Source organism: Phragmites australis, chromosome 4 (assembly GCF_958298935.1).
Source record: "Phragmites australis chromosome 4, lpPhrAust1.1, whole genome shotgun sequence".
In the NCBI taxonomy this organism is placed as follows: Eukaryota; Viridiplantae; Streptophyta; class Magnoliopsida; order Poales; family Poaceae; genus Phragmites; species Phragmites australis.
In genome coordinates this window covers 20353746-20425834 of record NC_084924.1, presented here as the reverse complement: position 1 = coordinate 20425834, position 72089 = coordinate 20353746, and the positions used below count along the sequence as shown (strand labels likewise).

General features: G+C 42.9%; 2 protein-coding genes across 2 annotated transcripts; both read right to left on the bottom strand.

The window, feature by feature from the left end:
- Window positions 1–33512: 33512 nt before the first annotated feature.
- LOC133915891 (secretory carrier-associated membrane protein 4) lies at window positions 33513–37692 on the bottom strand. Its single transcript, XM_062359275.1, has 14 exons — window positions 37590–37692; window positions 37370–37487; window positions 36484–36549; window positions 36281–36391; window positions 36085–36147; window positions 35875–35908; window positions 35657–35779; window positions 35409–35471; window positions 34842–34935; window positions 34664–34709; window positions 34507–34574; window positions 34359–34407; window positions 34116–34181; window positions 33513–34002 (listed from the first exon to the last, which is right to left on the bottom strand). Exons 2-14 carry the CDS (start codon window positions 37436–37438, stop codon window positions 33916–33918), a joined length of 939 nt encoding a protein of 312 aa, XP_062215259.1. The 5' UTR covers window positions 37439–37487; window positions 37590–37692; the 3' UTR covers window positions 33513–33915.
- A 5711-nt stretch (window positions 37693–43403) lies between these two features.
- LOC133914662 (secretory carrier-associated membrane protein 4-like) lies at window positions 43404–70585 on the bottom strand. Its single transcript, XM_062357717.1, has 8 exons — window positions 70458–70585; window positions 69964–70073; window positions 45994–46082; window positions 44172–44234; window positions 44010–44040; window positions 43809–43931; window positions 43641–43703; window positions 43404–43528 (listed from the first exon to the last, which is right to left on the bottom strand). Exons 1-8 carry the CDS (start codon window positions 70583–70585, stop codon window positions 43404–43406), a joined length of 732 nt encoding a protein of 243 aa, XP_062213701.1.
- Between the last annotated feature and the right edge of the window lie 1504 nt (window positions 70586–72089).

Genomic DNA, 72089 nt, shown 5'->3' with positions numbered 1-72089 from the left:
GGATCTTTGATAGCGATCGTCAACCATTATCCTTAGGTTGGTCTATTTTCCTCAATAGTACCCCCTCATTCTCTAGCCTCGATGTTTGGAGGGGTGAGAGGACGTAGAGGAAAACCAACTCTAGCCTAGGTTTGTAACAAGAATGCCCGAAGGCCATTCCTGTCCCTGAGGAGTTTTTTCAGCGGGAACTGCAGGCATTGATGGTGAAGCACAAGGCTGATGGTGCATTGGTAGTGGCGACACGCCCTAGGGTTATGCTGTGCAGCCGATATCGAAGTCGAAGTCGAAGACCGAAAATGTATTAGCAGAGGAGGCACGCTCCGAAGCCTGTTGGAGGTTGTGTGTGCAGTATCGGGACCCGAGGCCGATTTAGATTCTTTGGACTTTTTTGGAGATGGGTCTTCTCGTCATTTGAGTTTGTCAGAGTTGGGGATTACGTGTGGGATCAGGGAATCCCCACGTTCGCCAGTTTGAAGACGGTAGGATGAGATTTGTCACTGGCGCATTCTGACTGGATAATACGTGGGTTTGTTTAGGGTCTTGTACCATGCCCTTGGCATGCGCCGAAAGGAGGCTAGGTCACTAATATGATGGGACGTTCGTGGAAGAAAATGAGGTGTTGCCATCGGATGTCACCATGTGTCGGTGGAACGAGATATGGCCATGAGTCCCCAGAGATTAATGAGGGATGCCATGGAGCGACACTGTGTTGGTTCTGCTTCACCTCCCAGGCGTATGTGGCTGCTTGGCCCAGATATAAACTTGGCGTCACTCGGCTGGATTTACCACCACCCCATGAGCGAGCGCTCAACTTGACTTTGAATATGGCATCGCCTTCCTCCCCATCCTCTTCAGAAATGTCAATGATCTCGAACTTTTCTAGTGGGCTAGGCCGTCTTGGCTATCGGCGGTGGTGCCTGAGGCCGTCCGGCCTTCATCCCTGCGGGGTGGACAGCTACCTATCGTCCCTGCCCAACCCCCTATTCAGGATACCACGCCTATCGAGATCATCGATATTTCTGACGATGATGAGGACATCGACTGGGATCTCCTTTGGAGGAGGAGCAGGCTTCGGCGACGAGGGAAGGGGCCGAGAAGAAGCGGGAGGAGGCCCCAACGATGGCTCCTTTGGTTTCTTCTTCATCTTCCGATAGCTCGGGGGCCGGCTACTGCATCAGCTTATGTGGTGGTAGGTCGTAGATGAAATGCATACGTCGCTCCATGTGCGCCCCCTGCCAGGATCCATAGGAGGTGAAGGTGGCCTTTGGGGTGCTTCGTGGACTATGGCCCTACCGCGGGTCATAGTTGCCTTTTGCCACCTTGTACTCTTTCTCCCTCTGGTTTGCTCTTTCGGAGTCCGTCTCCTCCATAGCGGTCTTTGTACTGTTTGCTTCTTTGTACGCATCCTCCGGATGCATGATTTGTTTAATAATATAATTTAGACCTTTGGAGACAGTTGCATCTATTGGGGCTGAAGTGTAAGGGGATCCTTCGAGCAGGTGATCGCATGTCTGTGTGCCTTCGTGCCTTCGTGTCATGCTTCTTTGTCCCCTTCATAGGCGATGGCTAGTTTTTTGGATGACTGAGGTACCGAGCCTTCGTATAAGATCATAGCTGGTTTTGTTCCTTCTAGGGGAGAGGTGGCCTCGGGAATCTGGTAGTGGTAGACACGTAGGGTAACTAAGGAGGGCTGGGCGAAGCAGTGGTGACCTCAGCGTTCCGGTCGACGCGTACTCCTCAGGTTCGGCATTGGTAGGGCCTTTCTCCAAATTTGTTCCAGATTTCCGACCCAACGAAGTCCATCTGGAACCTTTAGGGACAAGCTTCGGAGGTGGTCCATGACCCTTCGGGTTCTTAGCGGCTACCCAGCTTCAGAGGTGAGCCGTCTAAAGCCTGGCAATAGAATGTCGGAGGCGAAGCCGAAGGCTAGATTGGAGAGGTGGTCCTCATCCCCCTCGATCCTTAGCCGCTACCTGGCTCTGGAGGTATTCCGTCTGGAGCCTGACGATGATGCATCTGAGGTGAAGCTGAAAGGCTATATGGGAGAGGTGATCCTCGATCCCCTCAGCCCTTAACTGTTGCCCAGCTCTGGAGGTAATACGTCCGGAGCCTGGCAACGACGCGCTGGAGACGAAGCTGAAGACTAGATGGGAGAGGTGGTCCTCGACCCCCTCTGCCCTTAGCTGCTGCTCGGCTCTAGAGGTAACCTGCCCAGAGCCTGGCGATGGCGCGTCTAAGGTGAAGCCGAAGGCCAGATAGGAGAGGTGGTCCTCGACCCTCTCAGCCCTAGCCACTGCCCAGCTCCAGAGGTAATTCGTCCGGAGCCTGGCGATGGTGTGTCAGAGGTGAAGCTGATGACTAGACGGGAGAGGTGGACCTCGACCCCTGTGGCCCTTAGCCGCTGCCCGGCTCCAAAGGTAACCCGCCCAGAGCCTAGCGACGGTGCATCGGAGGCAAAGCTAAAGACTAGACAGGAGAGGTGGTCCTCGACCCCCTCAACCTTTAGCCATTGCCCAGCTCCTGCAATGAATAGTTAGGGATTCCATACTATTTCCCGTGCCATGCAGAGTGGGCTTTTACTTAATATTGACATGATCTTCATAAACGACATATGAATCGTGTCTTAGATGAGACTGTAGTGTAATGAGTTTACCTTTTACCATTTGTTTTTGAGTCACGTGGGACATACCTCTTCCTTCGTGGAGGGGATTTGTACCCTTTGATCTGTTAGATGTGCCTCTCAGAGGCTAGTGTGTTTGGCACTTCTCCGGCACGGAGGCGTTTGCCTTCAAGATGCTGGGAGTTTTTGTTCGGTAGGTCTTTTTAGAACCTCTCCCTCTGGCGAAGGTTTTTTGGAAGACAACCCCATTTGCGGGGTTTTTTTAAGACTCTTCATCATGCGGTGGTTTTGTAAGACTCTCCGTCTTGCCGAGGTTTTGGATGTTTTCTCCGTTTTGATGGAGGTTTGGTGAGGTTCTCCGTTTTGGTGGAGGTTTTTGTAAGACGCTCCGTCTCGCCGAGGTTTTCAGGAGTCTCTCCATTTTTGCCAGGGTCTTTGTAAGACTCTCCATTGTCGCCGAAACTTTAGCGTGACTCTCTGTTTTTGCCGGAGGTTTTTGTAAGTTTCTCCATTTTTGCCAGAGGCTTTGTACGACTCTCCGTTTTTGCTGGAGGTTTTTTTTTCCATTTTTGTCGGAGGCTTTGTAAGACTCTCCATTTTCACTGGAGCTTTCGTAGGACTCTCCATTTTTACTGGAGATTTTGTAAGTTTCTCCATTTTTGCCGGAGGTTTTGTAAGTTTCTACGTTTTTGCTGGAGGTTTTGTAAGTTTCTCCGTTTTTGCCTGAGATTTTGTAGGGCTCTCCATTTTTGTCAGAGGTTTTGTAGGACTCTCTATTTTTTCCTGAGGTTTTGTAGGACTCTCCGTTTTTGCCGGAGGTTTGGTAAGATTATCTGTTTTTGTCGGAGGTTTTGTAGAACTCTCCATTTTTTTCAGAGGTTTTATAGGTCTCTCTGTTTTTGTTGGAGGTTTTGTAAGACTCTCCATTTTTGCCGGAGGTTTTGTAGGACTCTCTGTTGTTACTGAAGGTTTGAATAGTCTCTCCGTTTTTGTCAGAGGTTTTGTAGGACTCTCCATTTTTGCCAGAGGTTTTGTAGGTCTCTCCATTTTTGTTGAAGGTTTTGTAGGTCTCTCCGTTTTTTTCGGAGGTTTTGTAAGTCTCTCCGTTTTTGCCGGAGGTTTTGTATCCCCTTTGGCATGTAACAATGTTGAATGCTCTACACACTATCGGAGTTACACAATACCTTCTAAGAAAACTATGTAGTCTTGCCTTCCAGGTGACCTAGGCATGCTACGCCCATAGTGTGTAGGGTTGTCATGCTCCTGAGGAAATGCCCCGGGTGCACTGCAATACTGTCCACCAAGGGTGTGCCCTGGCACGTGGCTTTTATACGACCGAAGCTATGCAATACCTTCTAGGAAACCTAGGCTTGATGCCTTCGTGGTGACCTAGGCATGCTGCGCTCGCGGTATATAAGCATGTCGTGCAATGGGGATTCCTTACGATAGCATTCCTCAAAGCACTACATCCTCACATCAAGGTCATCCTTTGATATGCGGCATCCACACTACTGATGTTATGCAATGCCCTCCAGGACACCCTAGCATAATCTGCCCTCTGGGTGACCTAGGCATGCTGTGACACTGCAGGTGTGTGGGCTCCACTGCCTACCAGGGCAAAGCCTACCCTCCCAAAAACCTTTTCAGGTGACTTTAGATTTAGGCAAGCAATGCTTATAGGTGCGTGGGCGTATCACACCTCCCGAAGAAATCCTTCGGGGGCACCGCAACTACATTACCAAGGAAGTCCCTTGATAACCGGTATCTACACACTATCGAGGCTATGCAACGCCTTCCAGGAAACATAGGCTCGATGCCTTCACAGTGACCTAGGCTTGTTATGCCCATGGTGTATAGGCATGTCGTGCAACGAGAATTCCTTACGATAGCATTCCTCAAAGCACCGCATCTTTGCCTCCGAGGACATCCCCCGAGGCATGGCTTCAATACTACCGAGGCTATGCAATGCCTTCCAGGACACCCTGGTATAATCTGCCCTCTGGGTGACCTAGGCATGTGGCACAACTGTAGGCGTGGGTTTTCCATGGTTGTGTACTAGTTAAGTTTTGCAATCTACTGTTGGGAATAAGCAGCTAATCGCAGTGTAAGACATAGCTAGGTTAGATGACTATTCATAACTCATGTCAAATGAAAATGTGACTTAAGTTCTACTGCTTAGCTAAATAGGGACATAATCTAGATTTACCATTTCTACCTAATGGCTATATATTGTAAAAACTTCTAGCAGTAAGGTTGGAGGCCTCTAACATATTTTGATCGTACTGTACAAAAGATAGACCAGCTAGGTAAACTATCTATAGATAATAGTGGGCATACCTTTGCCATAATAAGGCATCTATGAGGCTTGAAGGCCTCGAAGCCTACGGCTAGGCCAGAAGAAGTGGTCCTCGACCCCCTCGGCCCTTAGCCATTGCCCGGCTCCGGAGGCAACCCGTCCGGAGCTTGGCAACGGCATGTGTCGAAGGTGGAGCCAAAGGCTGGTCGGGAGAGATGGTCCTCGACCCCCTCAGCTCTTAGCTGTTGCCCGGCTCTGGGGGTAACCCATCTAGAGCCTGGCGACGGCATGTGTCAGAGATGGAGCCATAGGCTGGTCGGGAGTAGTGATCCTCGACCCCCTCAACCGTTAGCTGTTGCCCGGGTCCAGTGGTAATCTGCCTAGAGCTTAGCGACGGAGCATGTCGGAGGTGGAGCCGAAGGCTAGTCGGGAGAGGTGGTCCTCGACCCCTTTGGCTTTTAGTCTTGCTTGGCTCTGGAGGTAATCCGTCCGGAGCCCAGCAACGGTGTTCTTCAACTTAGTCCTCGTCACTGGGATATTGCACCGTCGGTAGCGAAGTTGGTGGCGACGGAGTGGGGTCGAAGGGCCAGGGATTTGCCTGGGAATTCGCCCCGGGCTTCTGACTCCTGTTCTATCCTTCACCAGTTCCCTCTGTGGCAAGGTATTCTACTAGTCTTCCGAGATACTCCTTCCGGAAGGTCATGAGGGTTCGGTAGTCGTTTGTGTTGTGGGCATGCCCTGGTCTGTGCAGGATATACCTGTATGCCTCCGGGGGTACTGAAGCTTGTGGTTGATGTTGAGGTTGCTGCCGGGGGCCGCGTCCCATGGAGCCTGTGGTTTCCCCAGGGCCTCCTTTCCTTTGGGGAGACCATTGAGGTCGTCTGGTGAACCAATTTTCAGAGCCGAAGTGGCTCTTACTATGCCTCCCTGGACGAGGTGGACTTGGGTTCCTTGTGTGCGGTTAATGTCATGAGGACTGTGTCGGGGGCGCTGGCAGGGTCTGCGCACTCTGGAGCCTTGTGCCTCCTCGAAACCTTCTTTCGCATGAGGGACCCGAGGAGGACGCTGGGTGGACAGATTCTCCAAAGGTGTTGGCTGGCCGGGGGCATCCCAGGTGCTGTCGAAGGAGATACCTTGGGACCAAGTCTAGACAGGAACATTCAGGGGTTCGACCACCAAAACCACTAGAAAGCGGCCTGCTTGGCTGCAACCTCTTCTGGTGCAGCGAGGTCTTCGCCATGCAGAGGCTGAAATGACTCCGTGCCATCTGGATTCCGTACCGACCTAAGGTTTTGGGTCGGTCAAGGCCGGAGGAACGCCATCCCATACGGCAGCGGGTTTGGAGGGTATACATGGTGTGCATGGCTGAGACAGCCACACATATGGTTTCATGGTTGCAACGGTGGATATGGCGGCTAGCGCATTGGTGGTTTTTTTGGTGGATTCCTACCTCCTTTAGCACTTCTGTGTTTGATCCCCATGGACAGCGCCACTGTTGGAGCAAGAGTTCGTCTTGCCCCAGCAAGTACGACGAGAGTTTCTTCTAAGGAGGAGACTTAAGCTTGGAGATGAAGTTTTTGAGGAAGAAACACCACAAATGTATTGATAGTAGAAAAATAGATCAGTCTGGGGGGGAGTATCACAGTGTGGTTTAGCGCTTGGGCACCTCTGTATCCTGTGTGTTGCCTTGAGCGTTCTCCTTGTGACCTCCTCCTTCCCTAGATGACCATTACCCCCTATTTATAGGGTGATATGTAGCTTAGTGTACAAGTTATCTTGATGTACAAATATCTAGGACCTAGCCAAATTACTGGATCTTATTCTGGATGACTATTTTTTACCTACAAAGAAGATAAATATCTACCATGGTAACTATTGTGGTGCCTGCCCCTACAGGGGTGAGCCGGTTGACAATTACGGCCCGGCGTCACTCTGCCGGGGGTGTCAGGACGACTTTCATCATGCTGGGGTGTCAGGATAAGTACTACTTGCACCGGCATTAATCTCCCATCATGTTGCGTCGGGTCAGCTACAAGGGGGTGTCCTTTCTTCCCTGATATTATCTCCGGAGGCCGGCTGCATCTTTAGGCTTCGGAAGGCCACGTATGTGCCATGGCTCGAAGGGGTTTGTAGCCTCTGAGGGTCAGGCCTGCTGCTGAGAATCTGGAGGCCGAAGGCTCTAGAGGGACTTGCTGTAGCTCTGAGTCTTCGGAAGGCCACGTATTTGCGGAAGAGGTGGCTCAAAGGGGTCCGCAGCCTCCGGGGGTCAGGCCTCCTGCTGAGAGTGCGGATACCGAAGGCTCTGAAGGGATCTTTGATAGCGATCGTCAACCATTATCCTCAGGCTGGTCTATGTTCCCCCAACAGTATCCTATCCATATATGATGTACTCCTTATGCGTATATACCCTATAGTTAGATATTCGATAATAATAAAATTCATATATTTTTAGACCTTTCATTTCAACACCTAAATTTTTATTTATACCTTGGTAACAGTTATCCTATATTGGAGATACTATTAGTTCATACATGAGTTCCAGTGACACTTTCATGTAATCTTGAGGTAGCTTTGGTGTAAATCAAAATTTGGGTGTAGCACACCGCAATATGACCTGAATTCTTTTTTACTACTACCATCACATGCAAATCTTGGCGGCATATCTAAAATTCAATGGTCAAAAACTTAGGTGATATTGTTCTCCAAAACACTCAGGTGAGAGGTAGACATCCCCTATAAGTATATATCGAGGTATTGAAGATGCATCTGGCCTTAAGTGTAGTTTTGGTAATTAATGATAATACCTATGGACTAATAATTGTGTTGAGACTTGTTAATAAGTTGGTCCATAGGTGATGCATGGATGATTGAGCATGGATTCATTGAGGAATGACATGTGATCAAGAGAGATGCATCAAGATGAATGAGCTCTAGATGATGCTCAAGAATGCATCTAAGTCATTGAGCTCTAGGTGATGCTCATGAGATAAAGATGAAGTGTAAGAGAAGAGACCTCAAAGATCGAGGGTAGATTCAAGAAGATTGACAATTGGCATGGAGGTTAAGTCACTTATGGAGATCAAGTGACTAAAGGTATAAAATTATCAATTGAGTTTTTATGGACTAACCCATAAGTTGTGTGCTTTATAGTGAGTAGGGTTAGGTTCCATATGAAGGCAAGTATTGAATCGAGATATTCAATATGCTAAGTTTGAAGAGCAAGATCAAGACAAGCATAGTGGATAACTTGTGTGCTTGATGCTTACGGTTCATGGCTTGGTGGCGAATTGAATGAAGATGATGTGAAAAGAGAAGTCTTCCATGCTTGGTGCATGAGAAGGAATCGAGTAAACTTCATTATTCTTTTGGAAGATCAAGAGAGGTTCAAGATGTGAAGCGATGATGATCATTGTCATCTTAGATCACGTGGAGTTGATGACAAGCCTACAAGAGAAATGAGAAGTATCGGGACTCGGATGATGTGTTCATCAAGTCTGACAAGATGGCTCAAGATAGATGTATAATCAGAATATGTTTTCTAGTTTCTCTAGTCTCAAGGAGGCTGACGGATGCGTAGCTCGATTGCTATAGGCTATCAAGTGCTCATGCCATATGCTTAGTGCGTGGTGGGTTAGTGAGTAGGTCTTGCTCAGTGTGTTGAGGGTATCCAAACGGTGGTTTAGATTTAACCTTTTGTGTGGTTGTCATCTTTGTGGTAGATGTGTGCCTTTGGCCAAGCATGTATGGCGTTTGGTGTACTATGTGATATCTAATTTAATCTTGGGTGATTAAACTTGGTAAAGTGTGTAAAAATATCAAGATCGTGTTTCCTAATGTTTTGGAAGACCATTTTGTTGGTTTAGTATTAGATATCTGATTTGGGTCGGACATACCGATATTTGGGAACTTGGGGTTCTCAGGTTGCTGTGTGAAAAGCATCGGAAGTTCCGATGTAAAGATGGAAAGTTCTGATTGGATTGGAACCTCCGGGAACTGCAAAAGTCTTTCTCTTTGGTCAGGATTAGAAGTTCCGATCTAAGCATCATAAGTTCCGATGTGTTTTCTTCAATAGATCTATGTGGGATGTTGTGTTCAGTGCTGCCGAAAGTTCTAGTCCAAATTCCAATGTGTCAGAAATTCCGATGGGTAGATCAGAAGTTCCAATATATCGAAACCTTTGGTTTTCAGAAACATGGTGTTCTTAGGTTTGAGTTAGTTTTGGATTGGATGTTCCAAACCATACATCAAAAGTTTCGAGGTGTGCTTTTTAGCCGGTCTGGGTGTGCTCTGTGTACCAAATACAATTGTTGGGATTCATAGGATCAGAAGTTTTGATCAGGGGACCAGAAGTTTCGATCAGTGCGGAATCTGTTGAACGGCAAATTTTTAGAGTTGGGGTATTTATACCCCTTTGCCTCCTTGTGTGGGGGCAAGTCTTTGGTAGGGTAGGAGGTTGTTTTGCTGGTTCTTACAAAGGCTTGAGAGGTGTTAGAACTTGGTGTTTCACCTTTGAGTGCTCTCTTTATCTCTCTTTAGGATTGCTTTGTGATGTCCAAGGCCTTTGTGGCTTGATGAGTATGAGAGGTGTGGTGCTTTGGTAGCCCGCACTTGGAGTATTAGTTGCATGTGGTTGAGCATTTGGCATAGTTCGAAGCATGCATCTAGGAGTTTGTTACTCTTGGAGACCATCATTACCTAGACGGCTTGGTGATGGATTACCGATGATCTTCTCAAGTGAAGATTTTGAGGAGGCCCTGAAGTGGTAGCAGAGCTTACTATTTTCATAGTGGAGGAAGAGTTGGCTATAGTGGAGACGAGGAGTGCATTATGACACCTTGTGAGGAAAAGGGTTGAAAGATACGTATCTCAAATGTGAGCGAGCTTCCTCAACAGGGATGTAGGATATCAATAAATATCCGAACTTCGTAATAAACCATTGGTCTCCGTATTTCCTTACTCTTGTGCCCTACATTGATTTAATTATTTGTATGCTTATTTTTATTCACATTGAGTTAATTTTATGATATTTAATCTAGTTATTTTTTATTGGAATATCCAATCAGTAGGATCGGAACATCCGATTGGCTTGAATCAGAACTCCCGATTAGGCTATTCTACATACCTTGCTAGAGTTGAATAATTTTTATCGTCCTAGGATTGTTATCTTTTACATTCGTTGTAGCATGATAGTGCATTAGTTGAGACTAGCATATTTAGTTTTTTTTACTTGTGAAAATAGTTAGTTTATTTCTGTTGCTAGTTTAGAGGTCAACTATTAAAAAGAGACAAAGTTCTCACCTCTATAGATGACATCAAGATCCTTTCAGGTATAGCGGGGATGAGGCAGGCACTCCCCACCCCATGCCTAATACCATGTCGGTATAAGATTTCCCATCTCCGTCCCATGTGAATTCCTCATAGGTTGATGGGTTACTGTCTTCGCAGTCATCCCTAGATACGAGCGTTTTGCCCTATTGTCATGTTTGGTTAAGTTGGGTTAGGCATATGGGGTTAAGTTTGGGGAAATTTTCCTCTTGAATACCATGACTTCATGGTTAGCTCTTGGACAACTTTTTTTTTATGTTTGGGAGAAGACACCATCGAATTGTGGCTATTTACTGGTGGACACCACCCCCACTAAAATAAGCATTTCCAGCGAGAAAGAGACGCGGAAAATCGTCCATTTTTCCCTCGGGTCTACATGTTAGGTCCTTCTTCTGCTTACTACAAGCATTTTGTGATTCTATGACAAAAATATTTGTGTCAAAATTTAAAAATGTCATGTATAGTGGTTTATCAATAACGATTCAAGCGTTTTTGTCATTAAGCTAAGGTAGGGCAGGCAGGGCGGTCAAGACTTTTTCGTCGTAAGAAGTACAACAATTTATAACAATTTTATGTATTCGTCATCAAATATCGAACTATCTGTGACGATCAGAATACTATTCGTCACTGCGGCTAACTCAGAAAATTCTTACGAGCTTTTTCTAAATTTTCACTGTTAAATAAAAAGGAAAGGTATATACTACAATAATGGGAGATCAAATCACGTTGTCAAATACCCTTTACATCCTCCACAAAGCACCGCTCCGAGCATCATTGTCACGATTGCACACCCATCGCCACGCATCCGTTCAAGCTGATGATGCTCCTCCTCCTGCCGTATTGCCGCTTCCCTGTCTATTTTCTTTCCTCTACTTGGCCAAAATCATCGATGGCCTAATGTCAGCGAGGTCTCGTGGAGCAATTATCCTCTCCCCACCCCAACCTTGGTCAGACAATTACCTTAGTCCGCAATGGATGACCCATGCTGGTGAGCTACCACGACTCAAACACAATGTCCTCAACTCCAGTAAGCTGCCACCTAGGGCCGGAATCTTCCTTATCATGTCACCCCTGATGAGACCCTTATCTATTTCTTACATGTCAATTTCTTAAATTCTTATGTTCTTGACACTTAACTAATAACTATGTGTTATTTGTGATATAGATGTTGTGTTCCCTATGTTGAAATTGTTAGCTCACTACTAAAACGAAACTACCACAAAATATATAGTTTCCTTAGTGTGCATCCTAGAACTGCCAAGAAATAATATTTTTGTCCCCAGCAAATGAAAAGCACCAATAAAATGTGTATTTTAGTGGCGGTGTAATGCCCCAAAAATCATATAAATAAGTGTTGATCGAACATTTTAAAGAAGATGCAAAAGGTTAACCTTTTGACCGGTCACTCGGATGGACGATCGGAGACCACGGATGCGTAGGGCTCGTCGAAACGATTCCGTTTGACTACTCACATGTTATCTTCGGACTTCGGAACATGAAGTTGCGAATTGGACGCTTGAGATTTAAAGAGAAAAAAAACAGAGACCATCCTTTTCTTCTTAACCCTAGAGTCCTGCTCTCTCCCACCCCATAGTAGCAGCCACCCTACCGTTTTCTATACTGCACGTAGAAGGAAGAAAGAGAGGGGAAAAGAAGAAAGAAGGGGGAAGGAGATCAGGAGGAGGAAGAAGGGGGCCGGTGCCCCTCTCACCCAGGTAGGAATTCCTCTCCTATTTTCCTTGTGCTGAGCTCCTCCCCATCCCCTCTCATCTGCATCTTGTGGATTGTGGAGCTGCTGGTCTGTGCAGCAGCAAGGGAGGAGGAGAAAGGGAGAAGGGAAGAAGGGAAGGAGAAGGAGGAGAAGAAAGAGGAAAATCCTGAGCTCTTGTCAAGTTGCTCGTGGTTGCCCTAGGTGAGGATTCTCCACCCTAATCCCCTCCTTTTGGGTTGATTTTTGTGGTTTAGATCTCGAGTTTAGAGGGGGCTTAGGTTGAGGTTTGGTCGAAATCTGTTTCCTCCTCGTTCTGAAAATCGTTAGTTTTGTGCAGTCCCTGTTCAACATCGATTTTGGGCATTTTAGCTTCTGAAATAAATTTTCCCACCATGGACAAAGTTGTAGGAGACTTCAATAGCTTTCTTTTGGCACCAAGATTACCCTCATAGCATCTGTAGTTTCAGATATATCATTGTTTCAACTTGACTGATTTTCTCTGTCAAGAATCTGGACAGTAGTAGATCAAACCAGTTTTTTTGCCATCATATTCGAATATTTTTAGGATTTGATCTGAATAAAAGTTGTAGAGTTTTTCATAATATTTCCAACGGCATAGAGAACGTTATCATAGGATGAGTAGAACTCTAGTTATGGCCTCTTAAACGTTGCTGCTGTTGTTTCATCGTCAGAAAGTTCAGTCATGTCCAGAGCGTGTTTTGGCCACCTTAGGTGCTTCAAATACAATAAGCTATAACTAGAAAGTGGTAGACAATGGAGTTTTAAAGCTTCTGTGAAAGTTTTAGAATTTTTGGATGTTTTTATTAATTACGGGAAAAATGTGAAGGTGTCTGTCAGACTTTTCGGAACAGTTTTCAATGTTGTTTTCAACAGCAGATTAGAGGCTCATATTGACCTGATAAAAATATGGTTTCTCCACGAAAGATTTTGCCAGTGTTGTGTAGTTTCCATAAGTATTTTTTTTGCTATGATATCAGTTGCAGAAAAAAAGATATGAAAATGTGAAGCCCTACTGCTTTATTGGTAGAAGGATGTATATGCTGTTTTTGTGGTTCTCTTTTGAGCGACGGCTTGGGGTGTTAGGATCGTGTTTCCTATTGTATGTGCATGCTTGTATGAATTTTTTGCTGATGTGTGGTTCATAATCAGGTGGTGGTGCTCCTGATCGTGTTTGAAGGTTGTCGGTTGTATCGAAAAAAGGCAAGTAAACGTAGAGGTTGCTTTGCTTCTAGCTTTAACTTGCTATTCATTCTACCTCCACCTAAATTATATATTCAGAACCATGATCCATTTAATATGAACTGATTAATTGATGTTTTGATGAGGTGAGGCACAATTACTTGTTTATATATGGTTATGTTGCCTTATGCTCTCATATCCATGAAGATTGTTATTATTGTGGTATATGTGGTTGATGAAGGCTATGAGGTGATGTGGTATTTACAGTTTCATATGCATTTATTTGCATTGCACCTCATATGAAGTAATATGTCGCCATTTGCTGGCCGCAACTTGTACCGGTATGCGCCGTACGTTACCCGAGGAGGGGTACGGTGCAGCTTTACACCTTGTTGGGTGTAAAGGCAGTGGACATGCATTTGCATTTTGCAAAACTTAATTGAATTATTTCCTATTATTGAAGTGGATGTTGAGAAGCGAATGCCTCTCCAGAAGATATAAGGATGTGGTTTAATCTTTTTAGATGAGGTTTATGATAATCTTGGATGTCTAACTTGGTTTATTTTTATGCTATTGTTACTCTCTTTTAAATCGATGTCTAATGAACTTGTAGTTTAAATAGCTTGTTAAAGCAGTTTGCTTGCTGAGATTTTATATCTCACTCCTCTTAATAACCTTACCAGGTGCTTGATGCTTGCTTGCTTGGACGAGATGGGAGTAGCAGCACTTCTACATGTTATAATCACACATATTAATGCAATAGTGGTGTTGTAATAATAATGCAAGTGTTGGAGTTGTTTAGCTCTTAGTGTTGCTTAGCATTGGTAAACTTGTTTTAGTTTACTTTGTTGGAGGTCAAAAATTTAATGCCTTAATGCATTGGTTTTGCTAGGATACTTATGTGTTAGTGTGCGGTTTTATTTATGCACCCTATATCTATGTTGTTGCTTCCGCTTTATCTTGTTTTAGAGGAGGTGCTACCGAAATTTTATAATTTTTAGTATGAACAAGGGTTCCCGATCTTCCGAAAGGTTCTGGTAACTCTCGATTTGGTGGAAACGAGACACAAGTAGATCCGGCTTCCGAACAACATGATCCGAAACCCCGCAATCGCAGCACCACGTCTCCTCTGGTTATCAACCGGCATTGCACGGTTGACCTCGCCAAGAAAGCTAAAGTCCTTGCCTGCGAATCGAAGAACACAAGCAAGAACAAGGAAGAATGCAACCAAATTGCGGATGAATGATTAATCTCACGAGTTGGGGTCTCACAAACCGACGAAACGGTGAAATTATTCTTGACAGAATAATCTAAGCAAAACCCGCCCTAACGAGAGTGGCGGTGGCTGATAATAAGGGTCTAGGGTCGTCACACCCCCTGGTCACGCCCCCCTAATGGGCTCAACGACGATACACGGCCCAACGGACCAAAAACGGTGACGCAGCACCGGGACAGATTCTGGACGCTGACTTGTTTCGACGTTTCCCATCGACTCAGAAGGAATTTGGACCTCAAACCAATGCCATTGGTTTCCTTATAAAATTATCTTTCCAACCATATGTGAATCGTCGAAAACGGAGTCCGGATGCGTCCTGGGTGTCCGTTTTACTGCTCCCTGGTCCTGGAGGTCGAGACTGATTCGAACTCGAGTTGGACTGGACCTCCTGCTGTTGTTGGACGTCCTAGCTGCTCCTCCACGCCTCCAAGCCTTCCTCTATGTGTCTCCTTGTCCTCTCCATGATTCCTAAGCAACACATAATCATTAGGTAGTAATCTATTCTCAAAATTATATAAAGAGTTGCTTAGGAACGAGCTCACCTCTAAATTTAATTGTCGTGCGCGAGCTCTTGTGATTGAACCTTGAAAGTTCAATGGAGGATCATTGTATGTATCCGAGGGAATGATGTCCTCATCATCCTCCCCCTCTTGAATTGGAGTCGTCCTCGACTCAAGCTCATCATCGCCTCCCAAGTAAGGTTTCAAATCTGCAATGTTAAAAGAAGGACTAACCCCGAACTCGGGTGGCAACTCAAGTTTATATGCATTATCATTTATTTTCTCAATTATCTTATAAGGACCAGCAGCTCTTGGCATTAATTTAGACTTACGCAGCTCTGGAAACCTATCTTTTCTTAAATGTAACCACACTAAATCACCCGGTTCAAGTTTGACTTCTTTCCTACCTTCACTACCAGCAATTCTATACTTTTCATTCATCTTTTCGATATTTATTTTAGTTGTTTCATGCAACTTACGAATAAAATCAGCACGTGCACTAGCATCACTATGTGTTCTTTCAGTGGTAGGTAAAGGCAAAAGATCAATAGGAGCGCGAGGGTTAAAACTATACACTACCTGAAAAGGACTTACCTTGGTGGTAGAATGTGTTGCCCGATTATAAGCAAACTCCACGTGGGGCAAACATTCTTCCCACATCTTCAAATTTTTCTTCAAAATAGCTCTCAACATGGTACCCAAAGTGCGGTTCACTACCTCCGTTTGGCCATCAGTTTGTGGGTGGCAAGTAGTAGAAAACAATAGTTTTGTACCCAACTTATTCCATAGAGTGCGCCAAAAGTGACTCAAAAATTTAGCGTCGCGATCTGAAACAATAGTAGAAGGCATACCATGCAAGCGAACAATCTCTTTGAAAAAGAGGTCAGCAATATAAACGGCATCATCACTTTTATGACAAGGTATAAAATGTGCCATCTTAGAAAAATGATCCACAACAACAAAAATGCTATCCCTCCCCCTCTTAGTCCTAGGCAATCCCAAAACAAAGTCCATCGAAATATCTGCCTAAGGAATAGAAGGAACAGGAAGAGGCATATACAAACCATGTGGATTCAAGCGAGACGTAGCCTTTTGACATGTGGTACAGCGTGCCACGAACCGCTCAACATCTCTCCTCATCTTTGGCTAAAAGAAATGTGTGGCCAACATATCCTCCGTCTTCTTAGCACCAAAATGTCCCATCAATCCTCCTCCATGTGCTTCCTGCAACAACAAAAGACGAACGGAACCAACTGGAATGCATAGACGGTTAGCTCTAAACACAAATCCATCATTGATCACAAACTTGTTCCATGTACGTCCCTCTTTACAGTTCAGCAATACATCTTTAAAATCAGGATCAAGCACATATTGTTCTTTTATTGAGTCAAGTCCAAAAATTCTATAATCAAGTTGGGACAACAAAGCATATCGTCTAGACAAAGCATCAGCAATTATATTATCCTTCCCTTTCTTGTGTTTGATAACATAAGGAAAAAGATTCAATAAATTCAACCCACTTAGCATGTCTACGATTCAGATTATTTTGAGAACGAAGATACTTAAGCGATTCATGATCTGAATGTATAACAAATTCTTTAGGCCACAAATAATGACACCACGTCTCTAAAGAACGTACAAGTGCATACAATTCCTTATCATACGTAGAGTAATTAAGAACAGGGCCATGCAATTTTTCGCTAAAGTATGCAACGGGCTTACCTTCTTGCATCAAAACACCTCCAATGCCAACTCCACTAGCATCACATTCTACCTCAAAGGTCTTACCAAAATTTGGAAGTTGCAGCAATGGCGCGTGCGTAAGCTTGTCCTTCAAAGTGTCAAAGGACTCCTCTTGTGCCTTACCCCAATGGAACACCACACCTTTCTTTGTCAACTCGTGTAAGGGGGCAGCAATGGCGCTGAAATCCTTCACGAAACGACGATAAAAAACCTGCAAGTCCAAGAAAACTTCTCACCTGTTTGATGGTTTGGGGCACCGGCCAACTCTTTATGGCTTCAATTTTCATCTCATCCACCTCAATTCCCTGTGGAGTAATAACATAGCCAAGAAAAGAGACTCGATCCGTGCAAAAGATGCACTTCTCAAGGTTACCAAATAAACGTGCATCACGTAAAGCATTAAAAACAGCACGTAAGTGATCCATATGTTCATCCAAAGACTTGTTATAAATCAATATATCATCAAAGTAAACCACCACAAATCGTCCAATAAAAGCTCTTAAAACCTCATTCATCAAACGCATGAAAGTGCTAGGTGCATTAGTTAAACCAAAAGGCATTACTAACCACTCATATAATCCGAATTTAGTTTTGAAAGCTGTTTTCCATTCATCTCCAAGTTTCATTCTAATTTGGTGGTAACCACTACGCAAGTCAATCTTTGTAAAAATTACAGAGCCACACAACTCATCAAGCATATCATCAAGTCTAGGAATAGGATGGCGATATCGAATAGTAATGTTATTGATTGCTCTACAATCAACACACATACGCCAAGTACCATCTTTCTTAGGAACCAAAATCACTGGAACAGCACAAGGACTAAGGCTCTCACGTACATACCCGCGGTCCAAAAGCTCTTGGACTTGCCGCTGAATTTCCTTAGTCTCCTCGGGATTGGTTCGATACGCAGCACGATTTGGCAATGTTGCTCCCGGAATCAAATCGATTTGATGCTCTATCCCTCTCATAGGTGGCAGTCCCGGGGGTATCTCAGCTGGGAAAACATCCTCATACTCCTGCAAAAGGTTAGTGGCAGCAGGAGGTATCGAACTAATAACATCATCAAGCGAATACAAAACTCGTTTGCAAACCAAGGTGTAGCAAATATCATTATTAGAAATTTCAGCAAGGTCACTTTTTAGTGCAAGCATAACACCACCCTTCAATTTTATGCCCTCTACCTTAGAACTAGGTGCAGACTTATCCTTTTTAGGTGGGTAAAGAGAATTAGCAACTTGCTGATTTTCAGATTTAGTATCACGCAAATTAGCAGCTCGTTCTTTATCAGCTTGTACAATTTCAGCAGGGGTCATAGGAACCAAAGTAATTTTCTTTCCTTTATGCATAAAAGTATATGTATTACTTCTACCATGGTGTATAGCTTCATTATCAAATTCCCAAGGTCGACCCAATAAAAGTGAGCAAGCTTCCATAGGTACCACATCACAGTCAACATAATCAGCATAGGAACCAATGGAAAAAGAAACTCTGCAAGTTTGTGTTACCTTAGCTTTTCCAGCATCATTAAACCACTGAAGGTTATATGGATGGGGGTGTTGGCGTGTGGTCAAGCCAAGCTTCTTGACCAAATCTGAACTCACCAAATTATTACAACTACCTCCATCGATGATGACACGTGCTCGCCGATTTTGGATGACGAAGAAAATCTGGAACAAGTTATGGCGTTGCAGCTTCTCTGGTTGTTGTACCTTTGTGCTGAGCGCCCGCTGCACAACGATGCTCCTATAGGTCGCTGTGTCATCACTGCCCAAGATTTCGTTGCTCTCCTCAACAACTGGTTCTTCTTCTTCTTCTTCCTCAATGTCAGAGGCGCTGATGTACCCATCTTCCGTTGCAATGTATGCCCGCTGACTTGGGCAATCCTTCTGCACATGACCGAATCCATGGTAGCGACGGCACTGAATGCCAGAGGTGCGTCCCGTTGATGCAACAGAGGAAGCACTCTTGGAAGGTCCCTGCAAAACAGAATTTTTACCTGAGCCTGAAGGTCGTGTAGTGACCGGATTTGGTGCCGTAGCTGCTTGTTGCTTGCTCGCTGGTGAGGGAGCCCTGTAAGTGGATGGTTTGGACAGCCCCAAGGATGGTCCTGTGCGCGGCGTGTATGTGGTGCTGGCCTTGTACTTGCCCTACTGCTCACGCCCCTGCAACTCCTTCTCTGCAAGCATAGCAAACTGAAACAACTGGTTGACATTGTTAAATTCTTTATAATCAATAATATCCTGGATTTCATGTCTCAAACCCGAATAAATCGACAAATAGAATCTTCGTTTCCCTCTACTATGCCACAACGCATCAAGCCCTTTTGAAGTTCACCATAATAATCCTGCACAGATTTATCTCCCTGTTCTAAGCGCATCAATTTCTTACGCAGGTCTCTATGATAAGATGGGGGAACAAATCTATCACGCATAGCAACCTTAAGCTCTTCCCATGTACGAGGTGTGGCACCATCTGCAGCTAAACCAGTCCACCAAATAATAGCAAAATCTTTAAACTCACTAGTGGCTTGTCTAACTCTATGTTGTTCAGGTACTTGGTGGGCACTAAATTTTTGCTCTACTGTCATCTCCCAATCAAGATATCCCTCAGCATCATAATGTCCCGAAAAAGAAGGTATAGTAAATTTAACCTTAGCATAAGGATCTTCAGGAGCTCGATTATACATACCTCGATGGTGGTGGTGGTGATGTGGAACGCCACCCATACCTGTGGTGTTAGTGCGAAGACGACGCCGTAATCTGTTTTGCAATGTCGCCGCTGGATCAACATTACCATCGTCATCATACAACTCATCACCAGTGTTGCTTCCATTCACATCTTCGTTGTGCACAGGACGGTTTTCCAAAGCATTTACCCTGTCGGTGAGCTCGGATAACCGTTTGTCCAACCGCTCAACCGCGTTTGCGAGTTTCATCTCAATTATCGCTTCAGTGACAGCCTTGATGACTGTCTCCTTCATCTCCTTCTGAGCATTGTCTACAACAGCTTGTAGCTGCTCTTGGCTGACACACTCCTTGAAGTCCTTTGGCGTTTTATCTCCATCAACTGACATTGTGGAAACAAACACAACAACAAACAGTGAAGGTTATCCCTAATAATCGTACTACAAAGGTGGAGTGGTGCCTCTCAATCAAGATCAGCAAAGGTAGACACCTTACCAAGCTCTTACCAGGGTTCTTACCAGCAAAGCAAATGATACCTGGAAGGCGTGCGAGCGATTGCAGGGATGCAAATCAGTGCTGTCCAGAAGAATCTGTGGAGCTTGGAAGGCACACAAAGAGAACAAATATGTATATGTGGAACACAAATCAGAAACAGATAGTAATGCTGAATTATAGTCCCAAGTACTTGTTCTCGTTGCTGGCCTAAAGTGTTGCAAGTACCAAGTATGTGTGATAAACAAGGTGGAGAAACAAGTATGATGGATAGCAAGAGCAACAGAAACAAAGAACTAAACAGCACACACTAACACAGCTCACTTTGCCCTTCTCTATGTGCTCCTCTAGATATTGTTCCTCTTTTGCCCCTCTCTCTTTTCTATTTTTTTGGGCTGTCGTTGTTTTTTGGGAAAATTCGACTTTTTCTTTTTATTTTTTTGATATTTTTTTCACTTAGGAGCACACAAGAGGGAACCACAGAAAATTTGAGCTTAAACAAGTGAAAGACGTGGCCTATAGAATTTTCTGAAGTTCAGCCGGAAAATGAGAAAAATATTTGGAAATTGAAAACTCAAACTTCGGAGGCGAATTTGGGAATTCTGATTTCGCCGAACCCGGCGAAGCGGGGGACGAACGGATCCGAAACACCGTTTCGATGCGAAAAACTCTGTGACTTTTCTGAAAACGGAGTTCGTACGCGAAAGTTATGCCCGATTTGAGAAACGACTCCGAATTAGAGGACAAAACGGGAAGAAAGTGGGGAAAATATGCGACGGAGGCTAGGGTTTGATGGAAACGGTGGGGGAAAACACACGAACTGGACTCTAACACGACCTAACCAGCAACAAGACCTTGACCAGGACACAAACTCAACACGACGGACTCTGAAACTGAAATATGCAAAAGCTAAAGGCGCGGAAGGGTTGTAGGACAGGAAAAAAAAACGATTTGGCAGTGGACTATGGAACGAAGGCGAAAACACTCAAAACTAAGGGTAGATATGAACCTGACGGTATACCTGAAGCTCTGATACCACTTAGTATGAACAAGGGTTCCCGATCTTCTGAAAGGTTCTGGTAACTCTCGATTTGGTGGAAACGAGACACAAGTCGATCTGGCTTCCGAACAACACAATCTGAAACCCCGCAATCGCAGCACCACGTCTCCTCTGGTTATCAACCGGCGTTGCACGGTTGACCTCGCCAAGAAGGCTAAAGTCCTTGCCTGCGAATCGAAGAACACAAGCAAGAACAAGGAAGAATACAACCAAATTGCGGATGAATGATTAATCTCACGAGTTGGGGTCTCACAAACCGACGAAACGGCGAAACTGTTCTTGACAGAATAATCTAAGCAAAATCCGCCCTAACAAGAGCGGCGGCGGCTGATAATAAGGGTATAAGGGTCGTCACACCCCCTGGTCACGCCCCCCTAATGGGCTCAACGCCGATACACGGCCCAACGGACCAAAAACAGTGACGCAGCACCGGGACAGATTCTGGACGCTGAATTGTTTCGACGTTTCCTGTTGACTCAGAAGGAATTTGGACCTCAAACCAACGCTATTGGTTTCCTTATGAAATTATCTTTCCAACCATATGTGAATCGTCGAAAACGGAGTCCGGATGCGTCCTGGGCGTCCGTTTTACTGCTCACTGGTCCTGGAGGTCGAGACTGATTCGGACTCGAGTTGGACTGGACCTCCTGCTGTTGTTGGACGTCCTAGCTGCTCCTCCACGCCTCCAAGACTTCCTCTATGTGTCTCCTTGTCCTCTCCATGATTCCTAAGCAACACATAATCATTAGGTAGTAATCTATTCTCAAAATTATATAAAGAGTTGCTTAGGAACGAGGTCACCTCTAAATTTAATTGTCGTGCGCGAGCTCTTGTGATTGGACCTTGAAAGTTCAATGGAGGATCATTGTATGTATCCGAGGGAATGATGTCCTCATCAATTTTGGCAAGTCAAGTGGAGTAGTTTGTAGTAACATTCCAGGCTTTCGCGGTGTCTGGGGTGTTACAGGCGGTGTCCCTAAACTGCTGAGAAAATGTGATAAATTTCATGCCAAGCAACAAAACCACAAAAAAAAATACTTTTACCACACTTAATGCTATGCTGCATCACCACTGTCGTGCTACGGCCATGCTACTGCGCCACTGGCGCGCTTCGACCACACCACGGGCAGGCTTCAGCCACGCCTCGGTCGCGCCCTAGGAAAATTGCTTATGGTTGCGAGACCAGAAAATGTCCCAAGTCCCGTACGCGACAGCGAAAAAAAGTCCACCCAAAAAGCTGAAACCCTATCTTTCTCTATCACACACTCGCCCGCCTCCACCCTCCACCACGACCTTGCTCTACTGCCATATCCTCTCTGCTACCCGCCTTCAAGCCATCTCCACCGATGTGCGGGTCCTCCAGATCTAACACATCTGGTTCCACTTGACATGTGCAGCCTTAATGCAAGAAATTATGCCCTACCTTCATGATTGATGTGTCTTTGAATATGTGATGACTCTATATTCGCATTCCATCAACCCGAAAAGTTTTTGTGACAAGCGGAATAAGAAAATCATGTGATCACTGGCTTGCTCTCCTCTTTAGATTCCATGGAAGCTAAACTGTGACATGAGCAGAACAATATTCATTTCTATTTTAGTTTCAGTTTGTTGCCCAAACTAGGGCTTGAAATTCCAGTTCCAAACACTACTACAGAACGATACTATACAGGCGGGTGGAAAAGCCTTTTCACAGGCGTTTAGCGCACCCACCTGCGACTGAAGTCCTGTGGAAATCAACAGCGCAAAAGTGACCGCCTGTGGAAATCGATTTCCACAGGCGGTTGGCTTAATAAACCGCCTGTGGAAATAGTTTTCCAGAGGCGATTCTTTATGTCAACCGCCTGTGAAAATCGATTTCCACAGGCGGTCCACATTAGCTGCCACCTTAGATATAAAGATTTCCACAGGCGGTTCCGTAGGAGAACCGCCTGTGGTATGTATTTCTTTCAAAAATAAATAATAAGTGTATTTTATTCCATCCAGATTTCACACAGTTTCAATAACAATATGAATAGCATCATATAGCATCACAGAGTTCAATATTTAACACAAGTACAATAATATTCACAACATCACAAGCCTATATAGCTAAGAGTCACTCTCCCACACACAAAGTCTCGGATGGCTAGCTAATTCGCCTCTGCGATCAATGAATCTGCCGTTCTTGTGGATGACTTCGTGCATAATAAACCGGCACATGTCACGTTGGACGTTTTGGATTTCTTTGTTGGTGAGAGCTTGGTTGGCACATTGGATCATCCTTGCCTGGATTGAAAACACAACTAAAAGAGTTAAAACACTACTGACAACGGAAACATAACCAAATAAGAATGTGCAGGTGCAATGATGACTTACGTCCTTAGGGTTCGTTGTGTACCTCCCGTTTATCCTAAGAAATTGGCAAACATAGTATCCACAAAGAACGTTATTGAAACCTTGCTTGTGGCACTACAAATAAAAACACAACGTATTCGTTAGTTCAATAAAACTCTTCGTCATTAATATTGGGTTACAAGAATTAGAAGTGTGTTATTACCGGAAAGTGTGTACGGACCGTCATCGCATCCGGCTTGTCCGTATCGTGTATCCCATCTTTTGTTACGTACCACTTGTAGGCCCTATTCGAATGCCAACAAGTAATTATCAATTCATAAATAATCTATAAGAATTTTAAGTATGGGGGGTTTCCTTTACCTCTGTATAACGTCAATGAAATCTTGGTAAGATTTTTGTTGGAAATCAGAAGAGTCAAGGACCACGAGTCTGCTCGACTTCGGCATCAGCATTATACAAATATAGTGATCGCTACATGAATACTTATGTTAGATTCTTGATCGATCAACTAAGTTGAACACTTATGTTAGATTCATAACGTATCACACTTACTTAAAGTTGTAGGGAGCGAAGATGCAGTCCTTGTCCTGCATTTCTAGTATAGCCCTTCCTATGTAGCTTGACATTTCGAGCCTTTTTGTTTTGGTTGCTTCTTTTATGACCCGTGCTTTATCCTTTTTACTCTTCCCCTTAATCCTAGGGTCATCAGTCCTTATGTTCACGACCATGTTGGGCTGAGAAATTCGTTGCGGATCAATGAATCCGACAGGCCTCTTCAACTTTTTCGCATTGTTAAATTGCATCCTACAGAACAAGTCAATAGTCATTAGCTTCTATAGCATACATTGGTACATATATGAACGTAGGGGTAGATTGTTGGCACTTACAAGCATCACACGCTTATGAGATTGACGTCAAGTTTTTCGAGGTGGAACAACGCGTGTTTGTCCTTAAAATCCAACATGAGGTAGTTGTCTCCGCTTAGATAAACGATAGCGGGGACAGAAGCAGTGATTATGGAGAGCCCCACGCGACATGCCCTCATGTACAATTCGTGGAATTTCCTCATCTCCCACGGACCTTCTTGGAGTTGAAATGATGGCAGAAATGGCTTGCCATGCTCATATTTCTCAGGAACATCTAGTGTAGGCACGAAATCTATCTATGAGGTACTTAATGCTTTGACGATCTCTTTCGTGAGATCGCTCTTCGCTGGAGATTCCTGAGTGGATGATGCCTTTGGTTTTGATGAGGACAGAAGCCACCTCTTCATCGGATCAGGTAGATCAATCTTCTCATATGGGGTAATCATTTTAGGAACTCTCCGATGCTCAGGTGATAGATGTGCCAGAGGCGGAGATGCCGGAGTCGGAGACACTGGAGGCAGAGATGCCGGAGTTGTAGACGGTGAAGCACAAGGCGAAGTTGCTTGAGGCGGAGATACCGGGCGCGGGGGCGACGGTGCCTGAGGCGGAGAGGGTTGGCGCGGGGGCTGAGGTGCTTGAGGCGGAGTGGGTTGGCTCTGGGGTAGAGGTGCCTGAGGCGGAGTGGGTTGGCTCTGGAGCAGAGGTGCCGGAGTCGGAGTGGGTTGGCTCTGGGGCAGAGGTGCCTGAGGCAGAGATGCTGGGCGCTGGGACAGGCATGACGCTGGCGATTGTGACTTCTGATAGCTGAATATGATATCCCGTCTAGGCCACAGAATGAAGTTGTCAACAGCCTCATCAAGAATCTCAATACCCTCAGGTGTGCTATTTCAAGCTTGTACTTCATGAAAACTGGCTGCACCAAGTCCACTTGTACCTTGGCGTAACTAGCCGGAATATCTTGACTATGAAACACACGGCCTGGAATGGCCTGGCCAGTGGCAGCCTCGACAGTGAAGTCTCCCTTGCCGACCGGAACATGAAGAATGCAAGGCGTAGCCTCTGTGATTTCATCCACAGGATATCTCTGGCTATCGAAATATGTGGACCCGACACTGCTCCGAAAGCCTGGGTTGGTTGGTTGCTCTATCAGCATTAATGCCACCCTTTCCTTCTCCTTTTCATTCTACATCTTCATGAATTCGACCTTAACCTGTTCTTGTATCTGTTCCTCTAGGGTCTTCTTATATCTATTACAGGTGTTGTACTGGCCCACAGTGTCTGGGAACCTATGCTTCCAGCCCACTTTTGATCCGATGCTTCGAGTGCGACCCGAGTGTTCCTTGTTCCCCAGGGCCTTGGTAAGCAGGTCATTCTCCTTGTCGGGCTCTAGAGACCCTTCCTTAGCAAGCCCTTGGATGGTCTGGGTCACCTCCATGGTCTCGGGGCTATTGAAGGCTAAGTCCCCAGACTCGGTTCATTGTGACCAAGCGTAGACCCAGTTCCTGCTTTGCTTGTCACAATTTTCTAAAGGGTTGGGTTTCCCAGCCCGAGCAACCTCTTCTTCCTGCCTCCTCCACTCAAGAATTTTGGGGGCGTACCCAGACGAGCCCAGGTGATGGTGGTGCTTGTTCTTCTTCGCAAGGTGCTTGAACGATTCACCCAGTTTGATGGCATCAGGTGTGGTCTTCTGCCTAACAAACTCTGCCCATTGCTCTGGCGTAATCTTTCCGTATTTATTAAAGGGTACCAGATTCTTCTTCACGAATCCTTATTGAGCTCACTCTTCCAGCTCCGGAAGCTCTTTCCCATAGTTTTCAATGCATTCTGTTTGGCTGCTTCCTCTATTCCCGAGGGGAATCGGATGGTTCTCTGCAATGTTGCCCATAGGAACTCCTTCGTCTCATCCGACACCAACCGCCAATCAGTTACAGTGATTGGGACGTACTCCTTGATAAGGAATCCGCAACTGTTGCGGAATTTGGCGCAGGCCTCACAAGGTGCAACAGGCTCCCCTTCAACACCGACCTGTGTTATTGTATAAATGCCGGACGATAACTTGTTTCTGCTACGCTTGCCCCTTCTTCGTTTCAGCGTCAGCCCAGAGGGACCCGAAGTTTCAGGCACAGATGTAGCGGTGGGTTGTGGCTCAGAATGTTGTGGCACAGATCTTTGCACCCTCACCCTCTAGAGAGAAAAAAAAGGAGACTTGACATGAACAGAAGATATTCCTCCATTTATGAAGTATAAAATGCATTGACTCAACTAAATACCTCTTCGGCGGGATCGTACTCGTTGTTACTTTCCCGATGTCAGATCTCCCGATCGCACAGAACAAGGCTCGGGCTGTGATACGAGCCCGAGCTTTTGCTGCTGTTGGAGGAGGACGGCTGGTGAGGGCTTGGGCCCCTATCCGACCTCCTACTTCCATCCTCTTCTGCAAGCGACCTCTGTGCCGGGGAGGCCTCTATTGTGAGCGTCCTCTGTGCCGGGGAGGCCTCTATTGCAACATCCGACATCCTGCTTGCTTCTGGTTTCTTAGGGGTTACTATCCTCTTCTGCCCCATGGTACTTAATCGACCGCTAGATTATTGTTGCCTAGAAAAAACTAACAAGTATGCAATGGTACATCAATGAAATCGTGGCATCGTACGGGCATTCTGCTAGTATGAAAAAAAACGGGGAATTTAGTAGTAGTGTAAAATGCAAAATAGAGTATCATAGAACACAAGAAAAGCATAGAAAAGGAACATGAGGAGAAACAGAAAGAGAAGACATCAGACAACGAAGAAATTTTGTCAGAACCATTTCTTTCAAATGATGACAGACATCAGACAACGAAGAAAACAAGTCCTCTCCCAAGAAAGCCACAAGCCGTTTGACGTTATCTTGATCGACCGTGGCGTCACAATGGTTGCTAGAATTAGCATGCACTGAAAGGACAAATTAAGCTAGCTCCATGGATTTTTGTAATCACTAGAGTGCTTGTCACATGACAGCAAATGCTTTGGAATTTAGGGCTATGGAATGTTAGGTTTGAATCTTAAGAGCAAAAAGAAATTCAGGCATGACTCGCTGCATGCCCCTTTGATACATGCATGAAGTTGTATATGGTCCCTCATATGGGTACCACATTACTTGAACTATTTGGTAGGGGTAATAGTTTTAGGTATTGGCTGATATGGACATCTAATTTGGAGGACATTGATCATTGGGAGCTACTTAGATGATCGAGTAGAATTTTGTGTTATGTGCCTAAGGAACAAGTAGTATATCCATGCACGTTTGGATTTAGGGATAAGGAGGGGGCTGGATAGGGAAGGTGGACTGATCCTAACCCTCCGTAGTGTTCTATTGAGGGCTAGGATTATCCCACCTTGTATCCCAATCATACCAAAAAAAAAAAAGTTTGTGCTAGCCAGAATTTGGACCACAGATCGACTTCTTGTCTCTCAAATCATACCAAGTTGCATGCTCTAACCAGTCCACCCAGAAGACCAATTAAAAAACTTCAAAGACACTGTGAAGGGTTGGGTATACTTTTTTCCTTTGAAAAAAAGGTGAGATCGATCTAAAGTGACAAAAATGTAGAAGGATAAGCATATCCAGCTAGCTAGCTAGGTAGCAAAAGGAGAGAGGTTTATACTAACAGAGAAGGTGCGGTGCGTGCATGCTCGTGTGCAATGTTTTATTCCTGTGTTTTAGATTCACATAGTTTTTCACTTTTTACTCTATCATATCCCTATGTTTTCACCATTCCTTTATTTTGCATTCCTTCTTTCCAGCCTAAGCATTCCAGCTCCTAGCTCTATTAAGCATCTAGTTTTAGTCTAAGAAAAAACATGATGAGTCAGCCAAACCACCCTCAAGATAGGTCACCCAAACAGTATGATTTCTCAACTAATACTACAACCAAAACCATGTATAGAGGCACAAACTTCTGTTATCAGCAATTATCATGATAACAATCACCAAAGTTATGTATGTCAAGTGCATGTCAATACCAATTTAAGGCCAACATAAATGCAACATATGGGATAATAGTACTCAGAGCAGCTGATCAATTATATCTTAGGAGAAGCACTATTGTTTTGTTTAGCCTAGTTGAACAATGGGGGTACAAGACTGGAAGTAAAAACGCACATCGTTACACATCTACATGTAACTATGTTGTATGATATGCTTGACTTCTATAGATCAGTCATCGGCACCAGTGGGGTAAAAGGACCAATGAATTATAGTGGTTCACAACAAACTAGACTATCATCACATACAACTAAGCATCTGAAAATGGCTCTGATATAATGATAGAAATAACTTCACCACGGCACGATGGCCGGCATCACAAGGAAGAGCGGGGCATCACACGGCCGGCCGGAGAACCGACTACAACGGCTCGGTTGGGAGGGGGATATGGACCTACTCACCGGCGACGGCGGCTCCTCCTCGGTGCGGTCCAACTCGGCGGCGGCGGTCCTCCTCGACACGGTCCAACTCGGCGGCGGTGGCTCCTCCTAGGCGTCGGCACAGTCCTCCTCGTCGGGGGCGGGGTCGTCATGCGGTGGCCCTCCTCGTCGGGGGCGGGAGCGGAAAGGGAGAGCGCGGGCTATGGAAAGGGAGAGCATGGGAGGCGGACGGAGGGACAACCTGATGGCGCGGTTGAAGGTTTGTCAAAGCCCTAGGGTTTTCGGGGCCGCGCGCGGTTATATAAATAGAAACGATTTCTATAGGCGGTTAATGTAAGAAACCGGCTGTGGAAATCATTTCCACAGGCGGTTCCTTAAGCCAACCACCTATGGAAATCCATTTTCACAAGCGGTTCACCTAAGGAACCACCTATGGAAATAATTTCCACAGGCGGTTTCTTACGTTAACTGCCTGTGGAAACCTGTGAAATGATTTTTGCTTGTTTGGAAAATACTATTCTATTACATATTAAAGTATCTTAAATATTCTATTACATATTAAAGCATCTTAAATTAAAGCATATACATGCCCTAAATTAAAGCAAGATCTCTCTTACATCATGCATACAAGTCCTTAATACAAATTAAAGCTTATCCTAATTTTATACAAATTTTAGGGTTCTGTCACATTGGAAAATAATTCGCATAACATGGCACTATTTACCTTGAACTATTTTCCCTACACCATCCAGACGCGTGTACAGCATCACAGATCTATCGAGGATTGCTTCTACAAGTTTGATCTTTTATGGATCTCCAAAAGGCGGCACGTCGTCGAACTAATTGTATTCTTCCTCATCCTCCAGATTCTCGACTCCGATAATTCTTTGTTTTCCAGCAACAACTACATGCTTCTTTTCATTCGTGGGGTCGAACTTGTGCGACGTGGTCAGCGAGTACCCACGGGTCATCTTTGTGGCCTACATTGCTGAGGTCAACAATTGTGAAGCCGTAGTTGTCCACCGTCACGCCATTTGGGTGTTTGACCCATTTGCACCGAAAGACGGGGATCTGCATATTCACTCCATAGTCGAGTTCCCAGATTTCTTCTACGAACCCATAGTAGGTGACCTTTTCCCCTGTTGTGTCATAGGCTTCTGTTCGAACGCCGCTGTTTTGGGTTGTGCTCCTCTTGTCTTTTGCTTTGGTATAAAACGTGTACCCATTAATGTCATACGCTTGCCATGACATAACTAAACTTGATGGGCCACAAGCCAACATTTTCACATTTTTTTTATCTACAGATTCACCATCCGGAAGGTTTTGGTTCTTGAACCATGTGGTAAAGTGACGCTTGTGCTCTTTCAAGATCCAATCATACGAGCGGCCTTGATTTTTTGTGTAGAGCTCATTTAGGTGTTGCTCGACATATGGCGCCACTAACTGGATTTGCTGCAAGATGGTGAAATGTGCTTCTTCCACTGCTTTGTAATCATGATCGATGAATCTTTTCTTTCCTTTGGTCCCTCTCCCAGACAACCTCCCCTCATGTCGAGATACAGGTACATCAATCGGATTAGAATCTTTTATGTAATCGATGCAACACTCAACGACTTCCTCGGTACTATAGCCCTCGATCATGGAACCCTCTGGGTGAGCACGATTCTGTACATAGCCCTTGAGAATGCCTATGTACCGCTCAAACACATACATCTGATGTAAGAATACAGGGCCCAACGCAATTATCTCATTCACGATGTAAACCAAGAGGTGTACCATGATATCGAAAAAGGATGGAGGGAAGCACATCTCAAGTTGGCACAAAGTCTCTACCAAGTAACTATGTAGAGCACCCAGTTTTTCAGCATCAATCACCTTTTGAGCAATTGCATTGAAGAAGTGACACAACCGTGTGATGACCACCTTTATGTATCTTGGCTTGATACCCCTGATTGCAATAGGGAGCATCAGCGTCATCATCACATGACAATCGTGAGACTTCATACCGATTAACTTCAAATCTTTCATCGAGACTAGATTCTTAATGTTGGATGAGTAGCCAGTCGGGACTCTCATCCCACGTAAGCACTTGCACAGTGCCTTTTTCTCCTCAAGTGTTAGAGAGTAGCTAGCTGGCGGAAGACAATGTTTCCCATTTAGTCTGTCTTCATGGTGTAGCTCTGGCATAATTTCAAAATGCATCAAGTCCTTACGTGACTTGATTCCATCATTTGTCTTGCCTGGTATGTCCAGTAAGAGACCAAAGATGCTATCACACATATTCTTCTCAACGTGCATGACATCGATGCTGTGACGGACGTCCAAGTCCTTCCAGTAGGGAAAATACTTAAAGAACATTGGCATCTTCATCTACAGCGTGCTTGTCGGCATCTCACTTTTCTTCCTCTTTTTACCCTTCAGCGGCTTCCCAAAAACAACCTTGATGCTACTGACCATTTGAAACACTTGTGCCCCGCTGCGAGGTTTCGGGCCAGTATCTTCCTCAACCATGTTGTCAAAATGTTTCTTCATATTGCGGTATCTGTGAGTTCTGAGTAAGAACCGTCGATGTCGCGTGTACACTACCTTCTGTGAGTACGGAACGTACACAGACACGGTTTCATCCAAGCACACTGCACATCCTTGCTTCCCTTTAACCTGTCCTGATAGGTTAAAAAGGGTGGGATAACCATTGATGGTAATGAAAATCATTGCTTTCAGCGTGAAGTACTGTCGCCAGAACTCAACGCACACCCGGACCCCCTCGTTCCACAGTTTCTCCATATCTTCCATTAATGGTTCCAGAAACACATCTATATCGTTGCCCGGTTGTTTCGGTCCTTGGATAAGAATGGACAGCATAAGGTACTTCCGCTTCATGCATAGCCATGGAGGAAGGTTGTAGATGGCCAGGACCACTGGCCAAGTGCTATGTGAGGTGCTCATGTCACCGAAAGGATTCATTCCATCGGTACTCAACGTGAACCTTACATTCCTTGGTTCTTCAGTGAACCCTGGATACATAGCATCGAACTTTCTCCATTACCTAGCATCAGTAGGGTGTCGAAGCTTAGTTCCATCCTTCTTGCACTTATCGAAATGCCAACACATCAGTTCAGAGTCCCTAGGGTTCGAGTACAGGCGCTGCAAGCGGGGTATCACTAGTAGGTACCACATCACCATCGCAGGACTTCTTCTCTTCTTCTCCGCGTTGGAAGAAGTGTCTTCTTCGTCACGACCAGCATTACTCTTCTTCTTCTTCGTGTTCGCGGAAGCATCTTCGTCCTCACAATCATCATTCCTCTTGTACTGACTCACATTGCACACTGGACATCTAGCCAAGGCTTCGTACTCTTTACGGTAGAGGATACAGTAGTTCGGACACGCGTGTATTTTTTGCACATCCAATGACAACGGGCAGATAAGCTTCTTCGCTAGATAAGTGGAGGTGGGTAAGGAGTTAGGCTTCGGAATCATGTTTGCCAAGAGACTCAACAGATCCGAGAAACTCTTGTCGGACCATCCATTGCGGGCTTTCAACCTTAGAAGTTCAAGCACCGAATGCAACATCGTAAACTCCTTATCACAGCCCTTCGATTCCTCATACAAAAGTTCCTTCGATGCCTTTTGTAACGCCTCGAAATTATCTAAACCTCTCGTGTCCCTTAAAACATGCGGTTTTGCGTGGTGTAGTATTTCCTCTAGATCAAAGTCAGTATCATCATCCAGATCAAAATCGGCATCATCATCCATCATAACATCAGTGTCGCCTTCGACTGCTCCCTCATCATCACCATCTACTTGATCAGCAGCGATGTCCTGGTTTGGTTTGCGTGTACGTTGTTCACCATGATTGGACCAACATTTGTAATCCTCAACAAAACCTCTCAAGATCAAGTGTGATTTGATTATACTTGATTTGTCCCACATTTCTAGTTCTTGCAGTCAGAACATGGACAGTATATTTCCCTTGTCTTCTTAGTTAAAGCGTCCTTCTCTGCGGCTTCAATAAAAACAGAGAGTCATTTGATGTATATTTCTCCATATCTTGAAGCATCATACATCCATGCTCTGTCCATCTTTAACTTCAACCACAAAATTAGATACATTAATTAATTAATTTGAAAATCAAAATTAAAAAGATTTTTCTAAAAAAGGAAAATATGGGCTTGTTATGATTATAATATGTCTACGCAATTGAATCTACATTAACGTAAATTTATGACTCAAAATTATGTGAATTCACTACTCTCTGTCCCTCTCCCTCTCCCTCTCCCTCTCCCTAGATCTAGATCTAGAGAAAAAAATCCACATTCATGATAAAACCTCTTAAGGCTAAAAGACATCACATTCTAGCTACATTTTTAAAATATAATACTAGAATCATGTGAATCTACACAATTAAATCAATATTGCAACAAATTTGAGCTAATTTGATGATCTAAATGGCAAGAATCATGAGCATCTCTAGATCACATTGAAACTCTAATTTAGCCTTAAATCTAAATCTAAACTTCAAAAAAATGCAAGCTAGGGATGAGATATACATACCTTATTTGGCTCCTCCAGGCGGTTCGTAAGAAGGACCACCTGTAGAAATGAAACCTAGGTATCTCGAAAAATAAGTTTTATAGTAGTGAAATTCTTTATCGAACGTTGTCTGAGAGCTAGGAATTTATCCAATTCTTATTAATTTATATTTTTGTGTCATTTTTATTTGAATTTTTCAGCAAAATGAAACTTCTAGCTGCATATGTCCAGCTGCACACACAGCTGAAAACATAAAAATCGCTAAAATGATATACCCTCGTCACCCAAAGCTAGCGCTCCCAGTCCTCACAAGAGAATGGCTTATGTGGTAGAATTCCATGGCTCCGATCCACACTGTTGCACACTCATTTAGTGCTGTTCTAACTCTAGGTTATAATCCCGTATAGCTCAGAGCAGTGGCCTCTGAATTCTTCAGGTAAACAAGCTGGATCAAGAACATGCTAAGAAATGCTAAGAAAAATAATTGAGAAGACGGGACAGAGCAATCGCACATATGAAACAAACCACCCAGGCTTACACATCATACTCCATATTAATACTGACAGGATGGTTCAATCTTAAGGGCTCAAAACTCAGCTGAAAGTTAGAAAAAATTCTGAAGAACTACAGCACATCAACCCAATTCTACGTATAACGACAATTCTACATGTCTGTTGATTTACAAGCACTTCAATATTTAAGGTGTGCACAGTATATATATACATACATACATACATACATACATACATATATATATATATATACATACATACATACACATATATATATACATACATACATACATACATACATACATACATATATATATATATATATGTGTGTGTGTGTGTGTGTACTCATGCAGTGTGTCAAAATGCTGCTCTTGCTGCGCTGCGTGCCGCCTCCCGCTTCATCTCCGCTTCTTTCCCACTGCCCCGGAAGTACAAGTAAACACGCTGCAGGGAGTGAAACATTCTAAGTTCCCAAACGGCCTGTCCCGAATCCAGGTGAAGGCATGGTATCAAGAGAAGAGTGCAAAAGCAATAGTATTGATATGTAGTGACTTCACCTGAATGACCCACATGCTCAGCAAAGACTCCAGGCAGAACAATGCAAAGCCAATAAAGTAGAAGATCTGCAGGTCAAAATAGTTTACCATGCCATGGAATTATTTGTTATATGTCCCAAAAAAATGTTTGTGAATGTGACTCATGTGAAATATGGATTTATTTTGTATATATCATTTGTCTTGGGAGGAAATAAAGATAATATCCTGTGGAATTCAGATTTCGGCAGAGGTAAACTCACTCACCCCAACAATGACACTGTTGCCTATCAAGCTGATTGCTGGAAAAATCCCTCTGCATGAAGAATAGACATGGTAAAACAAATTATTTTAGAATTCTGATGTACCTGATACCTCGCCGAGGATGTCGCACCACAAATAGTGGAAAACTTACGTTAACGATTTTCCCACAAAGAGAATTGAAGGAGAAATAGCTGCGTACACGCAGAAAGCGATATGGACCTGTTTGGAGTAAGAACAAATTGGTGAGATGTATATGCTTATATATCGGCAACACATTCCATTTTGAAGCAATGTTATAGGAAGCTCACCAAGTAGAACAGGAAAAACCATCCAAATTTCAGAGCACTCTCATTCCTGTAAATATGTATTTAATTGTAGATAGAAACTATCAGGCTATGCGATGCTTAGTAAACTTCAGAGTTCAGACCCATAGCCTGGAACATTATTCAACAAAACAATGTGTGAGACGAGTAACATTTTATTTACCTCATGGCACGGTACAGTGGCCGGTACCAAAGGTAGTAGGCACCTGGGCATCCGAGAATAAAGTATATGATTGCAAGAAACCATATCTTAGGACCTGCATCAAGGAACAAATAGCACACATGCAAAAATTAGAACCATATGAGTTATGAGTTGATGATTGCGTACAACACTTCACATGACACTTATGTCCTTCTCCCAGTACATGGGTGCAAGCTATAAGTGACTAGTAATATAGCTATCCGTCACTTATAAAGAACATAAGTGACGGGTGTAGAAGTTACCCGTTACCTATAAATAATCCATAGGTGACGAGTAACCTAACTACTTGTCACTTATTATATATATAAGATGGTCATAGGTGACGAGTAACAGGTATTACCTGTCACCTTTGTTCATCATTGGTGACGGGTACGGTACCGTCACCAATGACTAGTCATCAGTGACGCGTTCGGAACCTATCACCCATGAATGTTATCACCCATCACCCATATCCCTTTTTCACGTAGTGTGATATCCTCAGTTCAAAAGAGAAATGATGCTTTAGGAATAGCAGTGTTACCAACATACCTTCCCCTTTTATCCAAGCAGCAGTAACACAGATGATGTTCCAAAACAGGCACAGGATCAATCCTGCCACAATGCCAGACATAAAAAAGGAATATAATATAAATTACCATTGTGCATCATAGGTGAATGTTTCCAAGTTATTGTATTGACAACATAATGACACTGCTAGTATGAACCACATCATCCATGGATCATTGGTCATAAATAATAGGAATGTCATTTTTAAGTAATGCTCAAAAAACACATACCTAAGAGTGACGCAAAGGCGACATATTGTGTTCTTTGCAAATGGACAGGTATCTCATTGCCAATATCATGATGAATGATGGGGAAAAACGGAGGCCAGTTTTTCTCTTCCAATACAATGCCAGCTGCAAGAGCAAATGAGCAACAATGCTTAATTGTGGGAAGTCTTCGCGAATGACATCAATAAATAATGTCAGAGGGATGAAAACTGAAACTCGACCTCGTGCTGCAGCCTCTTCTCGTCTTTTGATTTCCTACATGGAGCAGAATAAAGCTTTTACACAAAAATCAGCAGAAACCGGTGGAAACACGAGGCAATTATATATCTATAGGAACTTTGACCAGATTGTTTCAGGAAAAAGATAATTTCCAAAATGCCAAGAACAACATGCAGAAGGAGAAGTTCAGTCTCTGTACTGGATTCAGTTACCTTCTCACGCCTGTTTAACTCGGCCTCCTTGGCCAGAAGCTCCTTCTCCCTTGTCTTCATGTCCTGTGTATAATTAACAATCAAGAAGGCATTACTATGTTACTGGATTCATATCAATAACATCCATCTAGTTACATGAATCAAAGCACATATCGATAACATCCATCTCCTGAGCTCAAGAAGGTAGTGTACCTACCTTGCTTGTGTCCATGGGGATATCCACTGGGGTAGCAAAGTCATTGTAGAAGTCAGCTGGCTCAGGAGGAAGAGGCGAAAGGCGTGTGCTCGGAGGAGCAGCGCGCGATTGCTTCATCAACATAACAGCTTACTCGCATGATCGTCCAGAAAAGGAAGCATTTTAATTTTTTGTTACCGAAATTCCGTGCACTGCGGACTCACCGTTGTGTAGAATGCACCTCCGGAATAGCTGGACTGATCAGCGGACACTCCTCTTTTAGCTTGGTCCTGGAGAAAAGAGTCGGTATGAGTAGAAATGCAGTTCACCTAATTTCTCTTGTCCCTGAAAGCAGACCACTACTGAAAAGATGGACAAATTGCTTTATTTCTGGTCTGAATTCTGATTTAACTAAAATTAACCATATATTAGCATGTATGCTATGCAACCTTTCTTTATTTCCTTTTATATTTTGTTGTCATCCCCACAAGTATTCCTGGAAGTTCGAAAGATATGCAGGGTAAAGCTAAGCAACCAGCCAGCCGCAGCAGGGTTTCGGTAAAACCCTATTAGCAGGGGTACCAGGGATTTCTTAGAATCTTTCGCTCGGAAGTTTCAAGTAAAAAAATGAATTTAGAAAAGGTAACCAACGGAAACTCTGAAAATAGAGGTAACCGGCTGGAATTTCTGCCAAATTTTGTTTAAATAAAAATTTATTGTTTTCTATTTTGCGAATTAAATTTATTGGTTTATTTTGCCCGATATGGATTTTTCCCTTTATGTGTGTACCGCCGGTTACTTACTCAGGTCTCATTTTGTCGACTCGGTAGAAACGCCAACATATTGATTGCAGAATTATAAAGCCTAACAGCTTACAACCTTCTCTCTGTACCCAATTTTTCGCTGTTTCGGTGCAACTAAACTTGGCGTACGTAAAGTATGATCAAAGAAGCTGGGATTCTACGCAGTCCAAGAACTCAGTGGCAACAGTAGCAACTATGAATAAAGCAGCCCAAGAAGAAACAAACAGATAGATTAACAAGCAATCAATCGAGCAGGGGGCTGACGAAACAGGGAAGGAGCTGGAGCTCAACGCCGGCCAGAGCTTACCGCGAAAGGGTTGACCTCGTCGGCGCCGCCCTCCTCGAAGGGGTTGTCGTACCTCGACCTCCCGGCCATGGATCCCTCACCGGTGCTCTCCTCTTCTCCCTTCTCTTGGTTTGTTCCTCTGCTCCGAGGTCAGCAAAGAGGAGGACAAGAAGCAGCAGCCGAATCAGACCTCCGCACCTGCCTCGTGTATGTATTCTACGCGTAGAAAGAGAAAACGGACCAGACGCAGCCGTGCGTATCGTGTATGATCGACCAGGGGCGACGAAAATATTAGCGGAGTCCGCGTGGTTTTGTCCTCTGCCCGGCCGTCAGCTTTTACTTTTTATTTGCCGTCGAACGCATCAGCCGTTGCAAAGAATGGACCTTTGACTGCCGCTCAGCCACGCCAACTTGACAGCGATGACTGCTCACGCGGCTTATTACATATAGGCTGCCAGAGCAGAGACCTTTCGGCTCACACATTTACCATGTTTGCAAAGTCACAAGATTGCAGCATTCTTAATTTTTTTAAGGAAGGAATAATTATTCTAGCTTTTGCATAACAAGATGCATATGACTATCTATTATTAAACTTACTGAAAGAACCCAGACAAGCTAGGTAAAAATATAAAGAACCTCCAAAGCCAATCCAAAAGAGATATTATTCAAACACACATTTATGACTAAACTATCACTATTTTGGTGAAGACTTCTATTAATGTGATCTCGAGCACTCTGTCCACATGTTCTCCAGGTCTGAAGGGATCCAGTGCCCAATAGCGTTCCTTAAGAATTATCGTTCCTCCAACTACTATAGCAAGATTTAGAACCAAGTCCAATATGTCTCCTTGAATTAAACCTGCATAGAAATAGGAACTTTGCTCTGTTCAAAATAATATCATTACGACTAAACTATATAGCTCAACAAAAAACGCTAGCTCCATCCAACATCTGGTACTTAAGTTTTTAGTTAAACCCAAGAAGCCAATTTCCAAATATATTTGAAACACTAGAAGGGATATTAATACCAAAAGAAAGTTGTATCACATACCAGATTAGTTTAGCAACATGGCCATCAAAGAATAAGTGTTGAATTGTTTCATCAAGGTTAAAAAACAACATTTGGTACTTCCTGCCAATGACGCTTGCTAAATTATCTTTGGTTAGAGTAACAAAGTTATGAAGAAACCATAGAAAAACTTTAATTTTTAAAGTTATCTTAAACTTCCAAATGTAATGATTTGGAGGAATGAAAATGTTATTAATCAATGCTTTATACATAGAATGAACAGAAAAACGTCCCTATTGATGTAAAGACCATTTAAACACATCTCGTTGATCACTAGGTTTTACTGTGACTAATTTAGACACAAGTTCTCGCATAGCAGTTAGCTTATTGCCTATTAATGCCCTTCGAAAAGTGAGACTAGGTGAACCGGCATTCATAACCTCCGCTATAGTTGCATTCTTACGATGAACTATATTATAAAGGGAAGGAAATTGATGTCTTAGGGTGCTTTGGTCTAACCAAACATCCTCTCAAAAGGGAATCTGAGAACCATCTTGCAAGTTAAAAGAGCCTAGTCTCAAAAAATCTTGTTTGGCCTTCATAATGCCTAACCAGAAATGAGAGTCTCCAGCTCTATATTCAACTTGTGATATAGATTATTTATCATATACTTATTACGGATGATAGTTTGCCACACCCCATCCGTGTTAATCAACTTGAATGACCATTTACTAAGTAAGCACTTATTCTGTACTAGTATAATACCCCTACATTGTAACGGGAGCCAAAAATTTGCACATGATAATATTATTGACTCCTCTAAAATTTGCCATGCAGCATTCCGGTCGATTTCGGATATGAATATATTTCTTCAGAACTCCAATAAACCTCTCAAAAGGGTACATCTGATGAAGAAACACAAGACCAAGAATCTGTATCTCTTTTACAATTTGAATAATAAGATGCACCATGATATCAAAAAACGATGGAGGGGAACATGCCTCAAAATGTGATAGAGTCTCGACCATATCTTCCTGCAGCTTATATAGTTTTGTTGGATCGATGGCCTTCTGTGATATCGCATTGAAGAATGAATATAGCTTTATGATTGGGTTTCAGATCTTCCACGGCAGAATACCTCTAATTGTAATTGGAAGCATCTGTGTCATCATCACATAACAATCATGAGACTTCACACTAGTTAATTTCAAATCTTTCATGTTTATTAGTCTCTTTATGTTAGCGGAGTAATTGGATGGAACTTTGATTCCATGCAAGCACTTATACATTGCAATTTTCTCTGTCTTGTTCAGACTGTAGCTAGCGGGATCAAGATATTTGGTCATCTTGCATATCTTCAGGATGTTGATGCTGCCTGAGTCTGGTCCTTCCGTGATTGGATTGTATTCCTTTGTTTAGTCAGGTATGTCTAGTAATAACCCTAAATCCCTTTGCCATCTCATATACCTGTCTCCCAGTACGATACTTAGGAGGTGATCGAGTCTCAACTTTCCCATCAAAATCTCTTATGTTGCTACAGAACTGATGATCATTGTGAAGAAATTTACAATGACCTAGGTACAATATTTTTTGATTGTTCTTCAGCAACAAGCTCTCTGTTTCATCCAAGCAAAGCCCGCACGAACAGTAGCCTTTGACAGTTTAGCCTGATAGGTTGCAAGGGCTGACAAAGTTCTTTCTTTTATATGCATCCCATACCTGCACACCATCGTTCTATAATATTATAAGATCTTTCATTAATGGTTTCAAATAGATATTGATATCGTTGCTAGGTTGCCTTGACCCTAGTATCAACATCGACATTATAATGTACTTCCGCTTCATACATAACCAAGGAGGAATGTTGTAGATACATAGAGTCACAAGCCAAGTGTTATGACTACTGCTCATGTTGATGAATGAATTTATCCCATCTGTACTCAACCCAAATCTTATAGTCATCATATCTTTTACAAAGGGCTCCTTGTATTTCCTATCAATGTTTCTCTATTGCATAGAATCAGTGGGGTGTCTTAGCATTCCATCATCCTTATGCTCCTCGATATGCCATCACATCAGTTTGGCATGCCTTTTATTCGCGAATAAATGCTCCAAATGGGAGACTACAAGAAAATACCACATCACCTTGATGGGAGGCCTTTTCTTATTTCCTTCACCATTGATATCATCACCGTCACACTTGTACCATGCTACACCATAGATGAGACACACTTCCAAGTACATATGCTCTCCGCGATACAATATGCAATCGTTTGAACATACATGTATTTATACAATTCCATCCCCAATGGGCACACAACCTGCTTAGTCTAGTACGTGTTTTATGGCAGCACAGTTCACTTTGGAAGTAATTTTTTAAGAATAGTAACAACTCTGTGAAGCTTGTATCATACTACTCGTTGCTTGCTTTTAATTGTAGTAGTAAAAGCATGATACTCAACTTTCTGTGTTCCTTCTCGCAGCCCAAGAACAACGGTATTTTAGAGTCCTCTACCAAAAGCTGAAACTTTTAAAACTCTCTTTTATTGGTGAAGTCCCCCCCCCCCCATCACGCAACATCTGCTCAGATCATTGGCATTGGTGTTGGCAAATATCTCCTCTAGATCATCATCAACTAACGTATCTCTAGTAGGCGGTATATTGGTGTATTCGTCAGTCGACATATCGGTGCATAAGTCTTCGTCTTCTCTGCCAATGTATTGCGCTTCTTATACTATCTCAACTTCACCGTGCTCGGTCCAATGGGTATAGTCAGGCATAAAGCCCCTTGACATCAAGTGAGAATGTAACTGCTGAGTGGTGAAAAACTGCTTCTTGTTATCGCAATCGATGCATAGATAACACATGTATTAAGACTGTGTATTTGACTTATGCACCGTGTCTGCTACTAGGAAATACTCCACGCCGTTCTTGTACTCTGCACTCACACGGGTCGTAGTATACATCCATCTTCTGTCCATCTACAATTATATCATTATTGTAAATCTGAATTCATAACATCTAGAAGATTTTGCAATCACCAATAAATAAATTACCTCGCCAACTCCTACCGACAATTGGCCCGGGTTAGAGGAGCTTCCTTTTGTATACTTTCGCGTCCACTTCAGATAAGTGTTTGTTAGTGCCATCCCTAAATTTTTTTTTTATTATTTAACCCTTACATGTATGACATACATACAGCTATAACTTATCAAAATTAAACAGGACATTCACCCTTGAGATCAACCTCGTGACACTCCGCGATGTCATTCTCTAAATAGTTATAATGTGTATCGAAATGATAATGAATGAAATGTCATAAGATGTGATCCAAATGACATGAAATTTGGTAGAGATGTAGTGCATGAGGTTATGAATGCAGTAGAGGAAGAATCACATGAATTGAAGTTCATTTGCCCACTTAATGAACCAAATTACATGCTTGCTATTTTTAAATCCAAAATTAAATGAGGTAGTTCAAACAAACTGACATGAGGGAAGTACTCAACATGGCAAAGGGTATTTTAACTATGTAAGGTATACATAAAGAAGACCTAAAAAATTAGTTTCACATTTTATGTTTTTTATTAATTTCTATACAAATTAATTAGTTTAAAAGGCTTAATCAAGATTAACAAAGAATTAGTGCTAAACAAGCATTTAATGCTTCAAATATAGTTTTCCTATACAAAGCATGACAAAAAAAAGGTTAATAAAGTTTGATTGACCAATTTAGGATATTTCAAGATTTATGGATTAACAAGTTACAACATATTTAATGAAATAGAGGTATTTTAGTGAACATTTCATGTATGCATGTATTTTTATCATGTAGGTCATGACAAAACAAAAGTAAGATCTTCCCACATAAAATATTAATGGAGAGACAGCAGCATATATATGCAGAAGTAAATGTGAACCTGAAAGCCAACACAAAATTACAGACACATTGTTATTCACTTATTCTACAAAACAACAAGTAGACCAATTCAAAGATCTACAAAGTATTCACAGTTCTTTTTCTTCCAAGTGAAATTGTTCCCATGCTAGGAAAATTAAAAAGTTTTCATTATGTACTTTTGTGATAATACTATTCACTACTAAAAAATTATTTTTCGAGACACCTAGAGTGCATTTTCACAGACGGCTCATTTGAAAAACCATCAGCGCAGTTAGCGGAGGTCCGCTATGGTTATGGACCACATGTGGAAATATATTTTCACAGACGGTTCCTTATATGAATCATCTCTTAAAATATGATAATTATCACATGCGGTTAATATAAGAAACTGCCTGTGTAAAAGATCATTTTCACAGGCGATTTGTGAACCGCCTATGAAAATGGATCATTTCCATATGCAGTTCACGTAAAGAACTGCATATGGAAATCAGTGACTGGTTATCTTAAAAAAATTACAATTTTTGCATATGAATTCGGATGAGGACAAAGTTTATATAAAAATTGTACTACTCGACGAGATCTAGAACTTTGTAGTTGAAAAGTTTTTCATTTGAAGTCATTTTTAGATGCTCAAATAATGGTTTGAAGTTTTGGATAGAAGATATCAAAAGGATTACATATGGTGTTACTATCACTAGTATTTCTCTGGTGGGATGGTAAGGAAGGTTCACGTGAGCTGAGAGGTTCTAGGTTCGAGTGCTAAGAATCGCACACACGCAAAAAATCGCGTGACTTGTGACGTCGTGACCGTGGGGGTGCATGGTCGGTTAAAAATATTTTGCTTTTTTCGAATAAAAATATCGATTCGGGGACTAATTATTATAGGCGGTCCTCTTAAGGAACCGTCTGTAAAAACTGATTTTTATAGGTGGAACGGAACCGCCTGTAGAAACCGATTTTCACAAGCGGTTCCTTAAGCGAACCGTCTCTGGTAATAGATTTTCATAGGTGGCTCTTTAACGCCTGTAAAAATCGTCTATTTTCACAGGCATTTGATCACAGGCGGATATGTTAAACGTCCGTAAAAATGAGTTATCAACTGTCTCTAAAAATAGTTTTTTAAATAGTGATTACTAGTTGTAAAATTAATTTAGAGGATCAGCACGATTATAGTACCTCATAGCACGATAACGAGGTCGGTACCATAAATAGTTGGCACCTGGGCATCCAGTAATGAAGTATATGATGGCCAAAAACCGGATCCTAGGATCTGCATGGAAGAAGCATTTAATCTAACTAAATAACATAAAATAATTTATTAAAATCATATGATTATTAGTAATAAAGCTAATTGCAAATGAATTAAATTTCTCTCAACATACTTGCCCCTGCAATCCAAGCAGCAATTGTACATATGATGTTCCAGAAGAGACATATGACCAACCCTGCATGAGAAATGCGCAAATATTAGTCAAAGGCAATACTTTTGAAAACCGATAGTCCTTATAGAGTGATTCTGTAAGTAATTGGTGCATTTACTGGCTTCGTACCTAGGAATGATGCAAAAGCAACATACTGAATTCTCTGCAAGTGCACAGGTATATCGTTTGAGATGTCAACATGGATGATGGGGAAGAATGGTGGCCAATTTTTTGGCTCTATAAAAACTCCAGCTGTGCATACAAGATGGGTGAGGATAAAAAATTACGAGACATTTCATGGGGTAAATGGTACATGCAGGAGTAGTTTACCTCTTGCAAGAACTTTCCTTCTTTTTATTTCCTAAAGAAAAGAACACAATGTCAACCGCAAATATAGCGAATTGAATAAATAACTTCACAGCTATGTGTAAAATTAATTGCATAGTTAAGAAAAAGAAGGCACATCATAGACTTGATTTAACTTGTATGTACCTGTTCTCTCCTGTTTATCTCGGCCTCTTTAGCCAAAAGTTCTTTCTCCTTTTTCTTTAGGTCCTGGATTTTGTAGACAAGCTCATAAAAGGACTGGATACTCATATTAAAAGAAAGAAAGATAGAGGAGCTGCCATGGTAAAAGGAAGACTCCAATACTAGCCCCTCCCCTATGGCCTGCATTGAAAATTCTTATATAGTAAACTAGCCTTCATCACTACCACAAAAATAGGCTTATATGCCGGTTCATCACTACCGATTTCTTACAAGCCGACAGTGATAGAATATCACTACCGGTTCATATTATGAACTGGTATTAAAAGGCCATTTGAAAAGAATCGGCAGTGAAAATCAACTATCACTGCCAGCTCTAACCACAAGCCGACAGTCACAGTATCACTTCCGATTTATGTTATGAACCGCTAGTAAAACCTTGACTATCACTACCAGTTGGTAGCTAAAGCTGGCAGCAATAGCCAAGGTTTCACTACCGGCTCTAGCCACGAGCCAGTAGTGTTACTAGCCGGCAGTGATAGTATTACTGTCATCCACTATCACTGCCGGCTAGTATTACTATTGATTTGTGTTATGAGCCAGCAGTGAAACCTTAACTATCACTACCGATTGGTGGCTAGAGCTGGCAATGATAGCCAAGGTTTCACTACCGGCTTTAGCCATGAGCCGGCAGTGATACTAGCTGACAATGATAATGGATGACAGCTTACTTTAAAAAAATCATAACTTTTTCATGCGTCGGGATAAATTTTATATCAAAATTGTAGCCCTCGACGAGATCTACAACTTTATATTTGAAATCTTTTTCATTTGATGTCATTTAGATATCCAAATAATCGTTTGAAATTCAGACAAAACATGTCTAAAGGATTGCATATGCTAATGGTATCACTAGTACTTCTGTGGTGGGATGGTAAGGATGTATCGCACGAGTTGAGAGGTTCTGAGTTTGAGTGCGATGAACCGCATGCACGTGTATTTCGTTCGAAAAATCGCGTGACTTGTGACGGTGCTGGCGTGGGGGTTCCTTGGGTGCAAATAATATATATTTTTTTTCAATTTTTTCATCCTAAAAAGATCGATTCGGCATCCAATTCAGCCGGCAGTGACTGTCGGTCCGAATGTCCTCGGACCGGCAGTGTTAATCGGTGACTATCACTGCCTGTTGTCCACTGCCGACTCCAAAACCAGTAGTGAAACCCCTTTTAGGCCGGTACTGAAGATGTTTTTTAGTAGTGCATGTAAATTAACCTATAACCTTGGGCATTCAAAAGACATTAACCACTACAATTTTTTCCCTCACTTTGCTCAAATTTTTTAACATTATGGCTGGTTCATGAAGTTTTGTGATATATAATGTTCTAATCCTAGACCCAGTGCATGAGCCTAAGTTTAACCTTTTATAAACCTTCAAATTCTTTTTTTCATTGATGATACATTCACAATATAAATTATTTAGAATATTAGATTCTTAGTTCACATTTTACAGTTAAATTCCTACATATACTTTGCAGAATTAATTTGGGAACTTATTAATATTTTCTTCCACTACTGCACTTGTACATACTGTGTCAATGATTCTCTAGGACAAGTACAACAAATTAACAATAGATTAGGTGAAAAGAAGGATATCAAACTACTCCTTAGTTACCCTGAAATGGAAATATGGAATTATACGACAGGTGGAACATATAAGGTCGAATTTTTTTGCAGAATGATTGAAAGATAGTAAAAAACCAACAAATACAGCTAAATACAGAAAAATGATTGAAAATTTTAATACAAATAAAGCAAGCAGTCTAACAACCTTTTTTGTATCAAGAAGGATATCTACAGATGCACCAATGTCATTGTAGAAACCAACTGGTTCAGGGGGAATGGAGTTGGGCGTGGATGCTACATGAATACAAAGATATTATCAGATCATTGCACACAAAATAATAGCTAGAGCAAAGACTACGAAATGCACATAAATAATGTCAGTGCACAACAAATTACTTTGAAATGTGGATCTTACAATTATGATTTGTTAATGTTAATTTTGGTGATTTGACAACTATGTGTAAGTTATGAAGTAATCTTTGGCGATCATGATTTGCCACTACTACAAAAATGGCATAAGAGTATCGGTTGAAAAACAGCTTCAGTACCGGTTTTTCAACCGAAACTCTTTACTTGGCACTGGTAGTCACTGACTATCAGTGCCGAGTCTAGAATCAGTACTGAATTTTTTTTTAGTGCCGGTTCATGCCTCCAACCGGCACTGAAAAAGGTTCCAGAGCCAAAAAAAATAAACGAGGCGGCTTGATTTCGAATCGGCTCAGCTGCCAGTACCACCGGCACGCACCGTCGCCACGCCCACTCCTCCGTCAACCTCCTTGAAAGTGCATCTAGGCCACATAAGTGGGTTTTGGTTTATTGATGACAAAACGATTAAGGGACTAATATGTTTATTGAAGCTATGAACAGGTTTTAGTCTTATTTGTGAAGACACACGATGTTGACATCCCTCGAAAAGAAAAGAGAAGCGGTTTGTAGTACTCAATCGGATTTAATTTGTTTTATCTTTAAAATTGAGTCTAGGATAGCCGTACTATGAAGAGGGATACAATTATTAGCTTTTATGGTGTCTCAATGCTCAAAGTAACCTAAGACACTGGGAAAAATAGGCAGAATGTCCTGAGTCCGGAGTCTCTGGTGTTCACCGGATATTCCGGTACTCAGTGTTTTAGGCCGGAGTCTCCGAGAGAGACTCCGCCAGAGAGTCTTGTTTCCGATTTATTTTTAATTGTTCGGAGTCTCTGGTGTTCACCGGATACTCCGGTAGTTAGTGAATTTTGGACCGGAGTCTCCGAGAAAGTCTCCAGCAAAGAGCCTCGGTTAAGCCTTCAATTTTAAAAAAACCGGAGTCTCCGGTGTTCACTGGATACTCCGGGTAGATGAAGTTTTGGCCAGAGTCTTCGAGAGAGACTCCGCCAGAGAATCTCAGTTAGCATTACGGGATACTCCAGTACCTGGAGAGGCCGGAGAGTCTGGTGAGTCTCCGGATTATTTCTTCGTGGTGACTAAGTCCTACGTGGAGACTCCAGTGTTCACCGGATACTCCGGGCAGTCAACAGAACCGTAACGGCTAGTTCTGACACTGTTCTGAGCCCGTTTTGGATTTCAAGCTGGAGACTCTGGTGTTCACCGGATACTCCAGGGTAGGTGAGTTAGAACAGTAACGGCTAGTTTTTGAGAGTTAGCTATATGTACCCCCACACCCCCCTAGCATTTGAAAAAGCTTCCTAAGAGCATTCAAGAGCCCTCCAAATATCTCTAGTGCTTTGTTTTGCACCAAATTTGAGAGATTGTGTTTCGAAGTGAAATTGAGTTGTTGAACATTGAGTTCGTCATCAAGCATACATTCGTGATCTTTTCTCTTGGAGCCTCGTGCTCCTAGACGGCAAGGCGTCACCTGTAGAGCACCCAACTATTGTGGAGTGCCACGGGAAGTTTGTAATCGCCATCGACTTGAGTAAGAAAACCTAGCTTGATCTTTGTGGTCGCTAGGAGAGGATAGGGTTGGAAAAGACCCGGCTCTTTATGAGCTCCTCAATAGAGACGTAGGTACTTTTTTGTGAGGTGGCCGGACTCTGGGATTAATTCGTGTCTCCTCATTTGTGCAGGTTTTACTAATTGTTGTAGTTTTGGGATTTTTCCCAAATTTTAGTACTTGTGAGAATCTTACTGTTTGATATTGTTGTTTAAGCAATTTACTCTTAGTAAAACTAGTGGTATCTCTTACGCTCAAGTAAACTTGCTTAGATTCATTTGTTTTCGAAATCCTGTATAGCCTGGATATTTCAGACTAGACCGGATACTCCGGACAGACCGGAGTATCCGACCTTCACCAGAGTATCCGGCATCTGTTTAATCCGCTGTTAAGTTTTAATTTTCAGAAACGCCTATTCACCCCCCTCTAGGTAACTTTAAGTACATTCAATTGGTATCAGAGCCCAACCTCCTCCAAGGCTTCACCGCTTGGAGGAAATCGATATGTCAACATCCAGAAGCCCGAGGGGTCCAAAAGATGATCCATCGAAAAATGGTGATGGTAATGGTAAGGGAAAGGGAAGTGAAATTCCTTTCAATTATGATCGTTTAAATTCTTCGAGCAATTACATCTCCGTGCCATCCGGGCGTGCACCATTCTTTGATTGTACACATTATACCGCTTCGAGGCACAAAATGAAAATGCATTTAGTATCTCTTCATCCAAGTATTTGGAAGATTGTTTGCACAGGTTTTGACTTGCCGGATAAAGATCAAGAGCTTACCTCAAATGAAGAGCAAAATATGCACCACAATGCTCAAGTTACAAGTATCTTGTTTAGTGCCTTGAGTCTGGAGGAGTTGAACAAAGTAGATGGACTAGAAGAGGCTAAGCAAATTTGGGACACTCTCCAAGTTGCATACGAAGGCACTACAAGCGTGAGAGGGTCCAAGATAGAGCTACTAGAGGGCAAGCTAGGAAGATTTGTCATGGAAGACCATGAAACTCCCCAAGCCATGTATGACCGGATGATGATGCTTGTAAACAAGCTAAGAGGGCTTGGGAGTGAAGACAATGATGATCACAAAGTGGTGAAAAGATTGCTTAGAGCTTTTACTTCTAGAAATCCCACTTTGGTGACACTTCTCCGAGAGAGAGGAGACTACAAAAGGCTCACACCGAGCGATGTGCTCGGGAGGATACTTGCCCATGAGCTCATGGAAGAAGAAGCCAATGAAGTGAAGATTTATGCCAAGAAAACCTCAACCTCCAAGAACAAGGAGGTTGCATTCCAGGCAAGCAAAAGCAAACAAATTCAAGAATCAAGTACAAGTGAGGAAGAAAGCTCTGAAGATGATGAGATGGCCTTCTTTGTGAAAAGATTCAAGAAATTTATGAGGAAGGGTGGCTGCTCCAAATACAAGAGAGACATGCCCAAGAAAAGAACATCTAGGAGGGCATGCTATGAATGTGGAGAAATTGTTGATTTCATAGCCGATTGTCCCAACAAGAAGAAGGGAAAAGACAAGGAAGACAATAAGAGCAAGTCATTCAAGAAGGACAAATACAAGACCCACAAGAAGAAATATTTGGGTCAAGCACACATTGGAGAGGAGTGGGATTCAAATTCTAACTTCGACTCCGATGATGAAGGAGTTGCCACTATTGCCATCTGCGAGTCTACACCAAGAAAATCACTCTTAATGAGTGATGATGATGATGACTCCCCCAAGTGCTTCATGGCTAAAGACCGCAAGGTAAAATATCAATCCAAGCTCCTAGATAGTGATAGTGAGTATGATAGTGATTGTGATAGCTTGTTTAAGGGCTTAAATAAAAATATCATGGCTAAGATAAAAGAACTAATGGATACAATAGATAGTCATGAGGAGACCCTTGAGAGACAAGAGGACTTGCTCATCCTTGAAAAGGAGATAAACCTTGAACTTGAGGAGCTCCTTGGTAAAGAGAAGGAGAAAATTGAAAAATTATCAAATTATTGTGATTTGGCCAATTCCTCAATTGCTAGTCTTAAGAGTAACAATTCTAAGCTTCAAGAGAAATTATCATGTTTGGATAAAGATTATAAAACTCTTGAAATGCAAATTGATACCCTTAAGAGTAGCTCATCCAACTCTAATGAAGCAAACTTGCTATCTAGTGCCTCCAGTAGCAATGTGTGCTCTCGTTGTTTCAATATTGATATAAATGCTTGTACCACTAATGTTGAATCTTTGCAAACATTACAAAAAGAAAATGAGAGGCTAAATACCTTGGTCAAGTATGGGTGCATCAAAACCTATAAATCAAAAGATGCACTCTACAAGACCATTCAAGCCAAGGACAACAAACAAAAGAGTGGGCTTGGATTTAACCAATACACAAGCAAGCCAAATGGTCGTGTGATGATGAATGGAGTGGAATGCCTCAAGTTCATCAAGGGAGGAAAGCAAGATGGTCACACGGCTCAAGCAAAATAACCAAAGGCCTATGCTCCTCAATCCACATTTTATGCCTCTTATATGCTCAAGAGAAACCACTGTGGTAAAGTGGTTTCTCTTTATGTTGCTCCCCGCACAAAAGATAGAGTTGTCAAAAGGAATGTGTGGGTACCAAAGGTTCTTGTGACTAACGCCAAAGGACCCAAACAAATTTGGGTACCTAAAATAAAGGCATAACTTTGTTTTGTAGGCATACTCCTCCGGTGGATCAAGTTGGGTCATTGAGAGTGGATGTACAAATCACATGACCGGAGAAAAGAGTATGTTTTCATATTTTGAACAAGATGGAGGACCTCATGAAAACATCGTCTTTAGCGATGATGGAAAAGGAGAGGTAATAGGCTTAGGTAAAATTGCCATTTCCAATGATCACTCTATTTCAAATATTTTGATAGTCAAGTCTCTTAATTATAATTTGTTATCCGTGTCACAATTATGTGAAATGGGTTATAATTGTCTTTTTACTAATGAGGGTGTGATCATCTCTAGAAGGGAAGATGCCTCAATAGCTTTCACTGGTAAGTTAAAAGGTAAACTTTATCTTGTTGATTTTTCAACGGATGAAGTGAAGCCTAAAACTTGCTTGATTGCTAAGTCTAGCATGGGTTGGCTATGGCATCGCCGACTAGCTCATGTTGGCATGAGGAATTTGTCTAAACTTCAAAAGGGTAAGCACATCCTAGGACTAACAAATTCTTTTGAGAAAAATAGAATTTGTAGTGCTTGTGGGAAAACAAGTCGGAGCACCTCATCCAGCCAAGAATGTGATGACAACTACAAAGCCATTAAAGCTTCTCCACATGGACTTATTTGTGCCGATTGCCTACATAAGTATTGGCGGTAACAAATATGATTTGGTTATTGTTGATGACTATTCTCGTTTCACTTGGGTATTCTTTTTGCATAACAAAAGTGAAACACAAGGCATATTCAAAAAATTTGTAAGAAGAGCCCAAATGAGTTTGAAGTGAAGATCAAAAGGGTGAGAAGCGACAATGGAAGCGAGTTCAAGAACATACAAGTTGAAGAGTTTCTTAATGAAGAAGGGATCAAGTACGAATTCTCGGCAACCTACTCCCCTTAACAAAATGGAGTTGTCTAGAGGAAGAATAGGACTCTAATTGAGTTGGCAAGAACAATGCTTGATGAATACAGAGTATTAGATCAATTTTGGGTGGAAGCAATCAACACCGCATGCCATGCCATCAACCGGTTGTATCTCCACAAGATCTTGAACAAGACCGCATATGAGCTCCTAACTGGTAACAAACCGAACGTTTCTTACTTTAAAGTCTTTGGTAGCAAATGCTTTATTTTGAATAAGAAAGCAAAGAGTTCTAAATTTGCTCCAAAAGTAGATGAAGGCTTTATGCTTGGTTATGGATCAAATGCCTACGCCTATTGTGTTTTCAACAAAATCACCGGTTGTGTTGAAATCGCGAGAGATGTGACATTTGATGAATCTAACGGCTCCCAAGTGGAGCAAGTTAATCCTAATGTGCTAGGTGATGAAGAAATTCCAAGCGAAGCAATCAAGAAGATGACAATTGGTGAAATCAAGCCTCTAGAACCACAAAAGATACAAGTGACTCAAAATAATCAAGATCAACCATCTTCATCAATGCAAGTGAAGCCATCAACATCATTCCAAGATCAAGGTGAAAATCAACCTCAAGACCAAAATCAAGCCTATGATGACTCAAATAAATTCTTAGATTATGAAGTGGAAGACATTCAACATCAATCTCAAGTGCCACACCCACGTGTTCATCAAAGCATCCAAAGAGATCACCCGGTGGACAACATACTTGGTGATATATAAAAAGGGGTAACTACTCGCTCAAGAATTACAAATTTTTATGAATATTACTCTTTCGTTTCCTCTTTGGAGCCTTTGAAGGTAGAAGAAGCTCTTGAAGATCCGGATTGGGTGATGAACATGCAAGAGGAGTTAAACAACTTCAAAATGAATGAAGTCTAGTCCTTAGTGGAAAGACCGAAACATAAAATGTAATTGGCACAAAATGGTCTTCTGCAACAAACAAGACGAGAATGGGATATTAACAAGGAACAAGGTAAGGTTGGTTGCTCAAGGCTTCACACAAATTGAAGGTTTGGATTTTGGTGAGACTTATACTCCCATAGCTAGGCTTGAGTCAATTCGTATATTATTAGCTTATGCTACTCACCATGATTCCAAGCTATACCAAATAGATGTGAAGAGTGCATTTCTTAATGGACCAATTTCTGAATTGGTATATGTGGAGCAACCACCCGGTTTTGAAACTCCATAAGACGCTCTATGGGCTAAAGCAAGCACCAAAAGCATGGTATGAATGCCTTATGGATTTTCTTGTTAAAAAGGGCTTTGAAATAGGCAAAGCCAATTCTACTATTTTTACTAAAAATGTTGATGATGATTTATTTGTTTGCCAAATATATGTCGATGACATTATATTTGGTTCTACTAATCAACAATTTTGTAAAAATTTTAGTAGAATTATGACAAAAAGGTTTGAGATGTCAATGATGGGAGAATTGAAGTTCTTTCTTGGATTTCAAATCAAACAACTCAAGGAAGGAACTTTTATTTGTCAAACAAAATATATCAAAGACATGCTCAAGAAGTTTGACATGGAGAATGCCAAACCCATCAAGACACCCATGCAAGCCAATGGTCATCTCGATCTCAATGAAGACGGCAAAAGCGTGGATCAAAAGGTATATCGCTCCATGATAGATTCTTTACTTTATCTTTGTGCATCTAGGCTCGATATCATGCTTAGTGTGTGCATGTGTGCAAAATTTTAAGCTGCTCCAATAGAGTGTCATTTAGTGGCCGTTAAGAGGATTCTTTGATATTTAGTTCATACACCTTACCTTGGCTTATGGTATCCTAAAGGGTCATCCTTTGACCTTATCGTCTATTTGGATTCCGATTATGCCGGTTGCAAAGTAGATAGAAAGAGTACCTCGGGGACTTGCCAATTCTTGGGTAGGTCCTTGGTGTCTTGGTCTTCAAAGAAACAAAATTCCGTAGCCCTATCCACCGCCGAAGCCGAATATGTTGCTGCGGGAGCTTGTTGTGCTCAACTCCTATGGATGAGGCAAACCTTGAAAGATTATGGCCACAACATGACCAAAATTCTACTTTTGTGTGATACTGAGAGTGCCTTCAAAATAGCCAACAACCTCGTGCAACACTCAAGAACCAAGCACAAAGATATTAGACATCATTTCTTGAGAGACCATGCAACAAAAGGGGATATCGACATTCGCCATGTGAGAACCGAAAGATAACTAGCCGATATCCTCACTAAGCCATTAGACAAGCAAAGGTTTTGCCAGTTGAGAAGTGAATTAAATATCCTAGATTCTCGCAACGTGGCTTGAACTGTTGCATACATTTGATTGTTATAGTGTTATAGCTTTCATAGCTAGGAGTTTGCAAAAATTGCATTTTGTGTTCTATTTTTCAAAATATTTGATTCATTGCTCTTTTGATCATAATTTGCTACTTGTGATCATAGTTATGTAATGATGCTTGTTGGCTGATCACAAGTGCTAAAATAGTCTTATATGTCCAACTATTCATCTCCCAAAAAATTCCTCCTCGAATCTCAGCAAATTCTCAATTCTGTCACAGTTCCAAGTGCCAGAATGTTCGGTCTTCACCGGAGTATCCGGTACCTGATACTGTTCACGTATTCGCTGAATTTTGTCCAAACTCTAGAACTCAGAATGTCCGGTAAAGTGTCAGGTCTGGAGTCTCCGGTCTATACCGGAGTCTCCAAGCTCTCCAGACTTTGTATCCCTATCCTACCCGAAAGTTACTTCTCCCCTCCACATACTTCTCCTTTCAATCTCTCTCCTCTCAAGCAATCCCCTCCGGCGATTTTCATCATCTCTCATTGTTTCTCTCTCAAATCCAAGGTCAGAATCTCCGGACTTCTCTATTCTTCAATTCTTCGGAGTATTTTGCCCTAAAAAGGTACTTTTTTGAAAAATCTCCCGATCTCTCAATGCCTTTCTCTAGAATCAATTTCCTCTAGTAGACTTACTCAATATCCATCTTAGAACTTATTGCTCCAACAGTTTCATCTTTTGTTGGCTGAATCCCGGGTTTTGGGTTTGCTTCCGGCTCTCCGGAGTATCCAGTGTTCACCGGATACTCCGGCCTCTAATAGATTTTCTGGAACATCCCATTCTTCATGCAAATCTTGCCATATCTTAAATCCATCTCTCTCATGTATCTCAGGAATCTCAATATGGCGGGAGATAGATATGTGCAAGGCCACACCTTCGAGAGAAAGAAGAAGCAAAGGAGTGATATTCGTTCACAAGAGCAAAGTGCTTTGGCACAATCAGAGGATAGTGGTAGCGGGCATGCAAGCGGTGAGTGAGTTCGGAAAGTGGTGAAGAAAGTGAAGTCACCTCAAGCCACCGGACGTGGCATTCGTCTTGAAGAAGGAACTATTGATGAAGGATCTCAAAGAACAAGTGTTGGTCTAGGCAAAACAAAGAGTCAAGTTGGCAGAGGTCGAGAAAGTGGAAGAGGAAGGGGATCAGCTCCTGTGACAGCGGGAAGAGGAAGAGGAAGCTTGCCTTCTCGAGAAGAGAGAGGCAAAGGTATTGCCATGGGAAGTAACTCTGGGTCTCCTGATGATTTTGAAGAAGAGCATGAAGAGGAGCAAGAAGAGGATAATGTGATAGGCCCTCTGAAGCTTCACAGACCCATCAAAACAACTTCACCATTTGAAACCCCAAGGAAACAATCAACTACATGAAGCATGCTTCGAAGGTAAATTCTGAGAGGCATGTAAATCCTTTTGAGTATGAGAAGAATGCCATTGATTATTGCTTTTGGACTGACTTCCAATCGGATTTCTACGAGATAGTCATTCTCACCAAGAAGAAGCCCATAACTCACATACAGTGGATAGATTGGGATTATATGGCACAAAAGAATGATTCTATGTTCAATGAGATCATAGCTGCCTGCGAGCACAAAAAGGTGAAGAACATCATGGCATTTAAATATGATTGGTGTGAAGAAGTAATAGCACAATTCTATGCCACAGTCTGGTTGATGGAGCAGAAAACCCTTTCATGCACTGAATGATAGAGGGAGAGCAGTATAAAGTGAGTTTTAGAGCTTCTGCTCACCACTTTCGGTTTGATACTCGTGATACTCACAAAGATCAGATTCATAATGAGCATCAACTCACTTTGGAAGAGTTGGGTTTGATGTATCTCAATCATGGAAGGGTTGAGTTTGGAAAACTTACTGGTATGAGGCCTTTCTATAGATGTTTGAACTCTCTTTTTCGGCTCACTTTGACACCCAAGAGCGGAGATGCAACCATGGTGCAAAGTATTTCGAGAAATCTTCTCGCTGCAATGTCCAATGACCATGCACCATTCAGCATTGCATACTTTCTTTGGGAAGAGATAGTCTTTACTTCCAAATCACCTGTCAAGAGCTGTGGATACGCTCCGTATATCATGTCCATCATTGAGAGAGTATACAACAAGACATTTGTGAAAGAGATCAAACATGAGCCATATCGTATGAGGCCTCCGAACATTAAAGCTCCCTCTCCATCGCCATCTCCACCTCGTGTTCCCCCGAGCACTAGAAAGATTGCTTCAAGATGTGCTCCACCACAAGGATCATCTTTTATCAAGAGTGCTCTTAAGGCCATATTCAATATGTGCACTCACAATGCCACTCAGATTAAAGAGCAGAATGCCAGACTAAGAAAGATGGAGAAGCGCTAAAAGGCCATGTATGCTTCAATGAATCTTCAGCCACCCTGCTCTCCCATTGCTTCAGACGAAGCAGAAAGTGCACCCGTTGAGTTTGAGAATCCTTGGGCTTGGTATGAGGAAGCCCAAGCAGCTGCTGAGAGCTCCCAAGCGTAGCATGATGATGATTCCTCCGATGCTGAAGACGTCCCTGCAGCAAGCTCTTCTCACAATGGTGACAACGATGGAAGCGGTGATGACGACGACGGAGATGATATCTATGAGGACAGCAATGATTAGTCCCTCTCCTCTTTTTGGTGCTTGATGCCAAAGGGGGAGAGATGTCAGTTTCTTTTTTCCAGCTTTGTAATCTTTTCTTTTCATCGTAGTTGGACATTAAGACATATGTATTGTTTGTGATGAACTATGTGGCATGTTTAAAATTTGTAAGAGATTTTATGTTAGTGTGATGCTTGTTTAGTTTGTCGTGTTATGATTCTTAGATTGAGTGATATATATCTTGTCATATGTATCATGAATATCTTTTGTATACTCAATCTTGCATCCCACAGATCCTAAGATATAGGGGGAGCTTGATGAGGACATCACTCTTTCGGATACACACACACCGAGTATTCCGTACTGCGCTAAAATCATCGCCCAAGACACATACGGACTCCATTTTTGACGTTCTACACATGGTTGGAAAGCTAAGGAGATAGGCTTTCCAATGGGACTGGTCCCATATCCAAATTCTTTATGAGTCAACAGGAATTGTCGAAACAAATGGACATCCAGAATCTATCAGGCTGCTGCACCACCATCTTTTGGGCCGTGTAACGTGTTGGAGTCCATTAGGGACGCGCCCAGGGGTCCTTGACCGACCCTAGTCTCTTATATACAGTAGCCGCCACCCCAATTAGGGTTGGGTTTTGCTTAGATATTGATCTACACACAGATTGTGAGATTTTTGCTCTTGTTCCGGACCGACTAGGCCGCCGCAAGTGTTTGTGGAACCCCGACTTCGAGTGCTTGAATTCTATTCGCAATATTTCAGATTGCATCTTCTACGTTCTTGCTTGTGTTCTCGATACGCCTGCAGGGATTGAGCCTTCTTGGCGAGGTCAACCGCGTGACACGGTTGATAACCAACGGAGCTGTGGTGTAGTGATTGCAAGGGAGACGATCTGTTTGAGTCAAAGCCTTTGGATCATCAACGTCGAGTTCTCCACCTACCGACTTATCGCTACTTATCGGAAGATCAAGCCTACAATTCGGTCAACTGGTATCAGATTTTCAGGTTGCCCGTTAGGTAATTTCATTTTCCCCTTTAGATTAGTCTATTTTTCATTACCTAGAGTCCAGAAAAAAGCCAAAAAAATTCCGTCAATTTCCGCTGCCCTAGAACCCTTTGTGCCTTTGCAATTTTTGTTTTCAGTTGCGCGTTGTTGAGTTTGTATCCGTGGTCGAGTCTTGTTGCTGGTTTTAGAGTCATGTTCTTGGTCTTTAGTCAGCGCTCCATGCTATTTTGATCACGCCGCTATCCCATCGTCACCATCCCCACCAACAAGTCGAGCCACCACATTATTCGATTTGCCACCGCGAGCCGCCTTGTGTTACTTTCCGCCCCGCCAACCCTAGATAGGTCGCAAGCCGTCTTGTATCAATTGCCCTGCCACCACTGCTCTCCTTATTCATCTCGCGCTCCTATTGCTTGCCATACCTTAAAGAGGCCAATTTCTGCAAGAGGTGCTTTGAAAAAAAAACCTTAACTCGACAGGGGTTCAGTAAAACGGCCATAACTTTCTCATACGGACTCGGAATCAGGCAAAAAAAATTTTCACGAACATCTACAGAAAAAGTTACATCCGTCGCTCTCCACTTTGTTGGGTTCCGCCAAAAAAGTTTTTCCCAAATTCGGCTCGGAAGACTGAGTATTCGAGCCACGAAGTTTCCGCACGCTTTCAGAGAACATGCTTGATTTTCTATAGGCCACATCTTGCATCCATTTGAGCTGAAAATTTCTGTGGTTGTTTCTTGTGTGCTCCTAGTTCAAAAAAAAATCAGAAAAATACGAAAAAAAAATTCGTGATTCCTACTAGTGCTAAAGACAAAAAAGAGGAGCACATAGAGAACACCCAGATAATTGTGCTGTTTGCTGTATCTTTCTCTGTTCATCCTATTTAGCTTTGTTTCAGCTATTGTGCTAGGACTAGGGATACGTGATAGACCAGCAACTGTGATTCATACTTTGGACACTTATTTAGCTTTGCTCATCTGATTACAGTTCTTGCTAATCCTTGCTACCATATTGTGCCTTTCCAAGCTCCACCTCCTTTGATCCAAACAGGTTCACTCTTGCAATCATCCCACGCTTCCAGACTTGTCACCGGTTGTTCCTCCTTGCTGCATTGGTAAGAACATTTGTAAGAGCGTGGTAAGACGCTTGAGTGTGTGTGATTCCACCTTCCACCACCTAGTAGTTGATAGGGATAATATTGTGTTGTCCTTTGTTTTCTACTAACCATGTCAGGTGATGGATCTCCGTCGGATTTTAAGGATTGTGTGTCCAAGGAAGAACTCAACAAAGCCTTGCAGGATCATACTAGACTATTGAAAGACATTAGAACAAGCATTGCTAACCTCGTCACGCGAGTCAACGACCTTGAGTTGCGACAGCCACCACATGATGATGAACATTCACATGATGATGATACTAATAATGGTGGCCAAGAAGATGGTGAGGTTTTTGTTGGGCAAGATGCGCGTGCTGAGCAACGTCCTCGTGCTGAACAATTACGTCGTGACCAACAACAACGTCGTCAAGGTAACGGAGGTAATAATGTTAATCGCAACGGTCACGATGATTCTTATTCTAAGATTAAGTTTTCAATGCCTCCTTTTGATGGTGCATATGATGTTGATGCTTATTTGAATTGGGAGATGACGGTTGATCAAAAGTATAGTTCTCATATGGTTCCTCAAATGCATAGAGTTAGACTAGCCACTTGTGAGTTAACGAATTATGGTATTATTTGGTGAAATGGTTTAGTTTCTAGTGGCTTAGAACCTGAATCATGGCCTAGACTAAAGCGTGCCATGCGCAATAGATTTATTCCTCCTGATTATACACGTGAATTGAAAAAAAATTGCAGTGCTTAAATCAAGGTTCTAAATCTGTGCATGATTACTATCAAGAGCTTCAAATTGCTATGCTTCGTTGTAGTATACAAGAGGATGATGAGGATACCATGATTCATTTTTACTCCAGTTTGAGACGTGAAATTCAGGACCTTGTTGATTATAAAGATTACAATACTACCAATAGGTTGTTCCATTTTGCTATCTTGGCAGAAAAAGAACTGCAGGGTCGACAACAGGTGCAGAAATTGCGGAACAATTTTGGGAGTACATCTACTTCACGAGTACCACCGGGACAAGCAACAACATTCCTTTCTACATCTACACGATCTACTGCCCCCTCCTCCAACACTCGGGCGCGTTCAGCAGGAGCACCACAACCATCACGTGAGGTGAGCAAATCTACTGTTTCGCAGGATCCAATACCAAGCTCTTCTTCATGTGCAGCTACCACGGGTCGTACAACGGGCATTGTGTGCCGTCGCTGCCAAGGTATTGGCCACGTCATGAAGGATTGCCCAAGCCAGCGAGCATACTCTACAACAGCAGATGGTGGATATGTTAGTCATAGTGATGTTGAGGAAGAATATGCATTTGAAGCTAATCTTGCAGCTGATCATGACATGGATAGTGAGGGGAGGAGATTAGTGGTACCGCTGCCATGGAGAGTTATGCAGCACGCACCTTTATTGTGAAGCGAGTTTTGAGTTCTCAAATGGGGCAAGAAGAGCAGCTACAACGCCATAATCTATTCCAGACATTCCTCATTGTCAAAGATGCACGTGTTCATACCATAATTGATGGCGGGAGTTGCAACAACCTCTTGAGCTCCGATCTTGTGAAGAATCTTTCCTTGCCAACACGTGCACATCCTCATCCATACTACATTCAGTGGTTCAATAACAGCGGTAAAGTTAAGGTAACATAATTTGTGAGAGTACATTTTTCTATTAGTTCCTACCATGACTATGCTGATTTTGATGTAGTGCCTATGCAAGCATGTTCACTTTTGTTAGGCCGCCCTTGGGAATTTGATACCGATGCTACACATCATGGTAGAAGTAATAAATACTCTCTCATGCACAAGGGAAAGAAAATCTCTTTGCTTCCTTTGACACCTGTTGAAATTGTGCAATGTGATAAAGCGCTAGCTGAAAAAGAAAAGAAAGAACATGTTTTGGAATCTAAAAATCAGCAAGTAGCTCAATCTGTTTTCCCACCTAAGAAAGAGAAGAACACACCTAGGTCCGAAGGTATTAAGTTAAAGGGTGGTGTTATGCTTGCTACTAAATCTGACCTTGCTGAAATTCAAGATAATGATATTTTGTGTTATGCTTTGGTATGCAAAGAGGTTTTATTTTCAATTGATGATATACCTAGCTCTTTGCCTGCTGTTGTCACTAACCTTTTGTAGAAGTATAAGGATGTCTTTCCAGCTGAGATACCCCCGGGGCTGCCACCATTGAGAGGGATAGTGCACCAAATAGATTTGATCCCGGGAGCGACTTTGCCAAACCGCGCTGTATATAGGACCAATTCGGAGGAGACTAAGGAAATTCAACGACAAGTCTAAGACCTTTTGGACCGTGGGTACGTACGAGAGAGCCTTAGTCCTTGTGCTGTTCCTGTTCTTTTGGTTCCTAAGAAAGATGGTACATGGCGCATGTGTGTTGATTGTAGAGCCATTAATAATATCACAATAAGGTATCGTCACCCTATTCCTAGGCTAGACGACATGCTTGATGAGTTGAGTGGTTCTATTATTTTCACGAAGATTGACTTACGTAGTGGTTACCACTAAATAAGAATTAAATTGGGAGATGAATGGAAAACTGCTTTCAAAACTAAGTTCGGTCTATATGAGTCGTTAGTGATGCCTTTTGGTTTAACTAATGCACCTAGCACTTTCATGAGATTGATGAATGAGGTTTTACGTGCTTTCATAGGAAGATTTGTGGTGGTGTACTTTGATGATATTTTGATCTATAGCAAGTCACATGAAGAACACATTGATCATCTACGTGCTGTTTTTACTGCTTTGAGAGAGGCACGTTTGTTTGCTAACATTGACAAGTGCACCTTTTGCACGAATAGAGTTGCTTTTCTTGGCTATGTTGTTACTCCACAGGGAATTGAAGTGGATGAAGCTAAAATTGAAGCCATCAAGAGCTGGCCAACCCCTGGGACTATCACACAGGTGAGAAGCTTTCATGGCCTTGCATGGTTCTATCGGCGTTTTGTGAGAGATTACAGCACCATTGCTGCCCCACTCAATGAGTTGACAAAGAAGGGCGTTCCGTTCCAATGGGGGCCAGCAAAGAACAAGCTTTTAATACGCTGAAAGAGAAGCTTACGCATGCACCTCTACTCCAACTTCCGGACTTTGGTAAGACTTTTGAGTTAGAATGTGATGCTAGCGGCATTGGAATTGGAGGAGTGCTACTACAAGGAGATAAACCCGTTGCTTAGTTTAGTGAGAAATTGAATGGGCCATCTCTGAATTATTCGACTTATGATAAGGAGTTGTATGCTTTAGTGCGAGTTTTAGAAACATGGCAACATTATCTTTGGCCCAAGGAGTTTATTATTCATTCTGATCATGAAGCTTTGAAACATATTAGAAGCCAAGCCAAACTGAACAAACTTCATGTTAAATGGGTTGAATTTATAGAGTCATTTCCTTATATCATTAAACACAAGAAAGGTAAAGACAATGTCATTGCAGATGCGTTATCTAGACGTTATACCATGCTGTCCCAACTCGATCATAAGATTTTTGGGTTAGAAACAATTAAAGGATTATATGCTACTTATTTGGACTTTAAAGATGCTTTTGAACATTGTAAATAAGGAAGAGCTTGGAATAAATATGTGCTGAATGATGGATTGCTATACTGTGCTAACAGGCTATGCATCCCAGCTAGCTCTATTCACCTATTGTTCTTGCAGGAAGCGCATGGAGGTGGTTTGATGGGACATTTTGGAGTGAAGAAGACCGAGGATGTACTGGTTGCTCACTTCTTTTGGCCTAAGATGAGGCACGACGTCGAGCGCTACGTGGCACGCTGCACTACTTGCAATAAAGCTAAGTCTCGCTTGAACTCACATAGACTTTGTATGCCTCTTCCTGTTCCTAGTGTGCCTTGGGAGGATATTTCTATGGATTTTTTTTAGGATTGCCTAGGACCAAGAGGGGGAGGGATAGTATATTTGTCGTTGTGGATCATTTGTCAAAAATGGCACATTTTATACCTTGTCACAAGAGCGATGATGCTACACACATAGCTGATTTGTTTTTCAGGGAAATCATTCACTTGCATGGAGTGCCTAACACCATTATTTTGGATCATGATGCTAAATTTTTGAGCCACTTTTGGAGGTCACTTTGGAATAAACTTGGGACAAAGCTGCTGTTTTCGACGACATGTCACCCTCAAACCGACGGACAAACGGAGGTTGTGAACCGCACATTATCCACCATTTTGCGGGCTATTTTGAAGAAAAATTTGAGGATGTGGGAATTGTGTGTACCCCATATTGAGTTCGCTTACAACAGATCAGTTCACTCCACCACCAAGGTAAGTCCGTTTCAGGTAGTGTATGATTTTAATCCCCGTGCCCCTATTGATTTATTTCCTTTACCAACATCCGAGAAATTGAATCTTGATGCTAAGATACATGCTGATTTGATTCTGAAAATGCATGAGTTGACTAAGGAAAATATTGAAAAGATGAATGAGAAGTATAGAACTTATGGTAGCCAAGGTCGGAAACATATTACTTTTGTAATTGGTGACCTTGTATGGTTACATTTGCGCAAAGATAGGTTTCCTGATTTGAGAAAGTCTAAATTGCTGCCTCGAGCTGATGGTCCTTTTAAAATTGTGGAAAAGATCAATAATAATGCATATAAGCTTGAGTTGCCTGCAGATTATGGGGTTAATCCCACATTTAACATTTCAGATTTGAAGCCTTACTTGGGAGAAGAAGATGACACTGTGTCGAGGACGACTCCAATTCAAGAGGGGGAGGATGATGAGGACATCACTCTTTCGGATACACACACACCGAGTATTCCTCCAACAATAGGTCCATTGACACGAGCTCATGCACGTCAACTAAATCATGAGATGAGCTCGTTCCTTAGTGTTCCTTTATATTTTGATAAGGATGGGATGCTACTGAATAATTATGATGTTTTGTTACTTAGGAACACGGGAGAAGACCAGCAAGGGCGCCCAAGTCAAGGTGGAGATCCAATCAAGTTTGAGTCCGTTTCGGAGTCCAGGAACATACTGCACTAAAATCGTCGCCCAGGACGTATACGGACTCCGTTTTCGACTTTCTACACATGGTTGTAAAGATAAGGAGATAGGCTTTCCAATGGGACTAGTCCCATATCAAAATTCTTTATGAGTCAACAGGAATCGTCGAAACAAGTGGACGTCCAGAATCTGTCAGGGTGCTGCGCCATCATCTTTTGGGCCGTTGGGCCGTGTAACGTGTTGGAGTCCATTAGGGACGCGTCTAGGGGTCTTTGGCCGACCCTAGTCTCTTATATACAATAGCCGCCACCCCAATTGGGGTTGGGTTTTGCTTAGATATTGATCTACATACAGATTGTGAGATTTTCGCTTTTGTTTCAGACCGACTAGGCCACCGCAAGTGTTTGTGGAACCCCGACTTCGAGTGCTTGAATTCTATTCGCAATATTTCAGATTGCATCTTCTACGTTCTTGCTTGTGTTCTCGGTACGCTTGCAGGGATTGAGCCTTCTTGGCGAGGTCAACCGCGCGACACGGTTGATAACCAACGGAGCTGTGGTGTAGTGATTGCAAGGGAGACGATCTATTCGGGTCGAAGCCTTTGGATCATCAACGTCGAGTTCTCCACCTACCAACTTATCGCTACCTATCGGAAGATCAGGCCTACAATCCCGTCAGAGCTGTTGCAAAATTTTCTTATAAATATGTGCATTTGAGCTAAATTCAAATCCTCAATCAATGCACACATTTAGGGGGAGCTCGCAATATATTCTAGAATTCAAAATCTTTTTAATTCAGCTATCTCTTGTAAGCTTTAATCATGTTGTCATCAATCACCAAAAAGGGAGAGATTGAAAGTGCATCTAGGCCCCCTAAGTGGGTTTTGGCTTATTGATGAAAAATGATTAAGGGACTAATATGTTTATTGAAGCTATGAATAGTTTTTAGTCTCATTTGTGATGACAAACGATGTTGACGTCCCTTGAAAAGAAAAGAGAAGTGGTTTGTAGTCCTCAATAGGGTTTAATTTGTTTTGTCTTTGAAATTGAGTCTAGGATAGCTGTACTATCAAGAGGCATGCAATTGTTAGCTTTGATGGTGTCTCAATGCTCAAAGTAACCTATTAGAACCAATAGTTGACAGATACATTCACCTACGGACACCGGGAAAAATAGGAAGAATGTCCTGAGTCCGGAGTATCCAGTGTTCACCGGATATTCCGGTACTCAGTGTTTTAGGCTGGAGTCTCCGGGAGAGACTTCGCCAGAGAGTCTCGTTTTCGATTTATTTTTAGTTGTCCAGAGTCTCCTGTGTTCACCGGATACTCTGGTAGTTGGTGAATTTTGGGCCAGAGTCTCCGAGAAAGTCTCCAATAGAGAGCCTCGGTTAAGCCTTCAATTTTAAAAAACCGGAGTCTCCGGTGTTCACCGGATACTCCGGGTAGATGAAGTTTTGGCCGAAGTCTCTGAGAGAGACTCTGCCAGAGATTCTCGGTTAGCATTTAATTTAAATGACTGGAGTCTCCGGTGTTCACCGGATACTCCGGTACCTGGAGAGCCCAGAGAGTCCGGCGAGTCTCCGGACTGTTTCTTCGTGGTGACTAAGTCCTACCCGGAGACTTCGGTGTTCACCGGATACTCCAGGTAGTCAACAGAACCATAATGGCTAGTTCTGACACCATTCTGAGCCCGTTTTGGATTTCAGGCCGGAGACTCCGGTGTTCACCGGATATTCCAGGGTAGGTGAGTCAGAATAGTAACGGCTAGTTTTTGAGGGTTAGTTATATATACCCTCACACCCCCTAGCATTTATTGCTTGCTGTTGCTACTGAGCTCCACTTTGAAAAAGCTTCCTAAGAGCATTCAAGAGCCCTCCAAACATCTCTAGTGCTTAGTTTTGCGCCAAATGTGAGAGATTGTGTTTGGAAGTGAAATTGAGTTCTTGAGCATTGAGTTCGTCATGAAGCACACATTCGTGATCTTTTCTCTTGGAGCCTCGTGCTCCTAGACGGCAAGGTATCGCCCGTAGAGTACCTAACCATTGTGGAGTGCCACGGGAAGTTTGTAATCGCCATCGACTTGAATAAGAAAACCTAGCTTGATCTTTATGATCGCTAGGAGAGGATAGGGTTAGAAAAGACCTGGCTCTCTGTGAGCTCCTCAACGGAGACGTAGGCACTTCTTTGTGAGGTGGCCGAACTCCGGGATAAATTCGTGTCTCCTTATTTGTGTAAGTTTTACTAATTGTTGTAGTTTTGGGATTTTTCCCAAATTCTAGTACTTGTGAGAATCTTACTGCTAGCTATTGTTGTTTAAGCATTTTACTCTTAGTAGAACTAGTGGTATCTTTTAGACTCAAGTAAACTTGCTGAGATCCATTTGTTTTTGAAATCCTGTATAGCCTGAATATTCCGGACTAGACCGGATACTCCGGACAGACCGGAGTATCTGACCTTCATCGAAGTATCGGACATCTGTTTAATCTGCTGTTAAGTTTTAATTTTCAGAAATGCCTATTCACCCCCCTCTAGGCAGCTTTAAGTACATTCACTCCTCCGCTTGCTCGAGCCACTCCCATCAGCTGCCGCTCCATCCACTTGCAAACCCTAGCAATCCCAAATCGAAGAGCAATCACAACCCAATCCCCAAATCACATACACCACAACATCATAGTCCAATCCCCAAATCGAAGAGCAAACCCCAAGAAATCTCTCGCATTCAAGTGTGCAATTCGCATGCTTTTAGCCAAACACAGAAAAATATAATCACTCCTAATTAATCCAATTACCAAACGAAGACTAAAACGAGGCATTGGGGATGGCCTCCAACTTCATTCAAGAGCCCTACAACATAGAAAGTGTCAAGGGTAAATCCCTGATAGTGATTCTGAGGTGTATCGGACAGTGGGTGCATGATCTTTGTTCGGGGAGTGCCTACTAAATCTGCTTGTCTGTCACACCTGGTTTTAACGGCCAAAACCAGATTCAGCTTATGTGTGCCCAGGATGTTCAACACACATAAGGACGTCACAGGTGAAGTAACAAAAGCAATACTTTAACTTACAATCGTTAAACTCTTACACAAAGTCTTCACCTAAACAACTCTACTAACCAATCTATTACTATTAAACGATGGCAGCGGAACGAAAGCATTGGCGACCAAGCACTCCACAGGCACCGACTGGAAGACACACTCCTAGATCACCAGGTCATCATCTTGAAAGTCTTGAAAGTCTTCCACTGAGCAGCATATGTATTGTGGGAGATAGTAAGGGTGAGCACATGGAGTACTCAGCAAGTGTGGGAAAATAATGATATGCAGGCTTTCAACAAGAATAGGCTATCACATGGTATTTTTGCATAAATGCAAGTAAAGAAAACATATTTGGACTCAAAAGAATTAGACAGTTATTAAGTGAATGTAACCCATACAGTCCAATACCAGCATACAAGGCTCCCCACCTTGCACACCATAACCGTCTAGTACTCCCTGTACTATAACCAAAACTATAACCATCCAGTATTCCCTGTACCAGAACCATAACCAAACTCATAACCATTCCACCACCAACTAAACATGTGAGGATCCAAGTCTCTCATATCCGTGAGCACGGCTGTTATAACAGTTTTACACTCTGCAGAGGTTGTACAACTTTCCCACGAGTCGTGATTTCATCACCTGCAAGCAGATGACTAAAGTCTCCATGTTGCAATGCCGGCCAAGCACTATACACACGCCAGTGGTGTGTTTCCAGGAGATCACTACGAAGCCTTTACAAAGAATCCTCCCAGTATGTGTCACCAACACTACAGGTTTCACTGCTAGGTGCTACCACCTAGAAGCCCCCTCTTGTGCCATGTGGTTTCTGAGAATTACCTTCTCTCATCCACACCTCCCTTCTAGCCCACACAACACTGGAAGAACCCTAATTAATCGGCTAAGCCTTCCCATATCAGTCTCGTGTTTGTACGAAACTTCTCGGGTTGTCGCTCCACGAACCAGTCCTTACTTAGGTTACTTGAGCAAACACTAAACCAACATTATAACCATGACAACCAACAAAACCACTTTGCTCAAGGCCTAAGATTCCATGTTGCTAGACCATTAACACATTAACGACTATTGTTGTATATGTTCATTAGTCAAGATTATGACACTTCTCAACATCCCAAAAGCATGGCTAAGCAATCTACCCACAAAGGACACCTAACCACAAACCATCTAGGTTCCAAGGGATGATAAGGGAAAATCTAGGGAAAACCCTAACATAGGTGACTACCCATCATATTGACACTGCATGCAATTTTGTAAAACAAAATATTTAAAAATATAGGTTCAATATGATCAAGAACACTTGCCTTCTCCTTGCTGCTGCTCAGTGTATTCTTGCTCCTGGTCTTGATGTTCTTCAAACTGATCCGGGGCGTTGACGATTAATCGCACAATAACTGGCAAAGCACACAAACAAAACATACTAAGAACAGAGCACAAACTAGAGAAACAACAAGACAAAACCTATCTAGAAAGATAGAGCTCGGAGAAACGAATCTATCGGCGCAAGAAAATTATGCTAAAAACAAAATTAGGGTTTATTTTAATTAAGAAAATGACTTAATTGTAATTATGGAAAAGTATAGGGACTTTTTTTTATAAAAATAGAGGGACCTATTTGTAATTATGGAAAAGTTTGTAAAAATAGAGGGACCTATTTGTAAAAATAGAGGGGCTTTTAGGTAATTACAGAAAAGTTCAAGGGTCTAATTGCAAAAGAGCTATTTTCTGGAATTCTTTGGAATTATCTTTGTACTGGAAAAGCTTGAATTGCTGACTGGGTAGATGACTGGGCATATGGCTGATATGGCATGGTGACAAGGACGACACACATGCAGATAGGCTGATATGGCAAAGTGAGGTGGCAGCCGATGTGGCACACGCGCTGACTAGATTAAAGAGGCGACACGTGGCAACTCGCTACTGGCTACTGAAGAGGTATAGGTGCGATCTAATCTCGGCCGTTCGGACTAGATCGGACGGCTCAGAGAGGGAGGGGCTGCTGAGAGGATGAACACGGTTGAGCCGAGGGGATCACGGCGGCGATCTCGCCGGAGATCGGCGCAGACCTCGTTGCCGGCGTCGGTCCTCGACGGCGAGCGGCAGATAAGCTTCAGGAGGGTAAGGGGATTCCGACTGAGGTCTTATCTCGGGTGGCGCGACACGGGAGAAGTCCAGCGGCAGTGAGGAAGGTGGCAACGCACGGAAGCTCGTCGAGAAGGGGTCTCCGGCGGCCGGGAAGCGAAGAAAAAGGTACCGGTGGGTTCGGAGGTCGATGGAGGAGCTTCTGGGCGGCTAGTCGGCGGCAAAGCACAACAAAAATAGCGAGTTGGCGAGCTCGGTCGACTCTAATGGCGGCGGCGGCAGGCTCTCGGTGATTCAGCGAAAAAGAGCACAGGAGGCAAAGGCTTTTGGCGAGATGGGACGGAGGGGCGTCGGGTGGTATTTATAGGCGGATGACAAGGAAGAAGGCGGCGGCGCTGCGGTCTCGTGCTCGGTTCGGACTCCGTCCGGAGGTAGGAGATGGTCCTGACCCGCGGGACCCACATGGCAGTTACTCAAGCGAAGGCGGCACGGCAGAAGGAGTGTTCGCGGGCAAGCGCGGGCGCGTGCGGCTGGCTGGGCCGGCTCGGGAGCGCGGCGCGGCCCAGGGCGAGCGGCGTGAGGCGGGGAAAGGAATGGGCCGGCATGGAAGAGTGGGCCGAAGGAGGAAGGGCGGCCCAAGAGGGAGTTTAATCTTTTCTTTTTCATTTCTTTATTCCAATTCTATTTTCTATTCTTTTCTAAACATTGCTAAATCTATTCTCAAGCAAACAATTCAAATAAGACAAACAAAAACCTAAATGCCTAACTCTAACATGAATGCATTCAAACAAATAATAATCCTAATTCAAATTTGAATTTAACATTTAGAAATTAGGTTTTATCCTATGCTATTTGTTTAAACTCAAATTAAATCTAGGAAAATTTTAAAGAATTGCAAAATTTGAAATCAGGGTGTTACATTGTCTGTGTGACTCAAGGACATCAAGGATTATCCAGATTCTGGCCCTCCTTAGGGTAATAGCCGTACATCCTCTGTATTCTTTTCTTGTGGTCTAAGTTAGTTACAGAATGGTGTTCCTGCCTAGACTTCTCCTCGGGCTGAATCCCCTTTACAAGCCTAGTACTCCTCCCTTTATATATCAGAGGAAGAGAGGATTTACACGTAAGTCACGACATAGACCCAGGCCTAGCTAGAGCTTCCCACCTAAGGCCATCATTACTAAAGCAGATGTATCCCATTTTCTCTACGGCGCTATAGAGCTTGTCCCATCGCTCCACTGCCAACCTCATCCCTGTCCCCACGCGCTGCCTGCGCACCTGCAAAAGACCTCCTAACGCGCCTATTAGGCCATCCCGTAGCATTTAATGCTACGGAACGGGACACGACAGCTCTGCGCCGACCATGCCTTGGTCGACCAGAAAGAGGACATGGGGAAGGGAAATACTCGAGTGAAAAAATATTTATTATGATTAGACTGTTTAGACACATACCTGTCTCGTGACCAGAGAAGACTGGATGCGGAGCTTGGTCGGAGAGCCTAGTTGCGTGGTCACTGGCTGGTCGCGCGGTCGTTGGCTGATCGCGCGGGGTGGTCATGGTTCTGGACAAATGTGGCATACAACACCTGCTGATATCTTACCGGCGTGGGTCCACCCGCGAGGGGACCACACTATTCTTTCTTTACACCAACAGAATGTAACAAAGGATTAGCTAACATGAACAAATGAACAAACTTTCCAATATGAAGCAGGAAGAAGAATGGAAAAGGGGTGTTCAACCATCCTAGAATAGCTATTTTTAGCATTGTACCTCATTTGCCCACACAAAAATCATAGATTTTGAATGCTCAAAACTAATAATCGTATCCAAAAACAACAAATCAGGGCGAAATGCGCATGAGCGAGCAAGGAGAGGAGAATTTCTCACCTAGAGAATAGCGGGGAACTTCTTGATGAGTGTAACGCGCGGGGTGAGCTCCACGTACCTCTCGATTGTGTTCCTCTCCCTGGACGGCCGCTCAACCATAAGTATTGCCTTCTTCGGTGGTAGAGTCTTCTTCTCCGCCTCCCCCTTCTTCCGTTGACCCCGCTTCTTCTCTGGTTGCTGCGGCATCACCTCTTGCTTGTGGTGACAGACTGTTTAATCCAATTACCAAACAACGACAAGGTGAGGTGCTTCAACTCATGGCTGGTGCAGCACCTTGTGGTTGGTGCATGGGTTCAAGAACCTATTTGGCCAGACACCAGAGACCCAGAGCGAACGATGGTGATGCAGTGAAGAGGAGGAGGAGCAGCTAGCAGCAGCGAGACAGGAGTTAGTGAGGGAGAGGAAGAGATAAGGTGGAGAGATAAGGACTGAAGAAACGGACGTGTGAGGACTGAGGAAGAGATAAGGTGGAGCCAAAAGTGAGCCAAACAGATGCGAGGATGAGTCAAAACGTGATTTGAAGGAAATTTCGGATCTGACACTTTTAGTGGCGGTTGTCATTGCAACAGGCATTGATAGTCTATTTCAGTGCCAGTTCTTAACACCTCGATCACTTTTCGCGCATGGAAGCTTAAGAAGCAGCACTGATACATCTTCAGTTCCGGTTCCTGTACAACCGGCATTGATGTGTCGCTACTTTTGACCAGTTCTATAGTAGTGTGCGGTTAGAGAGATTGCACAACAATTGGATAAATTAGAGTATATAGAATTTGTAAATGAATTAGGATTTAGGGTAACAACCAAAAATCCTTTTCCTATTAGACTAATAATGATTACTAACAAGTAACAACTTACTTGTGGACTTCTCTCCTATTGAATTCAGACACCCACGATCACGCGTACAACCATCTCATGCTCCTTGACCACGCGAATGATGAGTTTGTGGTTGACCATGTGATTTACCAGTATGTGCTCGACCACACGATCGACCAGTGTGTGCTCGACTACGACAGGGCTACAGGTGCTCAACCATGCTATCGACCAAAAGTGCTTGACCATGTGATCTATACGGCGAGAAAACGAAGACACTGAGTACCAGGTACTCGACGAAAACAATGAAGGAACAGAAATATATCGCAAGTTTTGGAGGAAATTTTTGACTCTACTAACTCACAAAAAACTAGAGATTATAGCTCATATTTATAATTGTGCCATCCCACCATCCTACTTTGGACTCTAATTTGACTCCAACTAACAAGTCGAGTGCAGTACGGTGTCCTGCACACATACAAACTAAAGTATCTAACTAGAATACGGCTCCTTGCTTTCGTATCGTGTGAAATGGGTCCTCAAGGCCCATGCTTAGAATTAAGTCCAACATACTCCCCCCTAATCCTGACATGGGCTGAGATCACAAACTCCCAATAGATGCCGAATGATGCCAGCTTCATCACCGGCAATGCCTTCATCACGGCGTCTGCTCACTGCTCCTCTGTGCGGATGAATTCAAACTCAATCTGGCCTCCTTCAACGCATTAACAGATGAAATAAAATTTGGTGTCAATGTTTTTCCTACTGCCGTAAAACTCTAGATTCTTCATCAAAGCAATTGCTGATTTATTGTCGACAAAATGTTGGAGTACTTTGGACTCTTCTCCTGTTCGCTCCACCAACAGACTTCTAAGCCACA

Coding starts and splice junctions, on each gene's coding strand:
- LOC133915891 (XM_062359275.1), bottom strand. CDS start 37,438: ATGGCCGGGAGGTCGAGGTACGACAACCCCTTCGAGGAGGGCGGCGCC. Junction 36,550..37,369: donor ACGAGGTCAACCCTTTCGCG/GTAAGCTCTGGC, acceptor TCTTTTCTCCAG/GACCAAGCTAAAAGAGGAGT. Junction 34,003..34,115: donor TGAGCATGTGGGTCATTCAG/GTGAAGTCACTA, acceptor CACTCCCTGCAG/CGTGTTTACTTGTACTTCCG.
- LOC133914662 (XM_062357717.1), bottom strand. CDS start 70,585: ATGCCGCAGCAACCAGAGAAGAAGCGGGGTCAACGGAAGAAGGGGGAG. Junction 70,074..70,457: donor GAGAGGAACACAATCGAGAG/GTACGTGGAGCT, acceptor ACATTTGTCCAG/AACCATGACCACCCCGCGCG. Junction 43,932..44,009: donor AAGGAAAGTTCTTGCAAGAG/GTAAACTACTCC, acceptor TTGTATGCACAG/CTGGAGTTTTTATAGAGCCA.